Source organism: Anomaloglossus baeobatrachus, chromosome 5 (genome assembly GCF_048569485.1).
Source record: "Anomaloglossus baeobatrachus isolate aAnoBae1 chromosome 5, aAnoBae1.hap1, whole genome shotgun sequence".
Taxonomy (NCBI): Eukaryota; Metazoa; Chordata; class Amphibia; order Anura; family Aromobatidae; genus Anomaloglossus; species Anomaloglossus baeobatrachus.
In genome coordinates this window covers 339,043,726-339,115,814 of record NC_134357.1, presented here as the reverse complement: position 1 = coordinate 339,115,814, position 72,089 = coordinate 339,043,726, and the positions used below count along the sequence as shown (strand labels likewise).

At 48.6% G+C, this 72,089-nt stretch overlaps 1 protein-coding gene across 1 annotated transcript; it reads right to left on the bottom strand.

Annotated features, from left to right (window-relative positions):
• Positions 1-39,792: 39,792 nt before the first annotated feature.
• Positions 39,793-69,548, bottom strand: DHX35 (DEAH-box helicase 35). The gene is made up of 8 exons (XM_075349858.1): positions 69,457-69,548; positions 69,130-69,224; positions 68,778-68,855; positions 66,325-66,454; positions 59,482-59,563; positions 54,287-54,358; positions 53,754-53,865; positions 39,793-42,515 (listed from the first exon to the last, which is right to left on the bottom strand). Exons 1-8 carry the CDS (start codon positions 69,506-69,508, stop codon positions 42,471-42,473), a joined length of 666 nt encoding a protein of 221 aa, XP_075205973.1. The 5' UTR covers positions 69,509-69,548; the 3' UTR covers positions 39,793-42,470.
• Between the last annotated feature and the right edge of the window lie 2,541 nt (positions 69,549-72,089).

Genomic DNA, 72,089 nt, shown 5'->3' with positions numbered 1-72,089 from the left:
AATATGGCTTGCGAGATATGAACCATTTTTTACTGGAGTCGTTCTGTCTGGCTATTTCCATAGCCTTGCTAACTAGCTAGCAGCCCCCACTACAGGGTCACGGCAGGGAGTCATCCTGTGTCCATTGTCCCTAAGCCACCTAATTTCCATATCACAGGACATGGCCATGGGATTTGTTGCTAAACCAGTTGTGTGAAGGAAAGGGGGGGTGACACCAGGAGAGGGCTTCCTGACATACTTGAATATCATGATTTATCGTCATATCTCCGGATTTACCTCACACCTCCCCCCTTTTGAGGGCGCTAGGGGGCAGCACACTCCGGTGTTCCCCCGTGCGCCCGTCCGCGACCTCTCCTTGTCGGGACAGCCCGTCTGCGTTACCGTGGTCACGGCCCCTTTTGTGGCGAATGGTGAAGTTGTATTGCTGGAGCGCAAGGCTCCATCGCAACAATCGCCCATTCGTCCCAGAGACGGTGTGCAACCAGCTGAGGGGATTGTGGTCCGTCTCCACGATGAAGTGGCGCCCGTATAGATAGGGTTGCAGACGCTGCAGGGCCCACACTATGGCCAGGCACTCCTTCTCCATCGTGGAATAGGCAACTTCCCTTGGTAACAGCTTCCTGCTCAGGTACAAGACTGGGTGCTCTTGGCTCGCAGAGTCCACCTGGCTGAGCACCGCACCGAGGCCGAAGTCACTGGCGTCGGTCTGTACTACAAACGGCCGCGTGAAGTCGGCTGCCTGTAGCACGGGCGGGCTGGACAGGGCGTCCTTTAGGGCCTGGAAGGCTGTCTCGCAGTCCATTGTCCAATCGACTGCAGAGGGCAGCTTCTTCTTGGTGAGGTCCGTCAAGGGCTTTGCCAGGCTACTATAGCATGGAACAAACCTCCTATAGTACCCAGCGGTCCCCAAGAAGGACATCACCTGCTTCTTGGTCCTGGGGGTGGGCCAGGATGCGATGGCCTCCACTTTCTCAGGCTCGGGCTTCAGTGTTCTCCCACCTACCCGGTGACCGAGGTACTGGACCTCGCTCATGGCCAGCTGACACTTTCCCGGCTTGATGGTCAAACCTGCCCGGTGGATCCGCCTGAGCACCTGTGCTAGATGCTCTAGGTGGTCCTCCCAGGTGGGACTGAAGACGGCAATGTCATCCAGGTACGCGGCCGCGTACCCTTCAAGTCCCTTGAGCAGGGTGTTGACCATCCGCTGGAAAGTGGCAGGGGCATTCCTCATCCCGAATGGCATCACCGTGGACTCGTACAGTCCAAATGGGGTAATAAAGGCAGAGCGTTCCCTGGCCTTGCGAGTCAGGGGGATCTGCCAATATCCCCGGCTCAGATCCATGATGGTCAGGTACTGAGCCCCGGCCAACTGATCGAGCAGGTCATCGATGCGTGGCATTGGGTACGCATCGGCGACCGTGACCGCATTGAGCCCCCTGTAGTCCACGCAGAACCGAGTGGTTCGGTCCTTCTTAGGGACGAGGACTACAGGCGAGGCCCAAGCGCTGTTGGATGCCTGGATCACCCCCAGCTTCAGCATCTCGTCAATCTCCTGGCGCATGTGTTGCTGCACCTCCAGGGAGACCCGATATGCTGACCGCCGGATCGGGGGATGATCCCCCGTGTCCACGTGATGGACAGCCAAGTCAGTCCTTCCGGGCTGGTTGGTAAACAACCCCCGGAAGGGGAGGAGGGTGGCCCACAGCTGGGACCGTTGGTCTTCCAAGAGCTGGTGGCCAACCTCCACATCCTCAATGGATCCGCCTGCCCTAACCTGGGCTAGCATATCCAAGAGGGTTTCCGCTTCTCCCTCCTCGGGCAGGTTGCACACGGGGAGCGCACATGCCTCCCGCTCATGATGTGCCTTCATCATGTTCACATGGAAGGGCTTCCGCCTTCCACGGGCAGGGTCCAGGGTGACCAGGTACGTCACAGGGTTGAGCTGCTGGTACACAAGGTATGGGCCTTCCCAGGCTGCCTGAAGCTTGTCCTGTGGTACGGGGACCAGTACCCACACCTCTTGACCCACTTGGTAGGTCCTCTCACAAGCGTTCTGGTCGTACCAACGCTTCTGATCGGCCTGGGCTTGAGCCATATTGTCGTGTACCAGTTGCGTCAAGGCCTGCATTTTGTCCCGGAAGCGCATGACACACTCGATAACCGACACTCCAGGGGTGGCCAAATCCCCTTCCCAAGCCTCTTTCACCAGAGCCAGGGGGCCCCGCACACGTCGCCCGTACAGGAGCTCAAACGGTGAGAATCCTGTTGAGGCCTGTGGAACCTCCCGGTAAGCAAATAACAGGTGTGGGAGATACCGCTCCCAGTCACGCCCATGGGAGTCGACCAACATCTTAAGCATCTGCTTTAAGGTGCCATTGAACCGCTCGCACAGGCCATTAGTCTGTGGATGGTACGGGCTGGCCACCAGATGTCGCACCTGGACTTGCTTACAGAGGGCCTCCATCAGCTGGGACATGAATTGGGTCCCCCGGTCAGTGAGCATTTCCTGGGGAAAACCCACTCGGGAGAAAATCTCCAGCAATGCGGTGGCCACCTTGTCAGCCCGAATGGACGACAAGGCCACTGCTTCCGGGTACCGGGTGGCATAGTCCACTACCGTCAGTATGAAGCGTTTCCCGGAGCTGCTGGGGATGGCCAGCGGGCCGACCAGATCCACAGCCACCCTCCTGAAAGGCTCATCGATGATTGGCAGAGATACCAGTGGGGCTTTGGGGTGTGGCCCCGCCTTCCCCACTCTCTGACAGGTTTCACACGAACGGCAGTAGGCAGCCACATCGGCCCCCATTTTTGGCCAGTAGAAATGCTGGTTTAACCTGGCCTTGGTCTTAGCGATCCCTAGGTGTCCGGCCATCGGAATCTCATGTGCGATCCGCAACAACTCCGTCCGGAACGGATAGGGTACCACCAACTGTCGGTCCCTGGGCCACGCCTCCGGTGAACCCTGCTGGACCGTGGCCCGGTACAGCCGTCCTTGGTCCCAGACCACTCGCTCCGGGTCCGAGTCCGAGGGAGGCTGTGCCGCCTGCTCCTTAAGAGCTTTCAGGCTGTCGTCAGCTTCTAACGCTGCCTGAAACCCCTGACTAGATGTGGCCAGAATCGACGAGACTGTCACATCTTCAGTCAGTACCCCGGGACCTGTGTCCTGGCCTCCACCTGACTCGGCTGCCACTTGGTCAGAAGGGGAAGAGCTATCGGACCTCCGGGAGGCCCCTTGGCTTCCAGCACTCCCACTGCGGGTGACAGCGGCCACAGCCGCTGCGACCGTGGGTCGTGCCTGCTCCTCCTCCGTTCCTGACCAAGTCGCCGGTTCAGGCAGACCTACCTGGCTTCCTGACACCCCGGTTGTGGGGGAACCATGCACCGAGATCTTACCTGGGAGCACTTCCGCTCCTGGACCGGCCCCAATCTCACCTGCCTGTTCCCCTCCTGCAGCAACAGAACCCCGCTGTGAAATCTCTGGGGACCCCACATTTGCTGTGGTAGCCCCCACCCCACACACTGGTCCTCCCCCTGCAGCACCCTGCTCTCTGCTTATCCCTGCAGAGGGCAACAGATCCCAGCTCACAGGCTGGTTACTTGTAGAGGCATTGTCACACCTTTCTCTGACCCCCTCCCCTCCTGTCACAGCTGCAGCTGCGTGTGTGTCTATGGTGTCTGTGCAAGCAGAAATATCAGAGTTCACTCCCTCCTCCCTTACATCATTCATAGATAACACATTAACATTGTCAGGAGTCATGTCAGTACTGGCTGAAGGTTCAGCCCTTGGTTGGGGCCCAAACTGGGAGGTTATCTGCCCCAAATCTGTCCCAAGTAGCACGTTTGCAGGGATCCGATCAGTTACCCCCACCTCCCTCACCCCTCGCCCTGCACCCCAGTCCACATAAATGTCAGCAACAGGCAGCGCCGGGTCAGTGCCTCCAATCCCGGAGACAGCGAGGGTTTTTCCAGGGATCAAGTCTTGGGGGGACACCATCTCAGGCCGCACCAGAGTCACCTCCGAGGCGCTGTCTCGCAGTCCTATGGTCACAGACCGGCCGACGGTGACAGGTTGGAAGCTGTCCAGGGACCTACCACCACCCCCACCCACACAATACACCTTGGGCGGCCCTTGGGACGGGGACGGAGCCGGGGCCTTGGGACGCTGAGGGCACATGGCCTTGAAGTGTCCCGGTAGGTTGCACTGGTGGCACCGTCTTGGTTCCGCCACGGGCCTGGAGAGGGGAGTTGAGGGGGACACCCCCTGCAGTCTAGGGGCAGGTGGGGCAGTTGCAGAATTCATCTTACCCCCTCTCCAGGTGCTGCTGGTGGCCGCTCTCCTGGCCTCAGGGGCCCGGTTGTTGGTGTAGTCATCGGCAAGGGCAGCTGTAGCCGTGGACCCCTTTGGCTTCTGGTCTCGGATGAACTGGCGGAGATCCTCAGGGCAGTTCCACAAGAGTTGCTCCGTGATGAACAAGTCCAGGATCTCCGGTCCGGTGGAAAGCTGCAGGCCTTGGGTCCAGTGGTCGGCAGCTCGGGCAAGTGCCCGCCGGTGGTCAGCCCAGGAGTCCTTTGGTCCCTTCTGTAGGCTCCGGAACTTCTTGCGGTAGGACTCTGGAGTGAGGTTGTACTGTTGGATCAGGGCCCGCTTGATGGTGTCGTAGCCCTGATCTGCCTCAGCAGGCAAGTCCCCAAGGACATCCAGGGCCTTACCCCTTAAACGGGGGGTCAGGTATTTGGCCCACTGGTCCTTGTTCAGATGGTGCTGCAAGCAAGTCCGTTCAAAAGCAGTCAGGAAAGAGTCCAAGTCTCCATCCTTCTCCAGCACTGGGAAGTCCTCAACACGGACCTTTGGAAGTTTGGTGTTTTGAAGGTCACATGTGGCTGATGAGGGCCGGAGCTGAGCTAGCTGCAGCTGGTAGTCACGGTCTGCCTGTCGCTCTCGCTCTCGCTCTTCACGCGCTGCCTGCCGCTCTCGCTCCGCAGCCTCACGCTCTGCGTGCCGCTCTGCCCTGCGCTCTGCCAGGAGTTCCTTGTAGCCCTTCTGGTCTCCAGCCTGGAGAAGGGCCATAGCCATTTGAAGAAGGCTATCCGAGCCTCCCAGGCTCGGTGGAATGGCACGTGGTGATCTGCGGCACGCTGCGGAGCCTGGTGATTCACTGTCCCTTTCAGAGCGGAGGGCTGGCATCTGGCTCGTTGAGGAACCTTGGGTGAGCTCCTCCTCATCTTGTCCAGCAGTGCCAGGTTGCGCAATGTCCTCGGCAGAACGGTTTTCTGGCGTCGAGCTCCTGGAGGACTCGTGGGCAACCTCCTCATTGCTGTCCACAGCACCGTCCTCCCTCTCTTCGGCTCCTGCCTTAGCATTGGCCAGTTGCATAGCTCTGCTCCTGGTGCCATCAGCCATTCTTGCAGACTTTTGGTCACTGACACAGAACTGACACCTGATGCCTCCACACACCTTACAGTATCTGCACTCTGACACTCTAGTGTTGAGCTAGTCTGAAGACCCCAGCAGCCACAGCTGCTGCAGGCAGTCTTTAGTGTCTGGGAGTATGGGTCTCACACTCACACACACTATTATCTCGATCCCACCGCTTGCCACCAATATGTCACAAACCACCGGGGGGGTCACTCAGAAATCCCCCGCGCTGGCTACCAGTACGTCACAATCGGGGGGTAACAAGTGGGGGTCACCCCTCCTTTATACCTCCCGACCGACAGACAGAGCACGTGACGCGCTCTCTAGCGCCCCTCTTATAGTCAGGCCAATTATGGAATTGCCCGACCATAAGCAAGGAGGTCGCTATACTACTTATGCCGATTATTGAAGGGTCCCCGGTGAGAGTAAGGTATATATTCCCCCGACCTCCGCGGGCGGAATATATAAAATCTCCCCGAATCTCACTGGCCTCCCCACAATAATCCTTGGCACAAACTCGCTGCCACCAACCGCTTCACGGTAACTATTAGCCGAACACACAGACGTGGGATTCAAGATCGAGATAACAGAACAGCCCAAGATTAATTATATAATTTAATCAGCCTAAAGCACACTAGAAACTACAATATATACAATAGGGAATCTACAGAATATACATATGTCAGAGTACAGTTACAATCAAAGCATGGGTTACAAACAGGCATACACAGTTCCAGCAGTTACCTTGTTGCGTCTGGCCACAGGGGGGCGCTGTACCCAGGTTTCTAGGATCCTTCCCACAGATGTTTCCTACACGTGCCCCCAGCGAGAAGAACCCTGGAAAATGGCCGAAGTAGGGTTATCAACCTGGCCAAATCCAGGTCCCCTCCTACCTTCGTGACCTCACAGGGAGCACTGCTCCACCCCTGGCTTGAGTTATGGACAATATCCCAACATGGAATATGGGCCATAACTTTGCCTGGGAGCGTCGTAGGCGGACGCCAATGCTCTCATTGTGACAGTTATGAATTTAGCTACAGAACGAGGGGACTCATGACCTGTCTGCCAGTTCCCCATTGGCTGATATCACGCCTGGGGCATTTCCCAATGTCCTGCTCCCATAAAAAGGGGGTGCCGGCATCGTCCACATGCGGAGACACCATTTTTATGGTTGCCATATTTATCGGAAATATGGCTTGCGAGATATGAACCATTTTTTACTGGAGTCGTTCTGTCTGGCTATTTCCATAGCCTTGCTAACTAGCTAGCAGCCCCCACTACAGGGTCACGGCAGGGAGTCATCCTGTGTCCATTGTCCCTAAGCCACCTAATTTCCATATCACAGGACATGGCCATGGGATTTGTTGCTAAACCAGTTGTGTGAAGGAAAGGGGGGGTGACACCAGGAGAGGGCTTCCTGACATACTTGAATATCATGATTTATCGTCATATCTCCGGATTTACCTCACACCTACCCCCTGAACAAACATGGTGGGCTGGTCAAGGAGCACAGACAATGCATTTCCCTTTTTGTAACTTCAGAGTGAGCTGAAACTTGAAGGGAGCAGGAGCTCCAGCCTGTGTGGCTGTGGACACGGACGGAGCTAGGCCTGTGTGGCGGCCCGTGGGATTGTGTGGAACTCTTTGGACTACTGTGAGGACGATTGCTTTGTAATCCGGTCCGAGGATTGTCGGGAAGGGCCCCCGAATCTGTTTTACGTGGACTTATCGTGTGCTGTTCTTGCATTCCTGTTAATAAACCTGTTGGATCGTCCCTCGGCCTCGTCCATCCTTTGCTCTGTTGTACACCCCCGTCACACCGGCGTTCTTCCAGCGGTGTTAGCAAGGCCTCTCCTGGTGCTTTCTTACCATACAAATGTAGCCAATTGTCTGCAGGGGTTGCATGACATAATGTCACATGACCCCTTGGAGAGGCAGTGACAATACTGCTGGAAAGACGCCAGCCGTGGAGGTGATTATAAGTGTTATTTCACAATCAGCAAACATAGGAATGGAGAAGGGGTTTTCCTAGTAGTGGTCAACCTCTTTAATGGGTCAGTGTTCAGTCTGAGTGATGATCCATCTACACTTAATAGCATTCGTGTGCACAGTCCCCTAAGGTTTCGTTTCCTAGAACTGATTTGGCGTACAGCAATGATCATGTAGGATACTTTCTCTTCTAGACTTTTGCAAATCCACTGTAGAAAACTACTGAATATCTGATAGAATGGAAGAACAGATTATGTTAGCTTGGTTCATAGGTATCTTAGTTGGGCATATGAATACAACGGCATTACGGCCATCTGATTGAGACTTAAAGGGGTTGTCCGGGACTTTAACAATGATATCCTATCCTAGGATAAGTCACCAATGTCTGATCCGTGGGGGTTCAATACCTGGCACCTACGCCGATTAGCTGTTCCCTATCTCAGAAAAAACTGCTTAGTTGTGGAGCTGTGGAGCACATCAAAGCACCTTCAACTAAATAATGGATAATGGTCACGGCCAGGTCATGTGCAACCACCCCTGTTTGATTATATATGGGCAGTACTCAGCTGCGGCCACTATACAGTTGATGGAGCTGTGCTGTGGAGCTCCACAACTAAGCAGTTCCAGCTACCACCAGAAGAAGGAAAAACTGATCGATGGGGCTGCCATGTGCCGCACTCTCATTGATAATACACTGATAGAATAGAATAGGCCATCAATGTTAACGTCCAGGACAATCCCTTTAATATACACTTCTCAACATTGAAATTGCAACAGCAAGAAGGAAAAGTCGAGGAATTATAAAATGACAGGATCTTATTGAAATGTTAATGATATTCAAATGAAGGAAAAATGGAAATATTTTCAAAAAACCTCAATTTATTCAGTATAAAGTATGAATGCCCAACACAGAAATACTAGCACAGCTTGGCTGCTATCAATGAGGATATTAATGGTTGTCTGAGGAATGTTCTGCCATGCTAAATGCATTTGAGTACACAAATCATCAAGATCCGCTGCTGTCAGTTCTCTTCGCACTTGCCAACCAATGGCGTCCCGGATATGCTCAATGGGAGGCAAGTCCGGAGATGCTGCAGGCCATAGTAGCATGTTTGGGCAACACAAGCGCCTCATAGTAGCATAGGCAATATGCAGCCTGCTATTATCATTTGAAAAACTGCTTCTGGCATACTATGTAGAAATGGCCGGATCTGCGCAGTTTCAAAGGTGCTTGGGTGCCGGAGACTGTGGTTCCGGGTGTTTGATCAGAATCCAGGACTCAAGAAATTTCAAAAAATAAAAGGAAAAATAAAGAAAGTAAGAATGAAGCAAGCGCTTCCTACTTACCGAGGCTTCGTCGCGGCTGCAACTGCTCCTGCGCGGCTGTGCGCTGCTCCTGCAGCCTCCCTGGGTTGTTCATCATTGCTAATTGCATAAACACAGCTTTCCCTGCTTTCCTCGCTCACAAGTCGGCGTTGTGTCTGTGATTGGTTGCAGTGAGACGTGCCCCCAGCCAGTGTGACAGCATGTGAGTGGTTGTCATCCTCAGCTGCCTGCTGAATGAATCTCAGGCTGGGCATTTTGAACATTCCCCCCGTTACATGACAACTGTCTGTCAATGTCTTCCATCCAGATATATTTGTCCCCTATCCAGATATTTATACTTTATATATAATAATGTTCCCCATCCCGGGCCCATTCTGGTATATCTGACCTCCATCCTTCCAAGTAAAAGGGTAACAAAAGTTTTGCACTTTTGACTTTCAGGTTTCAAATATCACCATCCACTACAGCTTTAAACGTGAGACTACCATCATTTTATAGACAATCATCTTGGCTATCTCATACGTTAATTTGACTTGCAACTATTTAGCTTATGATTAGTAACAATGCAGTCACAGGACAAGACTGCATAACTGTTTTGCTTCTGGGAGGTTGAAAAATCTTTTTCTTTCTGTATACTACAAATGACAACCTGTTCTCACATTCCCGATTAGCTCAGTGTTTTATTAGGTTGTTTCCCAATTGAAAAGTCACTGGTTAAAATCAAGGAGCAACCATGAAGACAATTTTTCAAAAAAAGAGAAACAGCATCATCCAACTCATTGATAGTGGTCGCTCAGCCAAGAAAATTGCCAAACTATCATGTGAGCATCATGACACTTGGAAGTATATGAAATGAAATCTACTAAAAAGCTGAAAGGTGGATAGCCAGACAAAATATCGTAGTAAACAAGTCGGCTAATCGCAAGGTCTGTCGGTTCTGGCTTGACAAACACCGCAGTAGATGTGGCTTGTATGCTTCGTAATAGTGAGATCACAGACACTCATGTAGGCACCATACAATGCATGTTACACAAATCTGGAATGGCAGCCTGAAAAACGGAGAAAAAACTCCAACTTCAATAACGTCATTAGAAGCGTTGGCTTGAGTGTGCAAGACAGTATGAAAAATGGACCATAGAAGATTGGAAACAGGTGATTTGTAGCGATGAGACAAAAGTCATTAGACTAGGTTATGAATGGATCTATAGGAAATAAGGGGGAAAAAAAGGGCTAACGGTTCGAGAAATTGAAGTAACTGTCAAATATGGTGGAAGAAGCCTCATGATATGGGGTTGTTTCACAGCCAAAGGAATTGGGATACTTGATCAGGATCGATGGTGGTCTCAATGCTTTATATGCGAGTGTCTTACAAGACAAGTTACTTTGTGCACTCGATTACTATGGATATGAAAATAATGACAGTGTTCCAGCAGGACAACGACAAGAAACATACATCGTGAGTGGCGAAAAAATGGTACAATAAAGTAGAGGTGCTGGATTTGCCCTCACAGTCCCCGGACCCCAACCCAATTGAACACTTGTGAGTAGAGTGGAAGAAAAAGTTGTATACATACCCAAAACAGTAGGAGCAAAACAGTAACAATGCAGTTACCTGACAAGAATTTGCATAACTAATCATATTTCAGCTCTGTCAATATCAATGCAGGCTGCTTAAAAAAAAACATGATTGATTGTGGAGGGTTGTGCCTGGTTCTGTTCTGGATAGCTAAGATGATTGTCTATAAAGTGAAAGTAGTATCATGCTCAAAACTGTAATGGCTAGTGAGATATGAAACCTGAAAGTCAAAAGTCCAAAACATTGTTAGTAGTAATGAGCGAGCACTAAAATGCTCTAGTGCTCGTTACTTGAATCGAGCAGGTCAGACACTCTGACGTGCTCGACTCAGGTAACGAGTATGATGGAAGTTATCGAAAAGTTGAGCAATTTTCTGGAAGACCCTACCAGGAGGGTTGGGGGGCCTTGAAGAAAAAACACAAAACAGTGAAATGGATGGAAATAGCATGAGGAAGACGCCTGGATAAATTTCTGACTCCCAGGTCACTGCTGGGAACTAAATAAATGAATGAAAATTACGTGGGCTCCCCCCATTTTTGATAATCAGCCAAGGTAAAGCAGACAGCTGTTATCAGGTTGGGAAGGTCCATGATTATTTGGCCCTTCCCAGCCTAAAAATACCAGCCCGCAGCCACCCCAAAATTGGCACATCGCATTAGATGCTGCAATTTTGACTCTTTGCCCAGCTCTTCCCAATTGCCCTGGTGCAGAGGCAATCAAGGTAATATTTTTGGAAGTAAATGTTAGCTGCATAGCGTCAGCTGGCATCAATCCCAGTAGTTAATAATGGAAAGGTGTCTATCAGACACTCCTATTACTAACTCAGTAATCCCCCCCCCAAAAAAAAAACCCACACACAAAAAAAAAATAGTTTATTTGAATAAGGACTCCCTCACACTATCCCTCGCTCACCAATTTATTATAAAAAAAAATTATTACCACGAAGATCCATTGTAGTTCACAAGTTCCGAATGCAGCTCTGGCGACTATGAATGGCAGTAAAGTACAGTTATTCACAGAGCTGTCAGCTCAACATCGTGCTCAGCGAGACCCATGTAACCCGAATAACCATAGGCCTTTCCAAAGCGGTCTGCTTTATCTTGGCTGGTTATCAAAAAATGTTTTTTCAAATTATTTATTTATTAAGTTAAACAACACCAAAAACACTATGAAAGTCACTAAACGGTACAAGTGTACAAACCCTGTTCTAATCTAAGCTCTCCCTCCTAGATCTACTCTCCTTGACCTGCTTTCAGAGGAGAGTGTGCCGGACATTGCACCCCATATACATATAGGCAAAATTGTTGGTAACCCGCTTTTAAATGAAAGAAAACCCCACAATGGTCTCGGAAATAACTTGAATCTGACAAAAGTAATAATAAATAATAAAAATATTTGAAAATGAAGAAATGAAAGTCAGACATTGCTTTTCTGCTTCCACATTTTTTAAAAAATAAAAAACTCATGAAATAGGCCTGGACAAAAATTATGGTATCTTAACTTAATATTTTGTTGCACAACCTTTGAGGCAATCACTGCAATCAAACAATTTCCTGTAGCTGTCAATGAGACTTCTGCACCTCTCGACAGGTATTTTGGGCCACTCAAGAGCAAACATCTCCAGTTGTCTCATACTTGAAGGTAGCTTTTTCCACATGGCATGTTTCAGCTCTTTCCAAAGATGCTCAATAGGATTTAGGTCAGGGCTCATAGAAGGCCACTTCAGAATAGTCCAATGTTTTCCTCTTAGCCACTCTTGGTTGTTTTTAGCTGTGTGTTTTGGGTGATTATCCTGTTACAAGACCCATGACCTGTGACTGAGACCAAGCTTTCTGACGCTGGGCAGCACATTTATGTCTAGAATCCCCTGATAGTTTTCAGATTTCATTGTACCCTGCACAGATTCAAGACACCCTGTGCCAGATGCACCAAAGCAGCCACAGAACATAATAGAGCCTCCTCCATGTTTCACAGTAGGAACAGTGTTCTTTTCTTGATATGCTTCATTTTTCCATCTGTGAATGTAGAGCTGATGTGCCTTGCCAAAAAGTTCCATTTCTGGTCTCATCTGTCTATAGGACATTCTCCCAGAAGCTTTGTGGCTTGTTAACATGTAGTTTGGCAAATTCCACTCTGGCTTTTTTATGATTTTTTTCAGCAATGGTTTTCTCCTTCGTCTTCTCCCATGAAGTCCACTTTGGCTCAAACAACGACGGGTGGTGTGATCTGACACTGATATTCCCTGAGCTTGAAGTTCCCCTTAATCTCTTTTGAAGTTTATCTGGGCTCTTTTGTTACGGTGCTCTCACATCAGCGGTATTTCGCCGCACTGCCGGATCCATCACAACTCCAGTATAGTGCAATACAGTTCAATGGCATCGCAACAAACTCCGGTCATATGCTCCGGTCACATGTCAGCATGTGACCGGAGCTTGCCGCGATGCTATTGAACTATATTGCACTGTACTGGAGTTGTGACGAATATGGCAATGCGTCGAAATAGCGCTGATGTGAAAGCACCTTTACCATTCGTATTATCCGTCTCTTTGATGGGTCATCAATTTTCCTTCTGCGACCTTGTCCAGGTAGGTTGGCTACAGTCCCATGGATCTTACATTTCTGAATAATATGTGTAACTGTAGTCATAGGAATATTAAACTGCTTGAAGATGGTCTTATATCCTTTACCTTTAACATGCTTGTCTATAATTTTCTTTCTAATCTCCTGAGACAACTCTTTCCTTCACTTTCTCTGGTCCATGTTGAGTGTGGTACACACCATGTCACCAAACAGCACAGTGAGTATCTGTAGCCCTATATACAGGCCCACTGACTGATTACAAGATTGTAGACACCTGTGATGCTAATTAGCAATGTCTGACTTTTCATCTGGTCATTTTCATAGATTTATTATTTATTGTTATTTTTGTTAGATTCAAGTTATTTCTGTGACCATTGTGGGTTTTTCTGTCATTAAATAAGAGGTACCAACAATCTTGATCACATGTGTATATATCATTTGAAGATTTAAATTCACAAGAGGCTGCTTTACACGCTGCGATCTCACCCGCCCCCATCGTACGTGCGTCACGGGCAAATAGCTGCCCGTGGCAAACAATATCGCTGGTACGCGTCATACTAACATTCCTTCCTAACGACGTTGCTGTGGCTGGCAAACAATCTCTTGTTTAAGGGGGAGGTTCGTGCGGCGTCACAGCGACGTTACACAGCGGGCCACCAATAAAAGTGGAGGGGCGGAGAGCAGCCGCATTAACGTCACTCCCACCTCGTTGCCGGAGGACGCAGGAACGCTGTTGTTTGTCGTTCCCGTAGCGATGTGTGCTGCCTCAGGAACAACAAACATGCGTCCAAAACGAGCAATGATATTTTGAAAATGAACGACGTGTCAACAATCAACGATTTGTGCCACTTTTTGGATAGTTAGTGGTCGCTCGTAGGTGTCACACGCAACGACGTCGCTAACGAGGCCGGATGTGCGTCACTAATTCCATGACCCCAGCGACATCTCGTCAGATAAATCGTAGCGTGTAAAGCGGCCTTAGGGCACTAAAATCTACGCTAAGGTACCAAAATTCCACATGCAATCACAGTACACAAATATTTTTTTAAAGCTTTGTGAAGCAAAACTATATTATAGTGGAATATTCATGATGCGCCATCAGACTACTACAGTAACCATTTGTTTCTTAATAGACAGAGCAGAGATTGTCCTACAGACACCCGTTTAACTTCAATCTCTGCAACCTTTGGTCAGAATTCTCCTAAAAGACACGAAGACTATAAGAATACTGAATTAATACGGCTAACTAGTGCTGAGATTACCATATGTCAAACATAGTTAGCTTCTACGACGGTGGTAAATAATGAATGCGTGACCACATAAAGACTGAAATGCCGCCTTCCACCAATCCTGCCTGTGCAGCTAATCCTCGCCTCGCGCTCTCCTGCTAACTGTAGTGATAATTCAGCACATGGCCCCTCTCGCTCTTTCTTTATAAGTAGTTTTGGCCTTGAACAGCTCTGTGTAAGATCGATACAGCGCTGGGGTCCCCTATATCTCTGCTTTAAGTGCCTCTCTGTTCTTTCTGATAAACGGCCACATGGATCAGCGTTTATCTCCTGTTCCAAAACAGTCTTTTAACTGCTACTTATTGTCCCCTGATAATGTAGTGTTTTATTGTGAGCTCTGCCAGTAAATCTGAAGATCTGTAGGGAAAGAATTGGACATCAAAGCCAGATACAATTGGAAGGTCTAAATTATAGGCTGGTCATTAAACAATATCCTTCAATTCAGAACAAAAGTTAAAAATCATTTCAATATTGGCGACTTATGAAGAAAAAACATTTCCAAAAAAAAAAAAACGATGCAAATTTGCAGAAAGTGATACAGATTTGTCTCCTCCATCCAATGTTTGCAAAAACTGTAAAAATCATGTTGTAGGAGACAGTGTGCTTTCTTACATTTCCAATACAGCAGCCCTGACCAAGAGTCAAAACAGTGACTAGGACCTGACACTAACTAACTTGCGGTTCCTGCTTTAAGGCTATGTGCCCACGGGACAATGTACCCACGGATATATCCGCAGGTTTCCCACAGCAGCTCCCCGGAATCCGCAGCTATCCATTGCTGTTGGATTCCAGCGAAATATCTGCGGGAAAACCTGCGGACATTCGTGTGACTTACCTGCGGAAGTCCCGGCCTCTATCTCCATAGTGGAGGGCCGGGATTTCCACAGGAATAATTGGCATGCAGTTATGTGCGGCTGCGGGACATCCGCAGCATATTCCTCAACCGCACATACCGCAGCATGGACACAGACACTCCCCATGTCCCATAGGATAACATGAGGAGTGTCTGTACTTGCTAAAACCTGCGGATTAATCTAGAAAATCCAGATAAATCCGCAAGTTTTCTGTGGCAAAATCCACAGGTACATTGGCCCGTGGGCACATAGCCTAATAAGGTGTTTTTTTTTTCCTTTTTCAGTGCTTGAGTGGTGCTTTTACCCTAAAGTCTCTCCCCCTACTCTTATACTCACCCTCCTGCATCTTCACCTTTTACCAACGCCATCTTGAGACTGGAACTTCTGACTGGTCCGAAGTCAGAAGTTATATCACAAGCTCTCAATGCGAGCCAGTGAGAGCCAGATTGAGGCTCTTATAGACTTATATTCAGTTGTGACCTCCAGCATGGTTCATGAAACCCTAGAGCTGCAGGCAAGTCACAAATCACCACAGACAGACCAGAGTGGCGGCGATAAAAGATGAAGCCGACCAGAAGGTGTGTATAACACTAGGGGCATGGAACTTACATTTAAGGCACCACTCCAGCAGTAAAAGAAAAAAACAACACTGCAGTGGTGCTTTAAAGGGAATCTGTCACCAGGTTAACACTTAATCTGAGAGCAGCATAATGTAGAGAAAGAGATCCTGATTCCAGTGATGTGTCACTTACTGGGCAGGATTAGGGGTCAGAGTCTCTTTTCCTACATTATGCTACTCTCCGATTAGATGACAAAAAACTAGTGATAGATTCCCTTTTATGGGAATCTTTAAATTTTTTTCTCCCTAATCTGAGAGCAGGCATTTGTAGAGACAGAGGTCCTGATTCCAGAAGTGTGTCACTTACTGGGCTGATTAGTATAGTTTTGATAAAATCACTGATTAATCAGCAGTAGATTATCATTAGAGGACTACTTGGCGTGCTGTCAGGTAGTCCAGCATATTCATGAGCTCTGTATAAGGCTGGAATCACACTTGCGAGTGTAAAAATCGGTCCGATTCTCATGCTAGAAAGTAGCACGATTTCTTCTCACATTTCATCAGTGTGCAATCAGTTTTTACCCTCAGCAGCTGCTATTCATGTACTGCTATGTACAGGAGCATTTCCAGTGTTCTCTGCTACATGCGTGAAATGTATTGAGAAAAACGTATGTCACTAGGATGGTGTATGTGCCATCCGTGTGACATCCTTTTTTTTTTCACGCACCCATAGACTTGCATTGAAGAGACTCGTGCGAGAAACTCACCAAAACGCAGCATGCTGCAATTTTTTTCTCAGTCCGATTTGGACTGAGAAAAAAATAGCAGATCTGAGCTGCCTCATTGATTAACATGGGTCCGAGTGCAATGCAAGATTTTCTCACATTGCACTTGTGCGAGTTAATCGCAAGTGTGAAGCCGGCCTAACTGCTAGATCTGCAGCAGAGAAAAAATTGATTTTATCAAAATGACAGCAAACAGCTCAGTGACACATCGCTGGAATCAGGGTCTCTGTCTCTACATTATGCTACTCTAATGAGGAAGCAAAAACCTGTTAACGGATTCCCTTTAACACTAGAACTACTGGACTCGTGACACCTATATAGAAATACATGGTGCAAAGTAGTCAAAATGACTACCTCAGTAGTTCTAGTGTTAAATAGTGAATCTATGACTGATGTCATATGAGCGATGAATTTCTCATGTCGGAGAACCGGATCGAATATGATAATGAAATTGTGACAGATTCCCTTTAAGTGGTGAATATCTACAACTTTAGGAGGAGGCACATTATCTGACATGGAGAAGTCGGGGAGTTCCCGTGCACATTAGATTGTTTGCTTCTTCTGCTCTTCAGTTAATAGAGGAATCCCGAGTTTGGGGCCATGTATACAATGAGTCTATTTAAAGGGAGCCTGTCAGGTCAGATAATGCTATGAAACTGCAAATATAGGGTTGATCAGCAGGTTAATAGGCCTGATCGTAGCACTGAAAGTGCAGGTCGTGGGAGAAAATTACTTCTATTCTTCCAGGGAGCCACCACGTCAGTCATGCAGGTGTGCCAGCCTGGCTACAGTCATCGATTTCTATTCCATGACCGGTGGCTGTAAGAACGCCTCGGCTCGGCACTGACAGCCGGATCAGCAGTGCATATAGCTGATATAGAAATTTAAAGTAGCATTGCCAAGATTTCTTTTTTCCATATATAATGCTAACGCAGAAGTACTATTCCGGCAATGCTTCATCCTAGCTCAGTTGCATCTATAGATTAACCCCCATTCATTATAGACAATTGAGTCATCTCCAGTTTGACTAAATGTGAGAAAGTAGTGGACTGTAGACAGTATATCAGTTTCAGTTTTCCTGTAAACTACAGGATGACAATCACCTATCAGATCTCTCCTGGCAGCTCTCATACATCCGCACCCCAACTTGACCTTCTATTCTCCTATAGTAATTTATATATAATCCCTGTTTTTACTTAAAATAACAATGATATAGTAGGTGAGTTCATACAATGACTAGCTGCAGAGGTAGTAACTCATTCGGACACTGCTGTATATACATCACATAGGAGACACTGCAACTGCTGTATTTACATCACATGGGATAAATTACGACTGCTGTATACATAGACAAACTGCGTTTCCTATATGATGTATATAGCAGTTTGTCTCTCCTATATGGTGTGTATAAAGCAAACTGCTATATACATCATATAGGAGACAAAGAATCTGCTGTGTACATCACATAGGATGCACAGACTGCTGTATACATCACATTGGATACAGAGTTTGCATCCGACACGCAGTTGTTCAGCTACTGTAAAGTAGTAGGAAAAACAAAACTAATCACCTCCTCAAACAAGGGAGTGTGCTGTGTCTATGATGACTAGAGATATTTTACAGTGAGTACCAAAAATCTTCATTTCTTGGTCACTTCATTTGGGATACAGAAACCATAAGATATCCTAAAGCTGACCCTGGGGTGGGAAAACTGATACCAGTACTGCAGAAGGAAGAATAACCATACATTAGCTTACTCCCCGAATACCTGCCTCTTCTGCCTCTTGGAGAGAGTTGAATGACATACCACTTTGTCCTGGAGAAGGAGAGAAACAAGTGAAAGCTCCCTTCAGAGCCCTGCATGATGGAAGAATCGCTGGACGTGGGGAAAGATATCACTGAATGGCATGACGGGATGGGGGGAGGGAGGAAATATCTCTGAATGGCATAAAGGAAGACTGAAGTGTGTTCAAGACCAGAATGAGGCCCTACATATTCAGGTAGGGACTAATACAGTGACCCAGCGTTTGCCTTGCCAAGGACCTACAAGGCAAGTTCCATTGGACTAGGATAGCCAACGCCGGAACCTGACCCTTGAGAGTGAACACTGGCCAAAGACAGACCTGCAAAAATTATATGGGAGGCCATCGCCATAGGAGCACTGCTGATTTGTTCTTAGGTGAGAACCTAAGGTTTTCAATATGTAATGGTAGAAATGCGACGTTTAAAGCCCTTAGTCCCTAATCATAGACAGACCAACCGAATCCGAAAGGTCCCAAAACTTCCAAACCATGGATCCAACAGTCCTACCGTTAAATTAAACAGGGAGATTGGATAGAAGAGGAACCCATTGGGAAACGTCTATCTGGATGCTATGGGAGGTACCAGAGAGTACCTGCATCGAAAAATGGGAGTTCTGGACTGAATCTGAAGAATACGGAGCTTAGCAACTAAGTCTTGGCTGCCCAGGTGCAGCCTGGTGGGGAAGAGTCAGATTTTATTCTAAAATGTATTCTTAGTGTCAGCCTCCAGGTGGCAGTATATTACATTGTGGTTCCGATGTCCCTCAATGAAGTGAGAGAAAATACAATTCCACCATAGTATTTTGGGTTCTGTTTGCTGTGGCAAAAATGCCCTAGCATTACAATTAGTGATGAACGAGTAATACAGTGCTCGGATCTCAAAACAAGCACGTCGGACGCTCAGAAGGAAGCGACTCGAATAAAGAGTATAATGGAAGTCAATAGGGACCTCGAGCAATTTTCTGAGAGATCTTCACGAAAAATGAGTTTCCCATTGACTTCCATTATAAGCAGTCGCGCCCGTCCAAGCAGCCAACCTGCTCGTTTTGAGTATCGAGCATGGTAGTGCTCACTCATCTCTAAATACATTCTACAGGTCAGTACAATTACAACAATGCCTAAATTGTATTGTTTTACTTTTTTTATTATATTATTATTATTATTTCAGTGGTTTAAAAAAAAATCTGAACTTCGTAAATAAGTAAAATTCTCACCATTTTCTGAGACCTGTAACTTCTTTTTTTTCAATGTAGCAGTAGGAAGTGTTTTTTTCCAGGGCAACTGAGGTTTTTTTTTATATATACCATTTTAGTTTACAAAACAATTTTCATGGTTTTTTATTGCATTTTTCAGAGGTATGGTGACTTTGACAGAGTGAGGCAATTACTTTTAGATTTTGATACATTCAGACACAGCGATTGTAATTTGTAAAAACTTTGTTTTGTCCCCTTGAGGCACTTGAACCTGTGAATATATACTGCAGTGTAAATGATGGTCTCCTATGAAGACTAGCCTGTAGCTGGCCTTCATCATTCTACCAGCTCTATGGCTACTAATGGAACCCAATGGCACCTTGTATTTGTCTCATGGGCCACTGACAGAAGCTAGTGCGCACCAATGATTGATACATTTATATACCCTGTCAGTGATTGACAGCGGCATCTAAATGGATAAACAGCAGCACTTAGAGCCGGCGTCTGTTGCTGCCGTTACAGGCAGAAGCCAGCTGTATAACACAACAGGTATCTGATGTATGTGGAGCTGGCTCAGCTCTTGATCCTCTTACATGCAGACATGGGCGTGGCATAACAGTACATCTACTTGTGCTAAAGTGTTAAAGATACTGTGTTTTTCCAAAAATAAGCCTTAGCAGGGATTTTCAGCATTTTCGGAGCAAGGCTTAAATATAAGCCCTACCGTGAAAATAAGCCCTAGTTGCGGTTCAGTAATAAAGTGGCTGTGCAGCTAAAAAAGTTAACGAATACTGGACACTTTATTAAAGAAAGCAGACACCCCACAATCACACTCACTAGTCACAGTAGATCGCACACCCGCACACATCCGATCTCACACACACAAACATCGGATCATACGCACATCAGATCACACACACACACATACACACACACACACACACACCACATCCAGCGACAACGATTTCTTCTCGCAGGCAGAATCCTGAGAGGCTGTGCAGTGGAGTGCAAGGCCCTGCCACAATGCTTGCTTACAGGACCTGCGACACTTGACTTCCTCCCATCGTTCCCTGGGGCCGGAAACATTCTGTAACGCTGGATGTGATGAGTGTGTCTCTATGTGATCTGATGTGTGTGTGATCTGCTGTGTGAGTGTCAGCCAGAAGCAGGGGAGACCAGCGTGCAGCATAGCTAATAGGAGCGCCCACTGGAGGTCACAGGAGAACCTGGGAGCCACGCAGACGTCTGGGTCTGGTAAGTATGAGTCTCCTCGGAAGTGTGTGTGTGTGTGTGTGTGTGTGTGTGTGATCTGATGTGTGTGTGATCTGATGTGTGAGTGATCTGATGTGTGAGTGATTTGATGTGTGAGTGTGTCAGCCAGAAGCAGGGGAGGTCAGCGTGCAGCATAGCTAATAAAAGCGCCCACTGGAGGTCACAGGAGAACCTGGGAGCCAAGCAGACGTCTGGGTCTGGTAAGTATGAGTCTCCTCGGAAGTGGGGGGAGGGCTGTTTTTTGGGGGGGGTAAACTTACCCCCAAACCACTTTTCTCCAAGAATAAGACCACCTCCTAAAATAAGCCCTAGTGCCTTTTTGGCGGGCAAAAAAAGAGAATTTTGTTTACTTACCGTAAATTATTTTTCTTATAGTTCCGTAATGGGAGACCCAGACCATGGGTGTTTAGCTTCTACCTCTGGAGAACACACAAAGTACTACACTTAAAAGTGTAGCTCCTCCCCCTGAGCTTATACACCCCCTGGTGAGCAGACCCAGCCAGTTTAGTGCAAAAGCTGAAGGAGAATAGCCACCCACAAGTAGGACAGAGCAATAGCCGGAACTACCGGAAACTCTGTCCACGACAACAGCCGGTGATAACACGCGGAACAAGAAAAGTGCCAACAGGCAACAGGGAGGGTGCTGGGTCTCCCATTATGGAACTATAAGAAAAAGAATTTACGGTAAGTAAACAAAATTCTCTTTTTCTTCATCGTTCCTATGGGAGACCCAGACCATGGGACGTCTCAAAGCAGTCCATGGGTGGGAAATAAACAGAAAAACTAAGAAGTAGGCAGAACCTAACTTCACAAATGGGCGACAGCCGCCTGAAGGATGCGTCTGCCCAAGCTCGCATCTGCCGAAGCATGAGCATGCACTTGGTAGTGCTTCGAAAAGGTATGCAGGCTAGTCCAAGTGGCAGCCTGACAGACTTGTTGAGCCGTAGCCTGGTGCCTGAAAGCCCAAGAGGCACCAACAGCTCTGCTCGAATGTGCCTTGATCCCCGGCGGGGGAGGCACCTGAGAACTCTGGTAGGCGTCCGAAATGGTCGATCTGATCCAACGGGCTAAGGTCGGCTTAGAAGCAGAGAGACCCTTGCGCCGACCTGTGGTTAGCACAAAAAGAGAGGTGCACCGCCTAATAGAAGCGGTGCGGGACACATAGATCCGGAGCGCCCGCACCAGCGCTTTTTCAAAGCGATGAACAGGAGCCGGACAAAAGGAAGGTAGGGTAATGTCCTGGTTAAGGTGGAAAGGAGAGACCACCTTAGGAAGAAAGTCCGGAGTCGGACGGAGAACCACCTTGTCTTGATGAAAAACTAAAAAAGGTGACTCCAAAGAAAGCGCAGCCAAATCAGAGACTCTCCTGAGGGAAGTTATGGCCACCAGAAAGACCACTTTCTGAGAAAGACGATGCAAAGAGACCTCAAAAGAGGCTCAAAGGGGGGTTTCTGCAAAACCGTGAGAACCAAATTAAGGTCCCAGGGATCCAAGGGCTGCCGGTAAGGCGGAATGATGTGAGACGCGCCTTGCATGAAGGTGCGGACCTGAGCCAGCCGAGCGAGACGCCGCTTGAACAGTACTGACAGAGCTGAGACTTGTCCCTTGAGAGAGTTGAGGGACAGTCCTAGCTGCAGAGCGGACTGTAGAAAAGACAGAAGGGTCGGCAAGGAGAATGGCCAAGGAGGATGGTCAGTAGAGCAACACCATGACAGGAAAATTTTCCAAGTCCTGTGATAGATCTTAGCGGAGGAAGACTTACGGGCCCGAGTCATAGTGGAGATGACTTCAGGGGGAATACCAGAAGCCGTCAAAATCCAGGACTCAAGAGCCACGCCGTCAATTTGAGAGCCGCAGAATTCGGGCGGAAAAACAGCCCTTGTGAGAGCAGGTCTGGACGATCCGGGAGATGCCACGGCATCTCTACGGACAGATGGAGCAGGTCTGGATACCAAGCTCGCCTGGGCCAGTCCGGTGCAATGAGGATGACTCGACAGCCCTCCATTCTGATCTTGCACAGAACTCTGGGCAAGAGAGCTAGAGGGGGAAACACGTAGGACAGACGAAACTGGGACCAGTCTTGAACCAGAGCGTCCGCGGCGAAGGTCTGAGGATCGTGGGAGCGAGCCACGTAAACGGGAACCTTGTTGTTGAGACGGGATGCCATTAGATCCACGTCCGGAGTGTCCCATTTACGGCAGATTGACTGGAACACTGCCGTGTGAAGGGACCACTCGCCACCGTCCACGGTTTGACGGCTGATAAGCTGAGATAAACTGCCTCCCAGTTTTCCATGCCTGGGATGTGGACTGCGGATATGGTGGACTTGGAGTCCTCCGCCCATTGAAGGATGCGTTGTACCTCCAACATTGCCAGGCGGCTGCGTGTCCCGCCTTGGTGATTGATGTAGGCAACCGCTGTCGCGTTGTCTGACTGGACTCGAATGTGCCTGCCCGCCAACAGGTGGTGAAAAGCTAGGAGAGCTAGAAGCACGGCTCTGGTTTCCAGCACATTGATTGGAAGGGCTGACTCGGACGGAGTCCAAGTGCCCTGCGCTCTGTGGTGGAGATATACCGCTCCCCAGCCGGATAGACTGGCATCCGTGGTGAGAATCACCCAGGACGGGGCCAGGAAGGAGCGCCCCTGGGACAGGGAGAGAGGCCGAAGCCACCACTGAAGAGAGCTCCTGGTTTGTGGCGACAGAGCCACTAACCTGTGTAAGGAGGAAGGCTGCTTGTGCCAACAGCGGAGAATGTCCAGCTGCAGGGGGCGCAGATGGAACTGGGCAAAGGGAACCGCCTCCATGGACGCCACCATTTGACCCAGCACCTGCATCAACCGCCTGAGGGTATAACGGCGGGGCCTCAGCAGAAAGCGCACCGCTAGCTGAAGGGACTGCTGTTTGACTAAGGGCAACTTCACAAGTGCCGACAAGGTCTCGAACTGCATCCCTAGGTACGTTAGACTCTGGGTCGGAGTCAGAGTGGATTTGGGCAGATTGACCAGCCACCCGAATTGAGCCAGAGTGGAGAGAGTGAGCGAGACACTCCGCTGACAATCTGCGCTGGATGAAGCCTTGACTAGAAGGTCGTCCAGGTAGGGAATTACTGCCAACCCCTGGAGGTGCAGAACTGCAATCACTGCTGCCATGACCTTGGTGAATACCCGAGGGGCGGTGGCCAACCCGAAGGGAAGAGCCACGAATTGGAAATGATCTTCTCCTACTGCAAAACGTAGACAACGCTGGTAAGACACTGCAATTGGCACATGCAGATAGGCATCTCTGATGTCGATGGATGCCAGGAAATCCCCTTGGGACATAGAGGCAATGACTGATCGCAGAGACTCCATGCGAAAAGGCCGCACCTGAACATGCTTGTTGAGAAGCTTCAGATCCAGGATGGGCCGGAAGGTACCGTCCTTTTTGGGAACTAGGAAGAGATTTGAGTAGAAACCTCTGAACCGTTCCCAAGCGAACCGATACAATCACTCCATTGGCCCGCAAGGCTGCCACGGCCTGTGAGAAGGCGGCGGCCTTGGAACGGGGAGGAGTTGAGAGAAAAAATCTGTTTGGCGGACTGGAAGAAAATTCTATCCTGTAGCCGTGGGAGATGATATCTCTCACCCACTGATCGGAGACATGTTGAAACCAAGCGTCGCCAAAGTGGGAGAGCCTGCCACCTACTAAGGACGTCACTGGAGCGGACAGATAGTCACGAGGAGGCTGCCTTGGTGGCAGCAGCTCCTGCAGTCTTCTGTGGACGCGCTTTAGGGCACCAGTTGGATTTCTGGTCCTTGGCTGAGTTAGCGGACGAGGCCGAGGGCTTAGAGGACGACCAGTTGGAGGAACGAAAGGAGCGAAACCTCGACTGATTCCTACCCTGGGCAGGTTTCCTGGCTTTGGTTTGTGGCATGGAAGTACTCTTCCCGCCAGTTGCTTCCTTAATAATTTTATCCAGCTGTTCTCCGAACAGCCGGGACCCAGCAAAAGGGAGCCCAGCAAGGTACTTCTTTGAAGAAGCATCTGCCTTCCACTCTCGAAGCCACAAGATTCTGCGGATAGCGAGGGAATTAGCCGAAGCCACCGCAGTGCGGTGAGAAGCCTCCAGCATGGCAGACATGGCATAGGATGAAAAGGCCGAAGCTTGGGAAGTTAAGGCATCCATTTCGGGCATAGATTCCCTAGTGAGGGAATGCATCTCCTCTAGAGAAGCAGAGATGGCTTTGAGAGCCCACACTGCTGCAAAAGCCGGAGAAAACGCGGCCCCCGCCGCTTCATATATGGATTTGGCCAGAAGGTCAATCTGACGGTCAGTGGAATCCTTAAGGGAAGTGCCATCAGCCACCGACAAAACGGTCCGGGCTGCGAGCCTGGACACCGGAGGGTCTACCTTTGGGGAGTGAGCCCACTCCTTGACCACCTCAGGTGGAAAGGGGAAACTGTCATCAGAACAACGCTTGGGGAAGCGTTTGTCAGGACAGGCCCTGGGTTTGGTCACAGCGGCCTGAAAACTGGAGTGGTTAAAGAACACACTCTTTGCTCTCTTAGGCGAGGTAAACTGGTGCTTTTCTGCCATAGAGGGTTGCTCCTCTGGTACTGGCGGATTGAGATCCAGTACAGAATTAATAGAAGCAATCAAGTCACTAAGATCCGAGTCACTTTCGGACAGATCAATGGGGTACATGGAGTTAGCCTCCGAGCCCCCTGTAAAGGCATCCTCCTCATCCTGCGAGTCAGCTCTGGAATCAGAGCCACGGGAGGAGGAGGAGGGAGATGGAACCCTGCGTCTCTTCTCAGGAGGACGGGGTCTGGGCCCTGATGATGAATCCTCTGTGAGCTCCTGTCCTGAAAGAGCCCTAGCAGCAGAGGCACCCTGTGAAGGGGGCTGATGTATACTCAGCAAGGTCTTGGACAGAAGTCCCATGGACTCAGCAAAGGACTGGGAGATAGACCTAGAAAAGGATTCTACCCAAGCCGGGGGATCAGCCACAGGAGCAGGAGCAGCCTGAGAGACCACTGGGGGTGAGACTCCAGGCTGAGGCACCGCCAGGTTAGAGCAGGCATCACAATGTGGGAAGATGCTCGGTGCAGGCAGCAGGAGCTTACATGCAGTGCATACTGAATAAAGCTTTGGAGCCTTCCTCCTCGTGTGAGACATGCTGCTGGAGTGGGGGCTCTGCCAGAGAATGAACCCCAGAGAGTATATACAGACGGTCCACAACCGGAGACCGGTTGTGGCTTACCAGACCGCTGTGCTGTGCAGAGCGGTGTTGTGTGCCCTCCAGATCCCGAAGCCCGACCTCCAAGCACAGCACCTCAGCAGGGATGCTGCAGACCAGCACTGCAAAGACTGAACGCAGAGAGAACGCTGAGAAAATGCCTGCCGGAGCGAAGAGAGGGGGCGGGACTTGCTTGAGGAGCGGGATCTGGAGGGCCATAGAGACCTACAGGGGAGGGGACACACACTGCAGTGGGTAGTGTCCCTCCCCTGTACAGAACGGCCGCCGGGAGGAGCAGAGACTGTCCCTCTGCATGAATGACATGCGAGGGCAGTGAAACCAAAACTAGGCCTCCGGCGAAGCCGGGGCCTAAATTTGAGTGGCGCGGCCGACGCGCAGGCACCATCGGCGCGGTTCTCAGGCAACAGCTAGAGAAACCGCCGGAAATGTCAGTAAATGCAATAAACACACTCTCCCCCAACAATAAAGTACAGGGACCCCGAAATATAAACGTCTCAGGTACTTAGCTTCTGAGACGCAGGGCCAGGTCCCTGTGGATGAGTGCTCCTGTCCAGCAGGGTCCTGAAGGGCTGCGGATGGAGACCGGTCTCCTGCCAAGCATGGAGACCGTGCTGGCTCCCACTTCAAGCCAGAGCCCAGGAGGGATGGTGAAGGAGCACGGCATGTAAGGCTCCAGCCTAGGAATCAACCTTAACAACACCGCCGACACAGTGGGGTGAGAAGGGACATGCCGGGGGTCCAGACGTGGACCTGAACTCTTCATCTCGTTCCAAAAGGAAAAAAAATCATATGAGAATGCATGTGTGGATGTATGCCTCCTGAACACAAAGCGATAAACTGGCTGGGTCTGCTCACCAGGCTGTGTATAAGCTCAGGGGGAGGAGCTACACTTTTAAGTGTAGTACTTTGTGTGTCCTCCAGAGGTAGAAGCTAAACACCCATGGTCTGGGTCTCCCATAGGAACGATGAAGAAAAAGTATAAGACAGTGTCTTATTTTTGGAAACACACGGTAGAATAACATTTAGTTGTTCCTTAACTCGTTCACGGGACAGGATACAAAATGTATTATATTTTTGGTGCTATCTGGCCCAATAGTATAGGTTCAATAGGAAGCAAGGTTACATCCAGTCACCGTCATCTCTCTGCTTGTACAGGGAGAGTATGTATTATTTTTTTGCCCATCTAGTTCTGGTGACAATATGTGCATGTAGACAGAAGTGACGTGTCTGAGCTCAGCACCTCAGCATTTTATTTATGTGGTGAATATCTCAGTCTGAGCTTAGGTCTGACTCTTCGCCATAAGTATGAATTTTTACACAATGTTAACAATAAATGGCGCAGTCATGCAAATTTGCATTAAATTGTGACGTTTAGCAAGGAATTACCATATATATGAAAAAATATTTGGACACTGAATCCTCGTGTTTTGGGTGGCAGTTTTTTTTTTATAGTGAAATAATTGAGATGCAATTGAAGTGGAGACTTTCTGGTTTAACTAAAGGGGGTTAAACAAAAATATCCTGTGAAACGTTTAGGAATTGCCACCATTTTTCTACAGAGTCTCCTCATTTCAGGGGCTCAAAAGTAATTGGACAAATTAACTTCACAACAAATAAAATGTTCATTTTTAATACTTTGTAGAGATTCCTCTTCAGGCAATGACGGCCTAAAGTCTGGAGACCATGGACGTCACCAAACGCTGGGTGTACTCCTTTGTAATGCTTTGCCAGCCTTTACTGTAGCTGACTATACAAACATAGAGGTAAAAAAACTCACCAAAAACTCAATGTGTGCCCATGGCCTAATACAGCTAGCAGATTCTTCTAACAGTAGCAATTGGAGCGAACTCTGATCGCTGCTCTTTAACCGCCAGAATTTAACCTTCACGACCGGCCGTTTTTTCGCTTTCCGTTTTTTTTTTCGCCATTCTTTTTCCGAGAGACGTAGTTTTTTTATTTTTCAGTCAATATGGCCATGTGGGGGCTCATATTTTTGTGGAACGAGCTGTACTTTTAAATTAAACCATAAGTGTTTCCATATAGTGTACTGGAAAATGTAAAAAAAAATTGCAAAAAAAAGTGCAATAGTGCTATTGTTTTTGAGATATTTTATTCACTTTGTTCACTATATGGTAAAACTAATGTGTGGGTGTGATGCCTCAGGTCAGTGCGAGATCATAGACAACAAACATGTATAGGTTTACTTTCATATAATGGGTTAAAAAAAAAAAATCAGAAGTTTGTCCGAAAAAAGTGGAGCACGTTTTACGCCATATTCCGTGAGCCGTAGCGTTCTCATTTTTCAAGATCTATGGCTCAGTGATGGCTTATTTTTTGCGTCTCGAGTTGACTTTAACGATACCATTTTTGTGCAGATGCTACAATTTGATCGCCTGTTATTGCATTTTGCGCAAAATTTGTGGCGACCAAAAAACGTAATTTTGGCGTTTGGAATTTTTTTGCCGCTACACCGTTTACTGATCGGATTAATTGATTTTGTATTTTGATAGATCGGGCGTTTCTGATTGCGGCGATTCCAAATGTGTGTATATTTTTTATTTTTTAACCCTTTAATTTTCAATGGGGCGAAAGGGGGATGATTTGAGCTTTTATGTTTCTTTTAAAACTTTTTTTTTTTTTTTTTTACTAGTCCCCCTGCTGTAAACAGCAGATATGCTCATTTTCTGCCTCACCCAGCTCTGGGCCGAGTGAAACCGAAAGTAATTCATGTCAGCTACAAGAGTCATCACATGACCCTGTGCTACCATGGCAACCACCGGAAGTCACATGATCACGTCACGTGACTTCCGGTATCGGTCGGTAAGTAAATGTTTATGCCGTTATAATGGCGCCGTCACATATTGACAGCGCCATTTAAGGGGTTAAACGGCACGAGCAGATAACAATTCTGCTTGAGCCTGGCAGGCACATATCTCAGCTGTGAAAATCAGCTGAGATGTGCGCCGATCGCTGCATGCTGCCGGCAGCAGACCGCGGGAAGTAATACTATGACCGCTAGGACGTAATATTACTGCCTGCGGTCGTTAAGGGGTTAAATAGTGCAATCCTGCTTGGGCATCTGTTTGACTACTCCTCTGTGCCTCCCCCACTTTTGTGCAATTGTGTGCAGAAGGATTGTCATGGCAGTCAACTTAGTGCTCTTTTCATCGGTATTGCTGTGCTCGTGTGATGCCTTGCCTCGGGAGGCTGTGATTTTAATGATATTTCTCTATGCATTCAAAATGGGGAAAAAAAGAGAATTTTGTTTACTTACCGTAAATTCTTTTTCTTATAGTTCCGTCATGGGAGACCCAGACCATGGGTGTATAGCTACTGCCCCCGGAGGACACACAAAGTTACTACACTCAAAAACGTGTAGCTCCTCCCTCCTAGCATATACACCCCCTGCTAGCCAGATCTAGCCAGTTTAGTGCAAAAGCTGAAGGAGGACATCCACCCACAAGAGAGACAGAGTAAAAACCGGAAGAACCGGAACCTCTGTCTACAACAATAACAGCCGGTGAAGACACACGGAACAAGAAACCTGCCAACAGGCATAGGGAGGGTGCTGGGTCTCCCATGACGGAACTATAAGAAAAAGAATTTACGGTAAGTAAACAAAATTCTCTTTTTCTTTATCGTTCCTATGGGAGACCCAGACCATGGGACGTTCAAAAGCAGTCCATGGGTGGGAATAAACAGACAACTGAGAAGCAGGCAAACCTAACTTCACAAATGGGCGACAGACGCCGGAAAAATGCGTCTGTCCAAGCCCACGTCTGCCAAAGCATGAGCATGCGTTGGGAGTGCTTCGAAAAAGCATGCAGACTAATTTGAGCTGCAGTCTGACAGACCTATTGAGCCGCAACCTGGTGCCTGAAAGCCCAAAAATAAAGGCGCCGACAGGTCTGACCAAATGTGCCCCGATCCCCAGCGGGGAAGGCACCTGAGTACACTCATAGGTCTCGGAAATGGCCGACCTAGGCCAACATCAGGGTCAGCTTAGATGCCGAGAGACCGTTACGCTGACGACCAGTCAGCACTAGAGAGGTGCACCGCCTAATAACGGCGGTGCGAGACACATAGATCCGGAGCGCCCGCACCAGATCCAGGATATGCAACGCTTCCTCAAGCGATGAACAGGAGCCGGACAAAAGGAAGGCAGGAAAATTGCCCCGGATAAGGTGGAGGCAGAAACCACCTTAGGGAAAAAAGTCCGGAGTCGGACGAAGACCACCTTGTCTTGATGCAAAAGACCAAAAAAGGGGGACGACTCCGAGAGAGTGCAGCCAGAACTCTCAGGCGGGAAATTATAGCCACTAGAAGGTGTACCTTTCTGTGAAAGATGAAACAACAAAACCTCCCCAAGAGGCGCAAAGGGGGGTTTCCGGGAACCGGGAGGACCGGATTAAGGTCCCAGGTCTCCATAGGCCGCCGGAAAAGCGGAATGATGTGAGATGCGCCCTTAAAGGAGCGCACCGGAGCCAGCCGGGCGATACGCCGCTGGCACATACTGACAGGGCCGAGACCTGTCCCTTAATGAGGGATAGTCCTAGCTGTAGACCGGACTGTGGAAGGGACAGGAGGGTCGGCTAGGCCAAAAAGGTCAAAGGACACTTTGGAGCTCGAGTCAAGGCAGAGATGACTTCGGGAAGGATATCAGAAGTCGCTAAGATCCAGGACTCAAGAGCTATGCCGTCAAGAACTCTGACGGGAAAAACGGACCTTTTGAGAAAAGGTCTGAACGGTCCGGAAGATGCCATGGCAACCCAACGGACAGAAGGAGCAGGTCAGAGGACCAAGCCCGCTTGGGTCAGTCTGGAAGAATGACCCGACGGCCCCCTTTACCGATCTTGCGCAGGACTCTGGACAAGAGGTAGAGGGTGAAATTCGAAAAGAGACAAGCTGGGATCAAACATGAACCAGTGTGTCTACCGCAAAACCTGAGGATTGTGGACCGCGGTTGGACAGCTGAAATAGCCTGCCTCATAGTTTTCACATCTAGGATGTGGACTGCGGATACGGTGGACTAGGAGTCCCTTGTCCACTGAGGAATGTTGAGCCGCCAAGATTGCCAGGCGGCTGAGCGTCCCGCCCTGGAAGCTGAAATAGGAAAACGCTGTCACGTTGTCCGACTGGACTCGAATGTGCCTAGCCGCTCACAGATGGGGAAGGCTTGGAGAGCCAGAAATACAGCAGTGATTTCCAGCACATTGATCCAGAGGGCTGATTCGGACAGAGTCCAAGCGCCCTGCGCTCCACGGTGGAGATATCCTGCTCCCCAGGCGGATAGGCTAGCATCCTGGTGAGGATCACCCGGGACGGGCCAGAGAGGAGCGCCCTTGAGACAGAGTGGCCGACGCCACCACTGAAAACGAGCCTCTGGTCAGTGGCGAAACCACCACCCCGTGGGAGGATTGAGTCCGCTTGTACAGCGGAAAACATCCAGACTCAGAGGACGCAGGGGAAACTGGGCAAGGAACCGCTTCCATTGACGCCCCTGGTTCGAAGTCAGAGTGGACTTAGACAGAAAGACAAGCCACCCGAATAGGTCAGCGTGGCGAGAGTGAGCGAAGCACTCTGCTAAGAGTCAGCACAGGATGAAGCCCCAACAAGAAGGCTGACCAGGGCAAAAGATCACTGCCAAACCCTAGGGGGGCAAGGACCGTAATCACAGCTGCCTCAATGATAATATTCGAGGGGCCTTGGCTAATCCCAAGGGAAGAGCCACGAATTGGACCACTCCGATTGTCAAAACGTAGTCAACGCTGGTGAGAAACTGCGATTGACTCCTGCCGATAGGCAGCTCTGATGCCGATGGCTGCTAAGGAATCTCCTTGGGCTCTTGATTGATCCGGTGAGAAAAACACACGGAACAAAACCGAGACTCCATGTGAAAACGCCCCACCTGGCCATGCTTGAAAAGCTAAAGATCCAGGTCGGAAGGCACCGCCCTCTTCGGGGACTAGGAATAGTTTTAAGCAAAAATCTCAGAACCGTTCCCAGTCGGGAACCGGTACAATTACTCCATTGGCCAGCAAGAAATGCCACAGCCTGTGAGAAGGCGGCGGCCTTGGAGCCGGGAGGAGTTGACAGAAAAAATCTGTTTGGCGGGTGGACAGAAGTCCATCCTGTAGCCCAGGGAGATATAATGTCTCCCCCATTTAACGGAGACGTGTTAGAACCCTACGTCGCCAAATGGAGAGAGCTTGCCACCGACCAAGGAGGTTGTTGGCGTGGCTAAATAGCTCGGAGGAAACTGACTCAGTGACAGCATCTCCTGCGGTCTTCTGAAGACGCAGCTTCGAGCCATTTGGTTCCATGAACCTAGGCTGAGCTAGAGGACGATCAGATGGAGGAACGGAAACCATCGAAACCTCAACTGATTCCTGCCCTGGACAGGTTCCCTGGTTTAGGTTTGTGGCGAGGAAGCACACTGCCCGCCAAGAGCTTCCTTAATTTCACCCAGCTTGGTTCCGGGGAAACTGGGCCCACCAAGGGGGAGCCCAGCCAGGAACCTCCATAGAGGCATCTGCCTTCCAATTTCGAAGCCACAGGAGCCTGCGGATAGCGAGGAAGGTAGCCCAGACCACCGCCGTGCGGCGTCTAGCATGGCAGACCTGGCAGAGGATGAAAAGACTGAAGTCTGGAGTTCAGGCAACCGTTTTGGGCATAGAGTCCCTGTGAGAGAATGCATCTCCTCCAGAGAAGCAGAGAAGTTACAAAAAACCGCACTGCTGTAAGCTGAGGAGAACAAGCTCCTGCCGTTCCCATACCGACTTGGCCCAAAGGACAACCGGGCGGACCGCAGAACCTTAAGTGAGGAGCCATCAGCCACTGACATAACGGTCTGGGCTGAGCCACCTGAAGTGAATGAGCCCACTTCTTGACCACCATTGGTGGACAGGGGAAACACAGTCCTCAGAAACACGCTTCATCTCAGAGCGGATTGAGGTCCAGTACAAAATTAATGTACGGTAGAATCCTATAGAGGTGCCGTCAGCCACTGATACAACTAACCGGGCAGTCTAGACCGGAGTGGCTACCCTCTCTGAAGGGAGGGGGAGACAGGCAGCAGAACCCCGCTGTGGGGTCTGCAGGATAGGCTGTGGGCTTGGACGCAGCGGGCTGAAAACTGGAGTGGTTAAGTAACACACTCCTTGACCTGCTAAAGGTAAACTGTGCCTTTCTGCCAGCGGGGAATACTCCCCTGATCAGGCGGACACAAGAATAATGGACGCAAGCCAATCATTCGCATCTGCGTCACCTACGGACGGATCAATGTACATAAAGTAGCGTCCGTGTCCGCGGTAGAGACATCTTCCTCGTCCGGTGAATCAGCTCGTAATCGGAGCTGCGGGACGGGGAGGACAGGGGACCCTGCGTCTCCCTGTCAGGAGAACGGGGTCTGAGCCCAGAAGGAGAGTCCCTTGTGAGCTTGGCCGAGCGAGCAGAAAACGCCCTGAGAGGGGAACTGCATGCTCAGCAGATGCCGGGACAGCCGACCCCTGGAAATAGGAATCCTATGGGGGTCAGCCACCAAAACCGGAGCAGCTGGAGGGACCATTAATGAGCCCCCATGCTGAGGGGCCACAGTGGTTAGGAGCTCGGTATAGCCATACGAGACTACCTGCAGTGGATAATAAAAAAACAGCCTGCAGCCTCGCTCTGTGAGACATGCTGCAGAGGTGGGGGCTCTGTCTAGCATGCGTAGAATACCCAAGACAGGGGTTCAGCCTGGGGGGACTCCCACCTAAGAACCATTACAGTGTGCCGGTTCAGGCAATATGAGGTTACATGCAGCACATGTAGAGTACAGCCTTGTTGCTTTGCTGCTAGAGTGAGACATGCTGCTGAGGAGGAGATTCTATGATAAAGAATTAACTCCTTCAGAATGCCCTGAGAGTGTATAAAAAGTGCACAACCAGAGGTTGTGACTTATCAGGCCATATTATGAGTGCCCTCCGGATTCCAAGCCTGGACCCTCAGCCAGTATTCCCTCCCTGTGCTGCAGGGCAGCCAGCGCCGACCAGTGTACTAAGACGCTGAGAAAATGGCGCCAGAGTGAGGGGGGGAGGCGGGGGTTAACCCAGGAGCGGGAATCGGAGGGCGAAGGAGATGTACAGGGGAGGGAATCATCACCTCAAAAAGGAGCGTCCTCCCCTGTGCAGAGCGGCCGGCGGGCGGCTCTGCAGCGTCCCCCTGCATGCCTGACATGCAGGGGAACGAAACGAAACTAGGCCGCGGCTGAAGCCGGGGCCTAAAGTTATGCATGCGGCCGAAAATCAGGCCTCATCGGCGCGGTTCTCAGTAAAAACTGTGGAACCGGCCGGAAACACAGTAAACAAAGCAGCATTATTCAGCAATCACTGTCCCCCCCAATAAAAGTGCCCCACATGCAGAAAGACCCTCTGAATAAACGTCTCTATACTTAGCTTTGAGACGCAGGGTCCAGTCCCTGTGGGGTGGGGGTCAGTGCTCCGTCCAGCAGGGTCCTGCACAAGGGCTGCGGATGGAGGCCGGTCTCCTGCAAGGCAGTGAGAACCGTGTTGGCTCCCACTTCAAATCAGAGCCCCTAAGGGATGTTGAAGGAGCGCGGCATGAAGGGCTCCTGCCCTGAAGTCAACCTTAACAGCACTGCCGCCAGGGGAGTGTGAAGGGACATGCCGGGGGTCCAGTGGACCCGCTTTTCTTCCAAATCTTTGTAAAAAATGAAAAATCAAAAAGGGATGCATGTGTGTGTGTGGATCCTCCTGACACAAAGCAAGAAACTGGCTAGATCTGGCTAGCAGGGGGTGTATATGCTAGGAGGGAGGAGCTACACGTTTTTGAGTGTAGTAACTTTGTGTGTCCTCCGGGGGCAGTAGCTATACACCCATGGTCTGGGTCTCCCATAGGAACGAAAAAAAAAAATATTTTTTTTTTTTTAAAAAAAAAAAAGTTAAAATTTAAAATACCCACCCTTATCCAATTTCCCTTTCCAAAAGTAAATGTTAAAAAAAAAAGTATATCTGGTACTTCTGCATCTTCTCTAATCTAATATATAAGCTGAATGTGTGTATGTGTGTGTGTGTATGTCCGGGATTGGCATCTGCAACGTCGCAGCTACAGGCACAAAATTTTACACACTCACACGTCTGGACCCCGAGAGTGTCATAGGCTATGTTTTGAGGGGAAATTTTAACCCCTGTGCTTTACAGTTATTCGCCAAAAAACCTGCCTCCATTAAAGTGAATGGAGCTGGGAGCCACAGTGCAGCCAGAACTTCAGAAGAATGCGCAGCCACGCCCTTATATGGAATGTTGGCATGTCACAATGCAGCCAGGGAAAGAGACAGACATAGACAGGGAAAGAGAAAGACACAGACAGGCTAAAAAACAGACATAGACAGGGTAAGATACAGACACAGGGAAACAGACAGGGAAAGAAAGGAAAAGAGACAGACAGGGTAAGAGACAGACAAAGACAGGTAAAGAGACAGACACAGGGAAAGAGACAGAGGCAAAGAGGGAAAGAGACAGACAGGGAAAGAAAGGGAAAGAGACAGAGATAGATAGACAGGGAAAGAGATAGACAGACAGGGAAAGAGATTGAGACAGACGGAGAAAGAGACAGAGACAGTCAGACAGACAGGGAAAGAGACAGACAGACAAACAGAGAGAGAGAGACAGAGAGATATATACAGAGGGGGAACCAGACAGAGAATGGGAGAGAAACAGAGAGACAGTTACTATCCCGGGCGTTAATACATTCTATTTATACATTCTATCCCGGGAATGTTAATACATTCTATTTTGTTAACAACAGTTATTAACCAGAGCGAAGCCGGGTAGTACAGCTAGTAATATATAAAATTATTTAAGTCACAAGGTAAATGACGAAAATAAATAAAAAAAGCCAGAATTGCAGTTTTTGGTAGCCGCTCCTCCATGAAAATATAATAACAAGCTATAAAACCCTGTTAAAGCGGAACACGCAATAAACAAGGCCCAGCAAAGAATAATAAAAAAAGTTATGTCTCAGAAAATGGCAATCCAGATTTTTGTCTTTTTCTGTTACAAAGTTCTTAATTTTTTAAGCCACTAAAATAAAAAAAAAAAAATAAAAAAAAAAAATGGAGACAACATTGGCATCGCCATAATCTGCCCTGGAGAGTAATGCTGAAGGATAATATTTACCGCATAATGAATAATGCAGAAATGGAACCCCAAAAACAATGGAAGAATCAGGTTTTTTTTTTTTTTATAAACATTTTACCTCGCTTGGAATTTTTTTTTCCTATTTTTCAGTACATTTTATGATCACGTGAACGTTGCGATTAAAAAAATATATATAATTCGCCCTGCAAAAAAAACCCCCATTCAGACGAAACAAAATAGTTGCAGCTCCTGGAAGAAGGGGAGGAAAAAACAATCTCAAAAAGGAACATTGGTTGTCTTATTAAGGCTGCTTTCACACATCCGGTTTTTGCTGAGCGGCACAATACGGCGCTTTGCAGAAAAAACGCAACCATTTTTTTTTTTGCCGCCAGTTGCGTTTTTTCCGCATAGACTTGCATTAGCGCCGTATTGTGCCGCATGGCCTTGCGTTGTGTCCGGTTTTTGCTAGATGCGGCATATTTAGCCCATGCGGCGGCCGGATGGAACGTTGCCTGGCACGTTTTTTTGTGCGGCGAAAAAACCGCATCGCGATCCGGCGCGATTTACAATGCGAGCAAATGGTCGCCAGATGCGTTTTTTTTGCACTGCGCATGCTCAGTATCAAGCCGCATCCGTCAAAAAACGGACGGGTTGCATGGAAAAAATGCAGCGGATCCGTTTTTTCGCCGCATCCGTTGCATAGGTCTTTGAGCCGGATTGAGCCGCACTGCAAAAAACGGATGTGTGAAAGCAGCCTTAAGTAAACACATGAATGATAGACATTTTTTTTTACAGTAGGACAGGCCCTTTAAAGTTACAATAATGATAATTAGTTACAAATAAATTTACTTTTCAAGAGGAAATGAGAAAATAGAGGATTTGAAGTGGCACGAAAATCATGGCTTAGTGGAAAAGTCGAACATGACGTGGTGTTATTCTGCCACCTAATGGTTGAAAAAAGGTAATACGCTAAATAGTTTCTGTGAAGAGATTTAAAGAGACTCTGTCACCAGGTTTTTCCTCCCCCATCTGAGAGCAGCATAATATAGAGACAGAGACCCTGATTCCAGTGATGTGTCACTTACTGAGCTGTTTGCTGTCATTTTGAAAAAAAATCAATGTTTTCCTTGTTGCAGATCTAGCTCATGAATGTGCTGGACTACCTGGCAGCACGCCAAGTAGTCCTGTAATGATAACCTACTGCTGATTAAACAGTGATTTAATCATAACTACACTAAGCAGACCAGTAAGTGATACACCGCTGGAATCTGGATCTCTGCCCCTGCAGTATGTTGCTCTCAGATTAGGTAGCAAAAACCTGATGACAGATTCCCTTTAACGGAGATCTGTCACTAGTTTTTTGTCATCTAATCGGAGAGCGGCATAATGTAAGAAAACAAAAGAGACCCGGATTCCAGTATTACTTACTGGGCTGCTTGCTGCAGTGTTGATAAAAATCACAATTTTATCTGCAGGAGATTATCTCTAGAGGACTAGTAAACATGTTGCCATGTAGTCCTCCATAGCCTTCCCTCCACCATGGACTGGAAGCTTTCTGCCTATGCACAGTAAACACATAAAACTGTCAAGGAGTGGTGTGCTTGGGTTATATGTTGCTCAGCATTCAGATAACTGGTGGCTCTGCAGCAGATAAAACAGGGATTTTATCAAAACTGCAGTAAGCAGCCAAGTAAGTGACATATTGCTGGAACCAGGATCTCTGCCCCTACATTATGGTGACAGATTAAATGTTAGGAAATTTATTCAGATTGGAAATAATGTGAATGAGCATCGCATGAAATCTGGTATGTGTAAGAACTGTCCATACATCATAGATCTATAATTCAGCACTGCAGCAGGGCAATATCAGTGTCACATACATAAAGTAGAGATACTGCTGCGCGGAGTGTCAGTAATCACATCACACGGTGAGGTTCCTTCTGGTTTATTGTGATGATGTACAGATATTTACAGGCAAAAGGCTGTGGCGGATCAAGGACACATACAGAGACTTTGTACGTTTTTTTTTGTATTCTACATGTTGTACACATCCATGTGACCTGTGGAGTAAGAGGTTGGTGACCAAATTGTACTAATGTGCACGTTTACGTATTAAGTGATCATTAACCCTTTAAGGACCAGAACCTAGCCTAATGCAAGCTATCTTGTAACGTTATGGCATAGCACCTGTGACAAAGGTCCAGTGGTGTGAAGGTGTCCGCCGGGCGGCAGAAACCATTATTGGTAATATTAGGCATCCCACATGATGGAGAGGCTCGGACATTTTTTTTTTTTTTTTACATTATAATTATCTTTTTTTTTTTATTTAGAATTTTATAAATTAGGCTTCATGTAGTAAAACTGCCCAAGAAGAAAAGCGGTTTGTGAGGCTCATCACAAGTAATCATAGAGCAGCTAAAACATAAAACCGCAATGCATTACATGGCCGCTAATGATGTGACTATGGCTGCACTGCAACCCAACGGTGATCGCAGTCACAACCGATAGATGCCACGGACAACTCAACGTGTGCAATTTTAATATCAGGCATTAAGGTGAAACCCTAGATTCTCATTTCCAGAACAATTCTGTAGCATCCATTATTGATAAGGAGATTAGTAACGCCCTGTTGTCAAAGTATTCATATACTTCTATGAGGAAAAACATAACGCATATTTAACAAGGACCCGTCATCTTTCCTGACATGTATGTACAGTGGAACCTCGCTTAACGAGTAACCCAGTTAACGAGAATTTCGCTTAACAAGCAAAGCTTTCTGTAAATTTGTAACCCGGTTTACGAGAAAGCTTTGCTGTACGAGCGAAATCCTCACCGCACACACTTCCGGTTCCGTACATCCACCGCGCTCTGACCCGCACTTGCAGTCCACACAAACACACACAAGCACGCACAAACATACACAAACACACACGCACGCACACACATACAACATTATGCTCACCTTACCTTCCGTTCCACCGCCGGCCTCATGGTTCTTGTAGTCCGCCGGTACATCGCGAGGTCCTCGCGGAGAACTACAAGACCCAGGAGGCCTGCGATGGAACGGAAGGTAAGGTGAGCATATAATATAACATAATATGGTGTACCTTTCGTTTCATCACCGGCCTCCTGGGTCCTGTAGTTCGCCGCTCCACTCCAGGCTGTGTATCGGCAACCATAGCGACGAGGGAGGAACTTCCTGTCGCCGCTACTAAAAGGCAGCGCGCTGGCCAATCAGAGGCAAGCGGCTCTGCCTTTGACGTCAGCGCTCTGGCCAGAAAGTTCCTCCCTCATCGTTATGGTAACGCGATACACAGCCCGTACAAGCGAACAGCAAGTCCCAGGAGACCAGCGATGGAACGGAAGGTAAGGTGAGCATATAATATGTGCGTGTGTGCGTGCTTGTGTGTTGGTGTGAGTTTGTGTGTGTGTGTTGTGTTTGTGTGTGTTTGTGCATGTGTGGAATGACAGAATAGGGGACCAGGATGTGACATTTAACACGTTGTGGAACGAATTGTCTGAGCTTCCATTATTTCCTATGGGAAATCTTACTTTGCTGAACGAGTAACTTGGTTACCAAGCACACTCCCAGAACGGATTGTTCTCGTTAAGCAAGGTTCCACTGTATTCATAAATACAGATTTTCTTCAGTAAAGGGTATCAGTCAGGAGGATTTCACCCCAAACTATTTATATATGCATGTAGCCCCCTGATAGACAAATCTAGCAATACCTTTACATGGCCAGTCTGTTCTTCTATTACTGAGAAATCAGCATTTGAATCAATATGGAAATGAGGCTGTAAATCTGAAGCCTCTGTCACTCCAGCTCTATTCCCCCTGCAACACTGCCACTTCCTGGTTGACAGGTGGCTTGTTTGACTGAAGTCACCCAGCACAGAGGCTGGTAGTCAAGCAGGGAGAGGCAGCACTGTGCAGAGAATAGAGCTGGAGTGACAGAGGCTTCATATCTACATATCAATCCAAATAATTATTTCTCAGTAATGGAGGAATACACTGGTCATGTATAGGTATTGGTGGACTTGTCTTTAAAAAGGGTACATGTGCATAAAATAATTTGGCTGGGTGAAATCCTGCTGACAGATTCTCCTTAAACAACATAATATGCTGGAGTATCTTTATTTAGACCTCTGCAATATGCCATTCCGAATATTCCTACTAGAAATGTATTAACGCTTTTTAGAATCTTGGTGTTACCTATGAAGGGCGTGTATTTCTATCTCTTGGAGTACCCAGAGAGAGGCAGCAAGACAGCGTAGGACCCAGTATAATGAGATTGTTGTGACGTGCCTACTGGGCAGGTATGAAAATGGCCATTTTGATATGCAAAACATCTCAAATTTTTATTAGATTTTTTTTTTGTTTTTTAGTAGTTTGTTTGTAGTGTGTATGGATCATGTCCATTTGACTGACCATGCTTCCATACTCCTCTCCCCCATTAGCCACAGGTGTCTTTAACCTATAATAGCTAGTCTCTCTTTGCTCATATATGCAGGTTTTAAAACCCAGCAACATATAGTACACAGAATAATGAAATTTCCGTGACGTGGCTACTGGGCAGGTAGGAAAATCGCCATTTTGATATGCAATACATTTCAAAAATGTTTTAGATTTTTGTTTTTTAGTAGTTGAAAGTTTTGGCATGTCAGTCTTTTTGTCTGTGTATTTAAACAGCCTACCACTATCAAATCAGTGCTGCAGCATCACCCTATTGTAGGGTTACACCCCTGTGACGAGGGGATAGTTGATCACGATTACTCTTAAGCTCCTAAAGGCCCTCTTACACGCAACGACATCGCTAACGAGATATCGCAGGGGTCACGGAATTAATGATGCACATCCGGCCTCGTTAGTGACGTTGTTGCGTGTGACACGTACGAGCGACCGCTAACGATCCAAAATACTCACCACATAGTTGACACGTCGTTCATTTTCAAAATGTCGATCTTCTGGGACGCAGGTTGTTCGTCATTCCTGAGGCAGCACATATCGCTACGTGTGACACCCCGGGAACGACGAACAACAGCATACCTGCGTCCTCTGGCAATGAGGTGGGAGTGACCTTCATGTGGCTACTCTCCGCCCCTCCGCTTCTATTGGGTGGCCCGCTGTGTGACGTCGCTGTGACGCTGCACGAACCTCCCCTTTAGAAAAGGGGCTGTTCGCCGGCCACAGCGACGTCGTTAGGCAGGTAAGTACGTGTGACGCGCACTACCGATTTTGTCCGCCACGGCAGTGATTTGCCTGTGGTGCACAAACGACGGGGACGGGTGCGATTGCTAGCGATTTCGCAGCGTGTAAAGCGCCCTTAAGTGGGATAACAGAGGAATGGCACAATACAGAGTTCTAAAAGAAGCTAACAGTGAATTATATTTTGGGGGAGATAAAAAGAATGACATAGTAGGGAAGCACACAGGTCTTCTTTAAAATGTGAACCCCAGAGGACGTAGTTATGATGGCGAAACATTTAGGGCCATTTGAAGTCCAAATCCAGGTAAAGGACTCAGCTTGTGTATATGCTGGGCAGAAAGCCTATTTTTCAATATAATTTCTTTATTTGTATTGTTTGCTATTTTTTTAGCTATACAGGCGTGTTTTCTTCCAAAACTAGACACATCTTAAAAACAAAAACATGATCCACATGCTTAAACATATGCTAGCTTGGGACACCCTTCTAAAATGCCATAACTCTATATGAAAGGCTCCAGCTCTGGAGAACCTGGCATATCCTTTCACTACATGGAGGGCCACTTATTGAAATGGCAGGCAAGGGTCGGAAGAAATGTATCCCTAGATGCAGCTTCTCTAGGCAATAACAATGGACTGCCAAGAATAAAGGCATCCAGACCTGCAGCAATTTGATGCCCATTTTTGGCTTGTTATTCCAAGGCCCAGCACAGTTATTTGGTCATTAAGGAGTTAAGACACCTGGAAATCAGTTACATGACACTTTACATCATCAGCTTCACAAACCCTCTGATAAGTATATGTGCTTGATAAAATAAGGCATATAGAACAAAGATGGTGGCAACTGCAAAACCGGCACCAATGATTCTCTCGATCTGGGAAGAGCCACTATCCCGCCATCTGGACCGGTCCATCTTTTCTTTCATCATTTACAACTTAAAAAAATAAAACGGCTTTCTGTTGTACGTACATATATATATATACCTATAAATATATATACCATGTGCCCAAAGGAAGACGACGTGTGGAATGGCACAGCCAGACACAATCCGGAGCTCAGAATACGTGGACATGGATATGCTCGGTGCTAAGAAGCTGTCCCATTAATGCCGAGAGGTTCCGGATTTCATCCTCAGCGGAAGGCAGGCGGGGAGATCTCCATGGGAGTTGAGGTCAGACATAGAAATGTTGGTGAGAGTGGAGCAAGTTTTCTCTCTTGTGGTTACATAGAAATGCAGTGGGCTTACAAATTGTCCAGTTTGGCCCTTTTATTGGTTCGAGATAGATGCTGTGTGAATTAAAGAAACAGAAATAACATTATTGTCTACAAAACACTACAGTCCTGCTCTGTACCTTTAAAGAGGACCTGTCAAAAGTTAAAAAAAAATAAATAAAATTGGATTAAATACCCTGTAACAATCCCTGAGCTCCCCAGATTATGCAGTATATTTGTGTATTGCCGGAGTCGCTTCATTGCGGAGATACTTGTAACGAGCAGTTGGATGCTTGGATGGGCATGACTCAAGTACTCAAGCATCATGGAAGTCAATGGGGGTGAATGACGTGTCCTACATCATGCACAATAGCCAGCATTGAGGGTCTATGCAGGCGCACTTTGATCTGCCCTGAGCAGGGCAGATCAAAGTATTGTACTGCGCCTGTGCAGAACCTCAATGCCGGCGTGTGTGCATGACGTAGGACGCATCATGCACCCCGCCTTCAGAAGGAGGACAAAGATGGCCGAAAGAGGAGGTGCCGCACCCGGAGAATGGAGACACCCATTTGACCAGTCTGCACCAAACCGACCGTTTAGGTGAGAGTTATAAAGTCAGTTTTTGCATTCTACACAGCGGCCTGGGCTCTTATATACACCTTGTTAGAATGCTGTATATAAGAGGCAACTGGTGTTTGCCGCCGCTTATACTTACCAAATTTGGTGACAGGTTCCCTTTAAGCCTTTTTCCGGAAGAGTTTCTGGAAAAATACCTGGAGTTCCCCACTGACTTCCATTATACTCTTTGCTTGAGTCGCTCCAATCCAAGCATCCAACTGCTCATTACGGTTATGCGTATCGAGCACCTGAGCATGGTAGTGCTCGCTCATCACTAATGGTCACATTTGTTGCTTTGGAAGCTCAATATGTGAAATCTCTGCTTTTAGTGCAATTAAGCGTTTCTTTATAGTCTTCTTCGGGGGGGTGAGATTCCACCCCCATCTCCCAGATTGCTGCCAAATAACAGTCCGGTAGCATTTGAGATCACTAGACTAGACTTCTAGATCAGAAGAGATGTGAATGTGAACGTCTGCAAGACATGGGTTAGAGCATATGCCCCCAGAGAAGACTCAGAAGAAACACATAGTTGTATGATGCGGTACGAGAGAAAAATGGGAAAGAATCAGGTGAGTATAGGGATTTTTACATGTTATTTTAACTGAACGTTTTTGAGCAAGTGACAGATCCTTTTTAAAGATGTAGTCAACAGGCAGCTGTAAACAGAAGATGACAAATACACATTTATCCTGTAGCTTCTTCCACTTTTCTCCTGACCTCCTTACTGCTGCATTAGTGTAAACATTGTGCTTGCTCTGGGGGTTGCCATGGGAATATTAACAAACTTCTGACTTCCTATGAAGTGACCTCAAAAAAAGACACATGGCAAGAGTTCAAGCAGTTAGTCTGCTATAGTTACTTCAATGGTGACCACATATATTAGGGCCGTTTCACACATCCGGTTTTTCACCGCACTCCAGTGTGATACATTACAATGGCAGCGCGACAAGCTCCAGTCACATGCTGTCATGTGACCGGAGCATGTGACCCGGAAGTTGTCGCGCTGCCATTGTACTTTATCACACTGTACTGGAGTGCGCCGGATCCATCAATCCGGCGAAATGACGGATGTGTGAAACGGCCCTTGAGACAGACTATTTCGGCAGGTCCAAACATCCATCTAAAGTGTATTTGGCGGAATAAGTACAAATGTGTAGATAGGCAGGCGTCAAAAAGAGAAAGGATCAGGCATACCCAATCCTGTGTTCATAAAACAGATGACCCGCTGTCAGAAATCTCCTGCAGCCCTCATTGAGAACACATGCATGTTTGGCCAGACTGAGAGTGCATGTGTATGGTTGTCTGGAGGGGATAGGTATAAGCCGACCTTAGTAATAAGTATATGGCAAGCTTTAGTGCATGGTTATCTACAATAAATGGTTTTGGTGGATTTACAATAGCTCTCCTTCAGAAGGGAGGGAATAGTGTCATTGTGTCACCTATTGACATTTACCCTTTAATTCACGGTCAGATACTTTAGAAAGCCTTGGATCAACAATTGGGTGATAAGTAGAGATGAGCGGACCTGTGGAAGTTCAGTTCGGTGGGTTCAGCCGGACTTTAGATAACGTCAGTTCTGGAGCCGGACTCCATTGGAAGTCCGTGATTGAGCAGTTCAGCTCTCTGCCTACATAGAGCCAGCCATAAACAGAACATTTCCGGGGAGGGAAGTTTTTGTTTTTTGATTTTTTTTTTTTTTTTGGTGCGCACTACATCCGATCACGCTGATTTTACCCCCCATGTGAGCCATTCAAGACTGCAAGCGGCTCGCACTAGGCCGATCACTGAGCGTACACGAGCACAGCAATGCTCACTTGAGTGGTTTGGATATGTAAAAAAACAGATCTCTGAACTTTAACACTAATATTTTTGTACAGTCTGTGTTCTGTACAAACACCAAACTTTATGTTTTCCACGAATCCAACATCTGCAAGTCTACAATATTCACTAGTCTCATACAATCTTTGTAAATAGTTTACCGTATTTTTCGCTTTATAAGACGCACCTGATTATAAGACGCACCCCCAAATTTGGTGAAGGAAAAAAGAGAATTTTGTTACTTACCGTAAATTCTTTTTCTTATAGTTCCGTATTGGGAGACCCAGACCTTGGGTGTTTAGCTTCTGCCTCCGGAGGACACACAAAGTACTACACTTAAAAGTGTAGCTCCTCCCTCTGAGCTTATACACCCCCTGGTAGCCAGTCCTAGCCAGTTTAGTGCAAAAGCTGAAGGAGAATAGCCACCCACAAGTAGAACCGAGTAAGAACCGGAACAACCGGAGACTCTGTCCACGACAACAGCCGGTGATAACACACGGAACAAGAAAATTGCCAACAGGCAACAGGGAGGGAGCTGGGTCTCCCAATACGGAACTATAAGAAAAAGAATTTATGGTAAGTAACAAAATTCTCTTTTTCTTTATCGTTCCTTTGGGAGACCCAGACCATGGGACGTTCCAAAGCTGTCCCTGGGTGGGAATAAACAGAAAAAAACAAGAAGTAGGCTGAGCCTAACTTCACAAGTGGGCGACAGCCGCCTGAAGGATGCGTCTGCCCAAGCTCGCATCTGCCAAAGCATGAGCATGCACTTGGTAGTGCTTCGAAAAGGTATGCAGGCTAGTTCAAGTGGCAGCCTGACAGACTTGTTGAGCCGTGTAGGCGTCGATCTAATCCAACGGGCCAAGGTCGGCTTAGAAGCAGAGAGACCCTTGCGCCGCCCTGTGGGTAGCACAAAAAGAGAGGTGCACCGCCTAAGTGCAGCGGTGCGAGACACATAAATCCGGAGAGCACGCACCAGATCTAGAGTATGCAGCGCTTTCTCAAAGCGATGAACAGGGGCCGGACAGAAGGAAGGCAAGGAAATATCCTGGTTAAGGTGGAAGGGAGAGACCACCTTAGGAAGAAAGTCCGGGGTCGGACGGAGAACTACCTTGTCTTGGTGAAAAAACAAAAAAGGTGACTCCGAGGAGAGCGCAGCCAAATCAGAGACTCTCCTGAGAGAAGTTATGGCAACTTGAAAGGCCACCTTTTGAGAAAGACGATACAAAGAAACCTCCCTAAGGGGCTCGAAAGGGTGTTTCTGCAATACCGTGAGGACCAAGTTAAGGTCCCAGGGATCCAAGGGCCGCCGATAAGGCGGAATGATGTGAGACGCACCTTGCATGAAGGTGCGGACCTGAGCCAGCCGGGCGAGATGCCGCTGGAACAGCACTGATAGAGCTGAGACTTGTCCCTTGAAAGAGTTGAGGGACAGTCCTAGCTGCAGACCGGACTGTAAAAAAGACAGAAGGGTCGGCAACGAGAATGGCCAAGGAGAATGGCCGGAAGAGCGACACCAGGACAGGAAAATTTCCAAGTCCTGTAATAGATCTTGACAGAGGAAGACTTACGGGCCCGAGTCATAGTGGAGATGACTTCAGGAGGAACACCAGAAGCCGTCAAAATCCAGGACTCAAGAGCCACGCCGTCAATTTGAGTGCCGCAGAATTCGGGCGGAAAAACGGACCTTGCGAGAGCAGGTCTGGACGGTCCGGAAGATGCCACGGCATCTCCACGGACAGTTGGAGCAGGTCCGGATACCAAGCTCGCCTGGGCCAGTCCGGTGCAATGGGGATGACTCGACGGCCCTCCATTCTGATCTTGCACAGGACTCTGGGCAAGAGAGCTAGAGGGGGAAACACGTAGGACAGACGAAACTGGGACCAGTCTTGAACCAGAGCGTCCGCGGCGAAGGCCTGAGGATCGTGGGAGCGAGCCACGTAAACCGGAACCTTGTTGTTGTGACGGGATGCCATTAGGTCCACGTCCGGAGTGCCCCACTTGCGGCAGATTGACTGAAACACTGCCGGGTGCAGGGACCACTCGCCACCGTCCACAGATTGACGGCTGAGATAATCTGCCTCCCAGTTTTCTACGCCAGGGATGTGGACTGCGGATATGGTGGACTTGGAGTCCTCCGCCCATTGAAGAATGCGTTGGACCTCCAACATTGCCAGGCGGCTGCGTGTCCCGCCTTGGTGATCGATGTAGGCAACCGCTGTCGCGTTGTCTGACTGGACTCGAATGTGCCTGCCCGCCAACAGGTGGTGAAAGGCTAGGAGAGCTAGAAGCACAGCTCTGGTTTCCAGCACATTGATTGAAAGGGCTGACTCGGACAGAGTCCAAGTGCCCTGTGCTCTGTGGTGGAGATGTACCGCTCCCCAGCCGGATAGGCTGGCATCCGTGGTGAGAATCACCCAGGACGGAGTCAGGAAGGAGTGCCCTTGGGACAGGGAGAGGGGTCGAAGCCACCACTGAAGAGAGCTCCTGGTCCGTGGCGACAGAGCCACTAACCTCTGTAAGGAGGAAGGCCACTTGTCCCAACAGCGGAGAATGTCCAGCTGCAGAGGACGCAGATGGAACTGGGCAAATGGAAACCGCCTCCATGGAGGCCACCATTTGACCCAGCACCTACATCAGGCGCCTGAGGGAATAACGGCGGGGCCTCAGGAGAGAGTGCACCGCTAGCCGGAGAGACTGCTGTTTGATTAAGGGCAACTTCACAAGTGCCGGCAAAGTCTCGAACTGCATCCCTAGGTACGTGAGACTCTGGGTCGGAGTCAGAGTGGATTTGGGAAGATTGACAATCCACCCGAATTGGGCTAGGGTGGAGAGAGTGAGCGAAACACTCCGCTGACAGTCTGCGCTGGATGTACCCTTGACCAGAAGGTCGTCAAGATAAGGAAGCACTGCTAACCCCTGGAGGTGCAGGACCGCAATCACTGCCGCCATGACCTTGGTGAATACCCGAGGGGCCGTGGCTAACCCGAAGGGGAGAGCCACGAATTGGAAATGATCCTCTCCTATCGCAAAACGTAACCAACGCTGATGTGACACTGCGATTGGCACATGTAGATAGGCATCTCTGATGTCGATGGACGCCAGGAACTCCCCTTGGGTCATAGAGGCAATGACTGATCGCAGAGACTCCATGCGAAAATGCCGCACCAGGAAGCTTGAGATCCAGGATGGGCTGGAAGGTACCGTCCTTTTTTGGAACTAGGAAGAGATTTGAGTAAAAACCTCTGAACCGTTCCTGAGCGGGAACTGGGACAATTACTCCGTTGGCCTGCAAGGACGCCACGGCCTGTGAGAAGGCGGCGGCCTTGGAGCAGGGGGGAGTTGAGAGAAAAAAATCTGTTTGGAGGGCTGGAAGAGAATTCTATCCTGTAGCCATGAGATATGATGTCTCTCACCCACTGATCGGAGACTTAACCAAGCGTCGCCAAAGTGGGAGAGCCCACCACCGACTAAGGACGTGGCTGGAGCGGGCCGAGAGTCATGAGGAAGCTGCCTTAGTGGCAGAACCTCCTGCGGTCTTCTGCGGACGCGCTTTTGGGCACCAGTTGGATTTCTGATCCTTGGCTGAGTTAGCGGACGAGGCGGAAGGCTTAGAGGATGACCAGTTGGAGGAACGAAAGGAACAAAACCTCGATTGATTCCTACCCTGAGCGGGTTTCCTGGTCTTGGTTTGTGGCATGGAAGTACTCTTCCCGCCAGTAGCTTCTTTAATGATTTCATCCAGCTGTTCACCAAACAGCCGTGAACCAGCAAAAGGGAGCCCAGCAAGAAACTTCTTGGAAGAAGCATCTGCCTTCCACTCTCGAAGCCACAAAATCCTGCGGATAACAAGAGAATTAGCTGAAGCCACCGCAGTGCGGTGAGCAGCCTCTAGCATGGCAGACATGGCATAAGATGAAAAAGCTGAAGCCTGAGCAGTTAAGGTAACCATCTCAGGCATAGATTCCTTGGTGAGGGGATGCATCTCCTCTAGAGAAGCAGAGATGGCTTTGAGAGCCCACACTGCTGCAAAAGTCGGGGAAAACGCGGCCCCCGCAGCTTCATACACAGATTTGGCCAGAAGGTCAATCTGACGGTCAGTGGAATCCTTAAGTGAGGTGCCGTCAGCCACCGACACAACGGTCCGGGCTGATAGCCTAGACACCGGAGGGTCTACCTTTGGGGAGTAAGACCACTCCTTGACCACCTCAGGTGGAAATGGAAACCGGTCATCAGAACCACGCTTTGGAAAGCGTTTGTCAGGGCAGGCCCTGGGTTTGGTCACAGCGGTCTGAAAACTGGAGTGGTTAAAGAACACACTCTTCACTCTCTTAGGCGAGGTAAACTGATGTTTTTCTGCCAAAGAGAGTTGCTCCTCTGACACGGGCGGATTGAGATCCAGCACAGAATTAATACAAGCAATCAAATCACTAAGATCTGAGTCACCCTCAGAGAAATCGATGGGATACATAGCCTCCGAGCCCCCAGTGAGACCATCCTCCTAATCTTGAGAGTCAGCTCTTGAGACAGAGCCGTGGGATGGGGAGGGGGAGGAAACCCTGCGCCTTCTCTTAGAAGGACGGGGTCTGGGATCAGATGATGAATCCTCCGTGAGCTCCGATGGACGGAGGTCAGAGGATAGGAGTCCTCTGTCAAGAGTATTAGAGGCACCCTGTGAGGGGGGCTGATGCATATTCATCAAAGTCCTGGACAAAAGCCCCATGGACTCAGCAAATGACTGGGATATGGACCTAGAAAAGGACTCTACCCAGGCAGGGGGTTCAATCACAGGTGCAGCAGCAGCCTGAGAGACCACTGGGGGTGAGACTCCTGGCTGTGGCACCGCCAAGTTAGAGCAGACATCACAATGTGGATAGGTGCTCGGCTCAGGCAGCAGGAGCTTACATGCAGTGCATGTAGAATAAAGCTTTGGAGCCTTGCTCCTTGTGTGAGACATGCTGCTGGAGTGGGGGCTTTGCAGAGAATGAACCCCAGGGAGAATATACAGAGGTCCACAACCGGAGACCGGCTGTGGCTTACCAGACCGCTGAGCGCGGTGTTGTATGCCCTCCAGATCCCGAAGCCCGGTCCCCCAGTCGCAGCACCTCAGCAGAGATGCAGAATGCAGGATGTCCCAGAGCAGAGTGAACTCTGCCTGAGAAATGACTAGGGGGCGTTTCTATAAAAGAGCGGGAACTGGAGGGCTATAGAGACCTGCAGGGAAGGAGGGACGCCCCAGCAGTGGGGAGTGTCCCTCCCCTGTGTAGAACGGCCGCCGGGAGGAGCCGAACCTGTCCCTCTGCATGAGTGACATGCGAGGGCAGGAAAATGAAACTAGGCCTCCGGCGAAGCCGGGGCCTAAATTTAAGCGACGAGGCCGACAAGCAGGCACCATCGGCGCGGTTCTCAGGCAAAAGCTAGAGCACCCGCCGGAAAAGTTAAAACAAATCACATACAGCATACTCTCCCCTTACAATAAAGAACCGGGACCCCCAACATAAACTTCTCAGGTACTTAGCTGCTGAGACGCAGGGCCCTGTCCCTGGGGATGAGTGCTCCGGTCCAACAGAATCCTCAAGGGGCTGTGGATGGAGACCGTACTCCTGCCAGGCATGGAGACCGTGCTGGCTCCCACTTCAAGCCAGAGCCCAGAAGGGATGGTGAAGGAGCGCGGCATGTAAGGCTGCAGCCTTGTAAATCAACCTTAACAACACCGCTGACACAGTGGGGTGAGAAGGGACATGCCGGGAGTCCAGACATGGACCCGCTTTTCTTCAAACTCTTACCAAAAGTCAAACAAATCAGATGAGAATGCATGTGTGGATGTATGCCTCCTGACACAAAGCGATAAACTGGCTAGGACTGGCTACCAGGGGGTGTATAAGCTCAGAGGGAGGAGCTACACTTTTAAGTGTAGTACTTTGTGTGTCCTCCGGAGGCAGAAGCTAAACACCCATGGTCTGGGTCTCCCAAAGGAACGCTAAAGAAAGATTTTTTTTTTTTAATGTTAAATGGGGTCCATCTTATAATGCTAGTGTCCGTCTAACAAATCATATAGGGTATATGTCCCTCATAGCCCCCCATCCTAAAATTAGCCCCCCTTAATCTGGATATGGCCCCCTTATATTGAATATAGCCCCCTTGTGCTGGGACACGTCCCCCTTTGCTGCCCATGGCCCCTATAGATGGCACACCTCCCCTGTGTTAGATATGGCCTCCATGTGTGCTGCCCATGGCCACTATAGATGGCACATCTCCCCTGTGTTAGATATGCCCCCCATGCTGCTGCCCATAATAAAATAAAACACTTTCCTTACCTTCTCAGCGCTGTAATCCCTGTGTCTCCCTCCTCGCAGTTGAGTTCCGAGTCCTCCCTCCTCCACTTCCTGGTTCTTGCTGCCGGTCATGTGATCAGCACGGCAGAGTGATATCATCTCTGCATGCCTTATCATAGACAACAGCAGCAGGAGACCGGAGATCAGCGCTGGAGGTAAGTAAAGCTTTTTTTTTATTTTACTATGGGCAGCAGCACGGGGGCCATATCTAACACAGGGGGGGGATCATGTGCGATCAAAGGGAGCACAGGCAGATATAATATGCCCCGCTGCCCCAGCCCCTCAGCGTGATTAGTTTTCAGCACCACGCTGATGGACAGCGGCTGTGCATATTATATTAGCGGAAGCAGGAGATCTAACGCTGCCGCCCGCAGCTTTCACCTGCCCCCAGCACCGCTCTAGAGCGGACCCTGAAGTATATATGTACACCACCCCGTATATTCGGTTTATAAGACGCACCCCCTATTTTCCCCCAAAATTTGGGGGAACAAAAGTGCGTATTATAAAGCGAAAAATACGGTAATCCTGAATGTTCTCCCATTTCCCTCCCCCCGTGGTTTTCCCTATATATTTCCAAAATTCCCCCAATAAAAGCCTTTTTCCTTATTTTTCCTCCCTCCCTTCCAATATCCTCCTCCTCCTTAAATTTCAATGGTTAAACATCTTTATGATTACTTATCTACTTTTAGATATATTTACATAAGAGTGTTTGAAATTTTATGACTGTTCTGTAATAAAAATATTGTAACACAAACACCAAACTTAAAATTCAGGTTCGCTCATTTCTAGTTGTCAGCCGAACCAGAGACAGCCATCTGAAGACAGTGTTGGTTGTCAGATTATGCAGAGTATGCAGTTGTGTGATCAGATGTGCACCATACCATACAGACAGCCTCACGAAAAAGAACAGATCCCCCTTTATCTGGATCTCCACAAGGAGAATTAGGAAGGATCTGATCACAGATCCTCAGCTTCCAGAATACTGACAACTATGAAGGATTTTGTTTGACTGTTCACTCCTTATGCTCAGTTCAGATTCACTATTCTGAGCAGTCTTGCTGAGACTTGTAGTCCTTTTCTCTGAATAAAAAAAAACAAAAAACAAAACACAACTAAACTCCTAAAAAAAATATTTTATAAAACAATCATTGAACACAACAAACACTGACATACTGAATCTCAACCAGCAGTAAATATAACAATACCAAGAGTTGTCTCAAAAGATACAGTAAGGGGTACTTTGCACACTACGACATCGCAAGCCGTTTGTTGCAATGCCGAGCGCGATAGTCCCCGCCCCCATCGCAGCTACGATATTATGTGATTGCTGCCGTAGCGAACATTATCGCTACGCCAGCTTCACATGCACTCACCTGCCCTGCGACGTCGATCTTTTGGAAAGGCTTTCTAACCTGATTTGGACATTTTTCCTGTATGTGTACATAAGCACTAAGGCACTTTATCGACATCTGGAGATATGATATATCATCATATATTTGAATTGGGCATGTTTAATGATGGAATACATCTGTTTTGGCTCTGTTAAAAAATATTAAACTTTTTCCAAGTCTGTAACCTAATACACCCCTGAAGAACCTCTCTTGCACAGAGGGGAAACGCGTTGGGAACCTTGAGTTTTAAAAAGAAGTTGTTTGATCTGCCTCCTTTTTTACTTTTTTTGTAAGGTTACTATATAAGTTGCCTATATTTATATGTTGAGAGCCTTGTTCCTTCTCTCTCCATAGACAATACATCTCCCATACATTATACTTGCATCCACCACGTATGCAGGGTTGGATAGGGTATTCAGGGGGAGCCTACGTGGAACAGGGGCCCCATTCTACCCACACCTCATTAGGGTGTAAACCTCTGTTAGGCAGGGAAATTTTTCAGGGCCAGTTCAGTGCCTATTCTCCAATTCTTCTTGAGGTTTACTGTATTGTTTCGGACAACTCTTGGTATTGTTATATTTACTGCTGGCTGATACATTCAATATGTCGGTGTTTGTTGTGTTCAATGATTGTTTAATAAAAAGGTTGTTAGGAGTTTAGCTTGGTTTTGTGAATATTCTGGTTGTAGGACTGCAGATTGTATTAGGCTATGTGCACACGTGTGCGTATTGCATGCAGTTATGCTGCGATCTGCACCGTAGCGTAACTGCATGCGTCCTGCATCCCCAGCATAATCCATGAAGATTATGCAGGATCCGTGCGCACGTGGTGTATTAGAGCGCAGCGCTTCGGCTGCTGCCCAAAGCGCGCGTTCTAAGAAGTAACATGTCGCTTCTTTCATGCGCTCTGCCTGCAGGTCCCGCTCTGTCTATGGGAGGGGCTGCAGTCAGATCGCATGAAATCGGCTTTTCATTACGGACTGTTTCTGCAGCGATTTGAAGCGCACGTGTGTTGTTCAAATCGCTGCAGAAATTTTTGCAGGGACAGAACGCTACGTGCGCACATAGCCTTATTTTGCTAAAGTCATTTTCTCTGCATATTGCTAATTATGGATAAAAGAATGTAATGGGAAGAAAATGCCAATACCATACCGTTCCCTGTTGATAGAAGTGTGGGGCCAGTTCGAGCAGCCATGCCGACTCCACAGCGGTCACGTCCCGCATGTAATATTTGTTGGTCTGGATCACCTCACTAAACAGCACCCTATGGAGTAAAAACATGAGCGGATGAGCCATAAGTTACCTGTCACATCCATCCAGTGGTTAGTGCCAGTCTATATTGTCTATATTTACTCATGATGCAATGATCATGATATTCATGCACGTGACCACTGCAGTCATTCAGTGCCCTCAGTGGTCTAAAGCAATGCATGCTGCAGCTAATATCTGCTAAGGCCAGTTATTGGCTACAGTAGTCATGTTCACATGCACAACATTTTATCCTTGCAGGAGACCACCCCATTATTATTGCCACAGGCCTGATAATGGACCTATTAGCCAGAAGACAGTGAGATGGTAAAAAGCACCAATATTAAATCTTCTCCAGCAGTTTCTATATTTCTAGCATTGTAGGTGAGCAGTAATGGAGAATGAACTGTGCATACGGTATACCCCGACAAGCTCACCAGTTTGGAGGCTTCTCTGCGTATAGAACCGATGTTGGGTGTATGTGTAACTCGTGGCCATCTCTTACCGTCCTTTGAAGGAAAAAGCAAAAAAATATTGTCAAAGGGAACTAGGAATATAATAACTCAATGCAACCAGCCGTCACAACATCAGATCACTGAGGAATCACAGGGGACTATTAGGCAATTAAATATCCCTAAAGGCCCCGTCACACTAAGCAACATCGCTAGCAACATCGCTGCTAACGAACAACTTTTGTGACGTTGCTAGCGATGTTGCTGTGTGTGACATCCAGCAACAACCTGGCCCCTGCTGTGAGGTCGCTGGTTGTTGCTGAATGTCCTGGGCCATTTTTTAGTTGTTGCTGTCCTGCTGTGAAGCACAGATCGCTGTGTGTGACAGCGAGACAGCAACAACTAAATGTGCAGGCAGCAGGAGCCGACTTCTGCGAAGGCTGGTAACCAATGTAAACATCGGGTAACCAAGAAGCCCTGTCCTTGGTTACCCGATATTTACCTTAGTTACCAGCCTCCTTCGCTCTCACTGTTAGTGCCGGCTCCTGCTCTGTGCACATGTAGCTGCAGCACACATCGGGTTAATTAACCCGATGTGTGCTGTAACTAGGAGAGCAAGGAGCCAGCGCTAAGCATTGTGCGCTGCTCCCTGCTCTGTGCACATGTAGCTGCAGCACACATCGGGTAATTAACCCGATGTGTGCTGTAACTAGGAGAGCAAGGAGCCAGCGCTAAGCAGTGTGCGCTGCTCCCTGCTCTGTGCACATTTAGCTGCAGCACACATCGGGTAATTAACCCGATGTGTGCTGTAACTAGGAGAGCAGGGAGCCAGCGCTCAGTGTGCGCTGCTCCCTGCTCTCTGCACGTGTAGCTCCGTGCAGTGGTAACCAAGGTAAATATCGGGTTGGTTACCCGATATTTACCTTAGTTACCAAGCGCAGCATCTTCCACGCAGCGCTGGGGGCTTGTCACTGGTTGCTGGTGAGCTCACCAGCAACTCGTGTAGCCACGCTCCAGCGATCCCTGCCAGGTCAGGTTGCTGGTGGGATCGCTGGAGCGTCGCAGTGTGACATCTCACCAGCAACCTCCTAGCAACTTACCAGGGATCCCTATCGTTGTTGGGATCGCTGGGAAGTTGCTTAGTGTGACTGGACCTTTAGGAAAGAAGGCAACACATATAAAGAAAGGAAAAAAATAAGCTTTATTTTCCTTATATGCAAATATGAAAAAGCTCATATATGATTCTAATATATGATTCCACAAAAGCCGTTACGTCCATTGATAATTTTTAAAGGCTTCCAAATGAATCCTGACAACACCCCCTTCTAAGACAGCACCCACACCAATATGGCATTTATGTAATTCTGTAGGTATACTTAAAGGGATTGTCACCAAGTTTTTGCTCCCCCATCTGAGAACAGCATAATGAAGAGACAGAGACCCTGATTCCAGTGATGTGTCACTTACTGCGCCGTTTGCTCTCATTTTGATAAAATCAATGTTTTCTGTGCTGCAGATCTAGCAGTTATACAGAGCTCATGAATATGCTGGACTACCTGGCAGCACACAAAGCAGTCCTGTAATGATAATCTACTGCTGATTAAATAGTGATTTTATCAAAACTACACAAAGCAGCTTCGTAAGTGACAATACTGGAATTAGGATCTCTGCCCCCATGTTATGCTGCTCTCAGATTAAGTGGAAAAAACCTGGTGACAGATTTCCTTTAAATTGGTTGTTCAGTTTTGAGAACAGTTTTTATTTTTTATTTAAAAAGGGAACCTGTCACCAGATTTTGCCCCTATAAGCTGCAGCCACCAACAGTGAGCTCTTGTATACAGCAATACAGCATTCTAGAATACTATATATAAGTGCCAAAGCCACTCTGCATAAACATATAAAACAGCTTTTATTATACTCAGCAGCAGAGCGGTCAGGTCTGATGGGTGTCGCTGGTCTTAGTCCAGCACCTCCTCTTTTCTTGTGATTGCCGTCCCCCTTACCGGAATCGTGTGGATTATGCATCCTACGTCATCCACACAGTGTCCTCCATTGACTTCCTGCGCACTTCTCTCTGCCCTATTGAGTGGTACGTCATCCACACAGTGTCCTCCATTGACTTCCTGCGCACTTCTCTCTGCCCTATTGAGTGCTACGTCATCCACACAGTGTCCTCCATTGACTTCCTGCGCACTTCTCTCTGCTCTATCGAGTGCTACGTCATCCACACAGTGTCCTCCATTGACTTCCTGCGCACTTCTCTCTGCCCTATCGAGTGGTACGTCATCCACACAGTGTCCTCCATTGACTTCCTGCGCACTTCTCTCTGCACTATTGAGTGCTACGTCATCCACACAGTGTCCTCCATTGACTTCCTGCGCACTTCTCTCTGCCCTATGGAGTGCTACGTCATCCACACAGTGTCCTCCATTGACTTCCTGCGCACTTCTCTCTGCCCTATCGAGTGCTACGTCATCCACACAGTGTCCTCCATTGACTTCCTGCGCACTTCTCTCTGCCCTATCGAGTGGTACGTCATCCACACAGTGTCCTCCATTGACTTCCTGCGCACTTCTCTCTGCTCTATCGAGTGCTACGTCATCCACACAGTGTCCTCCATTGACTTCCTGCGCACTTCTCTCTGCACTATTGAGTGCTACGTCATCCACACAGTGTCCTCCATTGACTTCCTGCGCACTTCTCTCTGCCCTATCGAGTGCTACGTCATCCACACAGTGTCCTCCATTGACTTCCTGCGCACTTCTCTCTGCCCTATCGAGTGGTACGTCATCCACACAGTGTCCTCCATTGACTTCCTGCGCACTTCTCTCTGCCCTATCGAGTGGTACGTCATCCACACAGTGTCCTCCATTGACTTCCTGCGCACTTCTCTCTGCCCTATCGAGTGGTACGTCATCCACACAGTGTCCTCCATTGACTTCCTGCGCACTTCTCTCTGCCCTATCGAGTGCTACGTCATCCACACAGTGTCCTCCATTGACTTCCTGCGCACTTCTCTCTGCCCTATCGAGTGGTACGTCATCCACACAGTGTCCTCCATTGACTTCCTGCGCACTTCTCTCTGCCCTATCGAGTGGTACGTCATCCACACAGTGTCCTCCATTGACTTCCTGCGCACTTCTCTCTGCCCTATCGAGTGCTACGTCATCCACACAGTGTCCTCCATTGACTTCCTGCGCACTTCTCTCTGCCCTATCGAGTGGTACGTCATCCACACAGTGTCCTCCATTGACTTCCTGCGCACTTCTCTCTGCCCTATCGAGTGCTACGTCATCCACACAGTGTCCTCCATTGACTTCCTGCGCACTTCTCTCTGCCCTATTGAGTGGTACGTCATCCACACAGTGTCCTCCATTGACTTCCTGCGCACTTCTCTCTGCCCTATTGAGTCCTACGTCATCCACACAGTGTCCTCCATTGACTTCCTGCGCACTTCTCTCTGCCCTATTGAGTGGTACATCATCCACACAGTGTCCTCCATTGACTTCCTGCACACTTCTCTCTGCCCTATTGAGTCCTACGTCATCCACACAGTGTCCTCCATTGACTTCCTGCGCACTTCTTTCTGCACTATTGAGTGCTACATCATCCACAAAGTGTCCTCCATTAACTTCCTGCGCACTTCTCTCTGCCCTATTGAGTACTACGTCATCCACACAGTGTCTTCCATTGATTTCCTGTGCACTTCTCTCTGCCCTGTTAAGTGCAGAGCAAAGTATTGTAGTGCTCATCAGTGGGCGGTCTTTGAACTTTCCCCACTCCTGCGCATTACTGTACTTTGCTCTGCATGCTCCGGCATAGAGAATTGCGCATGCGCAGGAGCACAATGGAGGATTCTGTGTGTATGACGTATCATCATCATCATCCACACGAAGCACGCAAGGGGGACGCCTATGGAAAAAAAGAGAGGAGGCACCAGACAGAGACCAGCGACACGCACCAGAATGGACTGGCCCTCAGGTGAGTATAATAAACGTTTTTTTTTAAGTTATACAGTGCAGCCAGGGCACTTATATACAGTATTCTAGAATGATGTATATTGCTGGTTACTGGTGGTGACCACAGCTCATAGGGGACATATCTAGTGACAGGTTCCCTTTAAAGAAAACCTTTCATCAGTTTGAAAATTTTTAACTGGCCACATCATAATAAAGTTGCTGAAAAGCTGAATAAAATGATGACTTTACCAATTAATTTCTCATCTGCATTGTGAGGATATTAGCATAAATTAAAATCTATACTTAGAGAGTCTTTTCTGGGGGCGGTTGCTTTTTCATCCGCATGATACTGACAAATCATAGGGGGGGGGGGGGGGGACACGAAATCAGGGGGAAAAAAAATAAATAAATAAATTAAGAACCCTCAGAGACGGTCAGGTCCAGCCTTCTCATATGAAACATGCAATGACACAAGGCCCTGTTCCCCTCACTTAACTCGTGCTAGCATTTACTAAAATTCCAAGCAGGAAAGTGGAGAGGAGCAAAACTGTATCATTACAAATACTTCTTCTAGCTCTGATTTCATGGCAGTCAGTGTGGAGTACATAAGAGGTTTGTGTCACTACAAACACCTCTTGCAGCTTTCATCCCCGGGCACAGTCAGTTCTGGTCTACTCCCTGTCCACTCACATTGATACTGCCATGACATGAGATCTTCAAGAGGTGTTTGTAATGGCACACAGCTCTGCTCTACTCTACCCAGTACAAGCTGACAGTGAGATCACTGAAACGAGCAAGGCTTTGAGCCATTACATGTCTCAGAGGAAAAAGTCTGTTTTCTCCATCTTGGGTGAGAGGGGAGCTCAGAAAAAGACAAAGAAATTAAAAATTCTCCCCACAGACTGACTGAATCAGCTTACTGATGGATTCTCAGTTAACTCATTTTTGCAGGCAGCTGTAAACAGTGCAACACAGAGCCTACTGAAGACAAATGGTGCAAATTTTTTAATATCTAAAATTGCAAAAAAATAGTTTTAAGCCCCCAAATCCATGCACTTAAGAAAAGAAAAATATCCCAAAAAGTGGACAAGCCTCTTTAAGGCACTTTGGGATGAGACAGTACTTGCATAAGCTTTTAAAAACATACACAAGGTGAAAGGGTTTTTCTTTTTGTGTGTTGGACTGATTACAAATATTGAAGCCGTCCATCTTTGTAATTACCTGTAGACGCCCGTAGAATGAAGCTTGGCAGCATTGGCAAAGAATCCAGCCACTATACAACGTAAAATAGGATCTGGATCCCCTAGAGAATGAGAAGAGTCAAAGTACAGTTAGAATATAGGCATCAATATTCATTAATACACTGAGCCAGTCAGGCTGCTTTCACACATCCGTTTTTTGCTGTGCGGCACAATCCGGCTCTTTGCAGAAAAAACGCAACAGTTTTTTTTTTTGCCGCCGGTTGCATATTTTCCACATAGACTTTCATTAGTGCCGGATTGTGCCGCACGGCCTTGCGTTCGGTCCGGTTTTTGCCGGATGCTGCATATTTAGCCCATACGGTGGCTGGATGGAACGTTGCCTGGCACGTTTTTTTGTCCGGCAAAAAAAACGCATCGCGCCGCATCCTGCCGATACGGCGCTTTTTCAGAGTATGGATGCTGGATGCAGCAAAAACCGCAGCCAGCCGCATGCGTTTTTTTTTGCACTGCGCATGCTCAGTAGCGTGCCGCAACCGGCAAAAACGGGACGGGCTGCATGTAAAAACTTATGCAAAGGATGCGTTTTTTTCGACGCATCCGTTGCATAGGTTTTAGAGCCGGATTTAGCCGCACTGCAAAGAAGGGAATTTTGTTACTTACCGTAAATTCCTTTTCTTCTAGCTCCAATTGGGAGACCCAGACGATTGGGTGTATAGCTACTGCCTCCGGAGGCCACACAAAGTATTACACTAAAAAGTGTAAGGCCCCTCCCCTTCTGCCTATACACCCCCCGTGGGATCACGGGCTGCTCAGTTTTAGTGCAAAAGCAAGAAGGAGGAAAGCCAATAACTGGTTAAACAAATTCAATCCGAAGGAACATCGGAGAACTGAAACCATTCAACATGAACAACATGTGTACCCGAACAAACCAAAAATCCCGAAGGAAACAGGGGCGGGTGCTGGGTCTCCCAATTGGAGCTAGAAGAAAAGGAATTTACGGTAAGTAACAAAATTCCCTTCTTCTTCGGCGCTCCATTGGGAGACCCAGACGATTGGGACGTCCAAAAGCAGTCCCTGGGTGGGTAAATTAATACCTCAAGTTTGGACTGTAAAAACAGCCCTTCCCTACATGGAGGCAACCGCCGCCTGCAGGACTCTTCTACTTAGGCTGGCATCCGCCTAAGCGTAGGCATGCACCTGATAACGCTTGGTGAAGGTGTGCAGACTCGCCCAGGTAGCCGCCTGGCACACCTGCTGAGCCGTAGCCTGGTGCCGTAATGCCCAGGACGCACCCACGGCTCTGGTAGAATGGGCCTTCGGCCCTGATGGAACCGGAAGCCCAGCAGAACGGTAGGCTTCAAGGATTGGTTCCTTGATCCATCGAGCCAGGGTGGATTTGGCAGCCTGCGACCCCTTGCGCTGACCAGTGACAAGGACAAAGAGTGCATCCGATCGGCGCAGGGGCGCCGTGCGGGAAATGTAGATTCTGAGTGCTCTTCACCAGATCCAACAATGGAAATCCATTTCATATCGATGAAATGGATAAGGACAAAAGGAAGGTAAGGAGATATCCTGATTGTGATGAAAAGGGGATACCACCTTAGGGAGAAACTCCGGAATCGGGCGCAGCACTACCTTGTCTTGGTGAAACACCAGGAAGGGAGCTTTGGATGACCGCGCTGCTAGCTCGGACACTCTCCGAAGAGACGTGACCGCTACCAGAAAGGCCACTTTCTGTGAAAGTCGAGAAAGTGAAACATCCCTCAGAGGCTCGAAGGGCGGCTTCTGGAGAGCAATTAGTACCCTGTTCAGATCCCATGGGTCTAACGGCCTCAGTACGGAGGGACAATGTGACAAACCCCCTGCAGGAACGTGCGTACCTGAGGAAGTCGTGCTAGGCGCTTCTGAAAGAATACAGACAGCGCTGGAACTTGTCCTTTAAGGGAGCCGAGCAACAAACCTGTTTCCCAACCAGATTGCAGGAAGGAAAGAAAAGTAGGCAATGCAAATGGCCAGGGAGACACTCCCTGAGCAGAGCCCTAAGGTAAGAATATCTTCCACGTCCAGTGGTAGATCTTGGCAGACGTCGGCTTCCTAGCCCGTCACATGGTGGCAATGACGTCATGAGATAACCCTGAAGACGCTAGGATCCAGGACTCAATGGCCACCCAGTCAGGTTCAGGGCCGTAGGATTCAGATGGAAAACGGCCCTTGGGACAGTAAGTTTGGCCGGTCTGGTAGTGCCCACGGCTGGCCGACCGTGAGATGCCACAGATCCGGGTACCACGACCTCCTCTGCCAGTCTGGGGCGACGAGGATGGCGCGGCGGCAATCGGAGCTGATCTTGCGTAGCACTCTGGGCAACAGTGCCAGAGGGGGAAACACATAGGGTAGCTGGAACTGCGACCCATCCTGAACTAAGGCGCCTGCCGCCAGAGCTCGTTGATCGTAAGACCACACCATGAAACTCGTGACCTTGGTGTTGTGCCTAGACGCCATTAGGTCGACGTCCGGCCTCCCCCGAAGGCCCCAGATTTCCTGAAACACGTCCGGGTGCAGAGACCATTCCCCTGCGTCCATACCCTGACGACTGAGGAAGTCTGCTTCCCAGTTTTCTACGCCCGGGATGTGAACTGCGGATATGGTGGATGCTCTGTCTTCCACCCACATCAGAGTCCGCCGGACTTCTTGGGAGGCTTGCCGACTGCGTATTCTGCCTTGGTGGTTGATGTATGCTACCGCTGTGGAGTTGTCCGACTGAACTCTGATCTGTTTGCATTCCAGCCACTGCTGGAAGGCTTGCAGGGCAAGATACACTGCTTAGATTTCCAGAACATTGATCTGAAGGGTGGACTCCTGCTGAGTCCACGTACCCTGAGCCCTGTGGTGGAGAAAGACTATTCTCCACCCTGACAGACTCACGTCTGTCGTGACCACCGTCCAGGATGGGGGTAGGAAGGACCTTCCTTTTGACAATGAGGTGGGAAGAAGTCACCACTGAAGAGAGTCCTTGACCGTCTGAGAAAGGGAGACGTTCCTGTCTAGGGACGTCGACTTCCCATCGCTTTGGCGGAGAATGTCCCATTGAAGTGGACGCAGATGAAACTGCGCGAAAGGGACTGCCTCCATTGCTGCTACCATCTTCGCTAGGAAGTGCATGAGGCGTCTTAAGGGGTGTGACTGGCCTTGAAGGAGAGACTGCACCCCCGTCTGTAGTGAACGCTGTTTGTCCAGCGGAAGCTTCACTATCGCTGAGAGAGTATAAAACTCTATGCCAAGATATGTCAGTGATTGGGTCGGTGTCAGATTTAACTTTGAAAAGTTGATGATCCACCCGAAACTCTGGAGAGTCTCCAGCGCAACGTTCAGGCTGCGTTGGCATGCCTCTTGAGAGGGTGCCTTGACAAGTAGATCGTCCAAGTAAGGGATCACAGAGTGACCCTGAGAGTGCAGGACTGCTACCACTGCTGCCATGACCTTGGTGAAAACCCGTGGGGCTGTCGCCAGACCTAAGGGCAGGTCTACGAACTGAAGATGCTCGTCTTCTATAACGAATCGCAGCAAACGCTGGTGCTCTGGAGCAAATCGGCACGTGGAGATAAGCATCCTGATGTCTCTTGATGCTAGGAAATCTCCTTGAGACCTTGAGGCAATGACGGAGCGGAGGGATTCCATCCGGAACCGCCTGGTTTACACTGCTTTTTGAGCAGTTTTAGGTCTAGAACGGAACGGAAGAGCCGTCCTTTTTTGGCACCACAACCAGATTGGAGTAAAAACCGTGACCTTGTTCCTGAAGAGGAACAGGGATTATCACTCCTTCTGCCTGCAGAAGAGCATCGGCTCGGTCGAGAGGTGGGGAAGTTCTGAAGAATCGAGCCGGAGGACGAGAACAAAACTCTATCCTGTACACGTGAGACAAAATGTCTCTCACCCACCGGTCTTTGACCTGTGGCAGCTAAATGCTGCCAAAGCGGGAGAGTCTGCCACCGACCGCGGATGCGGAGAGAGAGGGCTGAAAGTCATGAGGAAACCGCCTTGGTAGCGGTTCCTCCGGCTGCCTTCTTTGGGCGTGATTGAGCCCGCCAGGAGTCTGAGCCCCTCTGAGCCTTTTGAGTCCTTTTGGACTAGGAAAATTGGGACCAGCCCGAGCCTGGAAAGGACCGAAACGTCGACTGTCCTTCCTTGGGTTTTGTTTGATCTGGGCTGGTGTAAGGAAGAATCCTTACCCTTGGCCTGTTTAATGATTTCATCCAATCGCTCAGCCAACAGTCTGTCACCAGATAATGGCAAACTGGTTAAGCCGTTTTTGGAAGCAGGAGCTGCCTTCCATTCCCTTAACCCCAAGGGTCTGCGCAAAACCATGGAGTTGGCGTACGCCACCGGCGTACGGCTCGTAGAGTCCAAGACAGCATGAATAGCGTTAGTCGCAATGCATGCGAGGTTAAGGACGCCACCTGCGGCACAGATGTACGTGTGACAGTGTCTATCTGCGCAAGACCAGCTGAAATAGCTTGGAGTGCCCATACGGCTGCGAATGCCGGAGCAAACGACACGCCGATAGCTTCACAGACAGATTTCAACCAGAGGTCCATCTGTCTGTCAATGGCATCTTTAAGTGAAGTCCCATCTTCCACTGCAACTATGGAGGATGGCGCGGCGGAGAAAAGCTTGTCTGGATAAGCGTAGTGTTTCTGGACTGCTCCTCTGAGTCAGAGAGGCCCAAAAAGTACTGAATTTACGCTTGGGATACCTGAAATGGAATTTCTCCTGCTGAAGCTGCCTCCTCCACTGGAGGGGCTGAGGGAGAAATATCCACCAGTGTATTGATGGGCGCTATGAGATCATTCACCATGGCGTCCCATTAGGAGCATCCAGAATGAAAGCGGTCTCAGGATCAGAAACCTGATCAGCTACCTCATCATACAGAGAATCCTCTCGCTGAGACCCTGACCAGTGTGTGAAGTCGAGGGTCTCTCCCAGCGAGCTCGCTTAGGCTGTCTGGGACTGTCGTCCGTGTCAGAGCCTTCAGTCTGGGATGTATGGGACCCCCTTGGAGCACGGATTAGTTCCAACTGAGGGAGACCGGGGAGCCTTGATTCAACAATGCCCATGGTCTGAGTCACCGCCCTGGACTGCAAAGTTGCTAGAATTTTGTTCATAGTCCAAGACATTTTATCAGCAAAAAAACTGCAAACTCTGTCCTCTGGACAGTTTCACAGGTGGCCCTCTCTGGGCCACCACTAGCAGAGACTCTACCCATTAGGGGTTAGTGGAACCTGCCGGTAAAACAGCCTCACGTGCGGTACAGACAGCATAGAAAGCCTGTGCCTTGGCCCCCTTGCTCTATGCTGACGACATGCTGTTGTCTCCTCAGAGCTATCTAGGGGTATATCGCCAAGAAGCGACCGTACAGCCACAAGTCTCAGCTGCGCCGCAGCCTCCAGCGCGGCAGTTTCCCACAGATAAACTCACTCAGCTAAGCTGCAGTGAGTATAGTCCAAGCGCGCAGCGCTGTTGTCCTCGGCGCACTAACACGCCCAGCAATGCTGGCGTGTGTCTGTGTATGGTCTTGCAAATATAAGTACAAGGATAAAGTACACAAAAAAAAAAAACACTGTGGCAATAGTGGGGTCAGCACCAAGGTGCTGCTTACCGCCCGCATAAGCGGGTAAGTGTTCGCCAGAATCCCTTTGCTGGGTCTCCCAGAGCCTGTGTCCGTTCTCCAGCTTAGATTGCCTGCAGGAATGGCTGCCGGCGTCCTGTGAAGAGGGGCGGGCCGTGGGCGTGCCCCAGACAAGAGCGGGAAACTGGCGTCCCCCTGTGCCCAGTGAGAGGGCTGGAGTATGTAAATAAGACTCCAGCCCTCGGCGCTGATCATTGTACAGCGTCTCGCCCCTTCCCTGACTGGCAGGGTTGGGGGCGGGAACGAAACGTAACTAGGCCGCAAAAGCCGGGGACTAGATTTATAAGCACTGCCGTCGTAAAAGCACGGCAGCGCGAAAGTCCCCGGCGCACCACAAGTCTCAGCCGCGCCGCAGCTCCAGCAGCGGCTGGCGCGGTAGTTCCCGACACATAAACTCACTCAGCTAAGCTGCAGTGAGTAAAGCCCAAGCGCGCAGCGCTACTGTCCCCGGCGCACTAACACACCCAGCAATGCTGGAGTGTGTCTGTGCATAGACTGTACGGGGACACAGAGTACCTTAACGTTGCAGGGCCTGTCCCTGACGATACTCCGCTCCATTCCAGCAGGATCTCCGGGTCTGTGGATGGAGCCCGGCCTCAGAGCCTGGAGGCCGGTAAGATCCCACTTCACCAGAGCCCTTCAGGGGGATGGGGAAGGAAAACAGCATGTGGGCTCCAGCCTCCGTACCCGCAATGGGTACCTCAACCTTAACAAACACCGCCGACAAAAGTGGGGTGAGAAGGGAGCATGCTGGGGGCCCTAGTATGGGCCCTCTTTTCTTCCATCCGACATAGTCAGCAGCTGCTGCTGACTAAAACAGTGGAGCTATGCGTGGATGTCTGACCTCCTTCGCACAAAGCTTGAAAACTGAGCAGCCCGTGATCCCACGGGGGGTGTATAGGCAGAAGGGGAGGGGCCTTACACTTTTTAGTGTAATACTTTGTGTGGCCTCCGGAGGCAGTAGCTATACACCCAATCGTCTGGGTCTCCCAATGGAGCGCCGAAGAAAACCGGATGTGTGAAAGCAGCCTCACAAGTAAACCTGATGGATAGGTGGGCCCTACAGAGAGTACATGACAGTGGGTTCTGCTATTCTAAAGTGAAAGTGAAAGCAAAAGCAATGGTCCTGTGATCCCTCTCCGTACCAGCCCTGCACACATCGCCTACACCCCCGCTCACCTTCACTAGAGATCTTGGGGACTTTAAACTTGCTCAGAAGCTTCTTCAGCTGTTCCCGCACTGTGACCGCTCTCATAAGCCCCTTGTAGTTCAGAAAGTGCTGCTGACACCACTGCGAGCTCTTGTTAAACTGCAAGAAGTAGATCATTATTAAATAAATAAAGCTAAGAAGTATGAGATGATGAAGTCAGCACTCCAGGGTTTATAGTCCCCGGGGTAAATCGATGTGGCTAAAAGATAAGGAATTTTATATTTAGTGACAGCAGCAGAAGCAACGCTAGATCTAAAAAGCGCTCACTTTAGACGCCCGGCATGTATTAAATATGGCCGTCAAAGGCTTTCTCCTTCAGGAATGAGCTACTATTACTGGTTTGTAAAGCTGATCCCATGGTGATCAGGGATTGTCTTTGCATTTCTTCAGGGTAGTCATGAGACAACTCCTTTGATGACTTGAGGACCAGGCCATTTTCCATTATTAATCCCTACTGTTCAACAACCATAACTTCCATGTTTTTCCATTGTTTTTTATGCTAAGGCAACCTATCAGCACTCAGTGGTAATGTTTTTTCTGGAGCAATGGGATTACAAAGGGCTCAAATGAGTGGGTAACGCACGAAGAGGACCCGGAACACCGAACTCTGACACTGATGTGTTTTTAAAAATCCATCTTCGGTGTGAACCCTGAATTTTACAGTTCGGATTCGCTCATCTCTACTCCCGAGTCACGCTTCATATAAACTCCCTGCATATAGGATGCTGCAAATCCATTTATGCCAAAATCTTCACTGATTGCCAGTCCTCAGGATGGGTCAAAAATGTCTGATTGATAAGGGTTCGACACCCAGCACCGCTTTCGATCACCTGTTCCCAATGCCACCACCCAAAACTACTCAGTTGCAGAGTTGCACAGTACAGCTATGCCATCTGTAGAGTGGCCACAGTTGGCCCTGCATGTTCACACCCTATTCGAATCAATAGGGAGCAGATATGGAGTACCTGACTACAACCTTTATACAGTTGACGGAGCTGTGCAACTCCATAACTGAGGAGTTCTGGACGGCAGAGACACCAGGAACAGCTGATGGGTGGGGGTGCCAGATGTTGCACTCCCACAAATCAAATCTGACATTGAAAATCGATCCTCAGGATAGAACATCAATATTAAAGTCGCAAACAATCCCTTTAAATATAACTTCCCAATCGCCAAGCAAAATAGTAGGATCTAAATAAGCTGCAATATTCTGACAGCCTTATGTACCGACCTCATACAGTGTGTCCACCCATATCCTGTCCACCGCCATTAACTTGAGAACGGCGGCAGCTATAGGCATAGAAGTGGTGTCTAGGTATAGTAAAGTAGCCATGCACTACGCAATGAAACCACCTATAGCGCCACCTGGTGGAAAACAACGGAGTTAGCATTTTTATCTCGAAAACGAAACGAGATAGAGGAAAAAAAGTGAATTAAAAAATTGTAGGGCGTCATCAATTCAATACGAATCAACACCTTGCATACAGAAATGCTATGATTAGAACGTGTAAAACTCACAATGCTGCGGATGTGAAGCGATACCTCATGGAGACATTCTTACAAGTCATTGGGTATGGTGGCTGTGTGGAGTGGCCTCCACGCTCACCTGACCTGACCCCATTAGACTTATTTCCGTGAAGTCACATCAAACAGCAGGTGTATGTGACCTCTCCACCAACATTGCAGGACCTACGACGACGTATTACAGATGCTTTTGCAAACGTGTCACATACCATATTGCACAACGTGCAGCAAGATAAAGTACGCTGTCCAGAGTCCAGATGTGCATTGCAGCTGACGGTGGCCACTTTGAGCATCAAAGTTAAATGAGTGCCATATGTGTGACCAGCATTCAATGTTTATGGAGGGTCATGGGTTTCATATCATAGCATTTCTGTATGCAAGGTGTCGATTCGCATTGAATTGAGGATGCCCTACAACTTTGTAATTCACTTTTTTTCTCTATCTCGTTCCGTTTTCGAGATAAAAATGCTAACTCCGTTGTTTTCCACCAGGTGGCGCTATAGGTGGTTTCATTGCGTAGCGCATGGCTACTTTACTATACCTAGACACCACTTCTATCCCTATAGTTGCCAACGTTCTCAAGTTAATGGCGGTGGACAGGATATGGGTGGATACAGTGTGTGTGTGTGTGTCTGTATATGTATGTATGTATGTATGTATGTATGTATGTATGTATGTATGTATGTATGTATGTATGTATGTATGTATGTATATATATATATATATATATATATATATATATATATATATATATATATATATATATATATATATATATATATAAAAGAAAGTGATCTGGTTGCTCAGCTGATCACTTGATTCACATACAGATACCCTTTAATATAATATACAATGTACCTTGTCAATAAAGAAGTAAAATGGGCACACTATCCCTCACCTTAATAAAAGCCTCAAACACATTTAACATGGTCAGATGATCTCCTTCCTCCACTGCAAACTTTCGATGTTCTCTTGTCTGTGAACAAAAGTTATATGTTCAGTAATGAAAAATACGTTAAAAAAAATTAAAAACCTGAAGAGTAGCAGATCTCAGGACTTCGGCTCTGTTTATAGGAGGATTTTTACACTCAAATAGACTTTATCACAGAGCCACTTGTCAATCAATCTTTCTCGTCATCAGTAGATGGGGCTGAAACTAACATATTGCACACTAACACCTGCACCACTTTTGGATCATGTAGGGCATACGACAGACTTGTTCCTTTCTCGGTGTCACAATGGGCACTTACCGAGACAGCTTTCTGGTTTGGAGGAACCACAAACACATTCTGAATTTGCATCATTGCCGCAATGCTTAAAATTTCAGCAGAACATCCAAAATTACCTGTGATTGGAAAACAATATGTTCATGATGAAACGGATTCTGAGAGCAACCTGCACACAGAGGTGGTATGCATAAGCACGAAAAATAGGCATCTGGATTTTGGATGTGCAATGGGTAACGACAGCTGATCGGTTCCATTGCCATTTTGTTTCATCCATCATGACATCTCATATTCTGTCAGTGATAGTTTCACAGAGCCAGAAATGTCATAAACGCCCACCTCCAAACTTACCAGACTCCAGTAGCATCTTAGCAAACATTGGGTTAAGTGGGAACTCCGCCATTCTTACACCGAGCGGCTCCGTCAATCGACAGTGTTTGTCCAAACCTAAGAGGGGAAAATATGGAAAGTTTTCAGCAAATTCTGACTAACAATTGAAATGAAGGGAATTTTGTTACTTACCGTAAATTCCTTTTCTTCTAGCTCCAATTGGGAGACCCAGACGATTGGGTGTATAGCTACTGCCTCCGGAGGCCACACAAAGCACTACACTAAAAAGTGTAAGGCCCCTCCCCTTCTGGCTATACACCCCCCGTGGGATCACGGGCTGCTCAGTTTTAGTGCTAAAGCAAGAAGGAGGAAAGCCAATAACTGGTTTAAACAAATTCAATCCGAAGTAACATCGGAGAACTGAAACCGTTCAACATGAACAACATGTGTACCCGAAAAAAACAAAAATCCCGAAGGAAACAGGGCGGGTGCTGGGTCTCCCAATTGGAGCTAGAAGAAAAGGAATTTACGGTAAGTAACAAAATTCCCTTCTTCTTCGGCGCTCCATTGGGAGACCCAGACGATTGGGACGTCCAAAAGCAGTCCCTGGGTGGGTAAATTAATACCTCAAGTTTGAGCTGCAAAACAGCTCTCTCCTACGAGGAGGCAACCGCCGCCTGCAGGACTCTTCTACCTAGGCTGGCGTCCGCCGAAGCGTAGGTATGCACCTGATAATGTTTGGTGAAAGTGTGCAGACTCGACCAGGTAGCTGCCTGGCACACCTGTTGAGCCGTAGCCTGGTGTCGTAATGCCCAGGACGCACCCACGGCTCTGGTAGAATGGGCCTTCAGCCCTGATGGAACCGGCAGCCCAGCAGAACGGTAGGCTTCAAGAATTGGTTCCTTGATCCATCGAGCCAGGGTGGATTTGGAAGCCTGCGATCCTTTGCGCTTACCAGCGACAAGGACAAAGAGTGCATCCGAGCGGCGCAGGGGCGCCGTGCGGGAAATGTAGATTCTGAGTGCTCTCACGAGATCCAACAAATGCAAATCCTTTTCAAACCGATGAACTGGATGAGGACAAAAGGAAGGTAAGGAGATATCCTGATTGAGATGAAAAGAGGATACCACCTTAGGGAGAAACTCCTGAATCGGGCGCAGCACTACCTTGTCCTGGTGAAAAACCAGGAAGGGAGCTTTGGATGACAACGCTGCCAGCTCGGATACCCTCCGAAGAGACGTGACCGCTACCAGAAAGGCCACTTTCTGTGAAAGTCGAGAAAGTGAAACATCCTTCAGAGGCTCGAAGGGCAGCTTCTGGAGAGTAACTAGTACCCTGTTCAGATCCCATGGATCTAACGGCCGTTTGTACGGAGGGACGATGTGACAAACCCCCTGCAGGAACGTGCGTACCTGAGGAAGTCGTGCTAGACGCTTTTGAAAAAATACCGATAGCGCTGAGACTTGCCCTTTAAGGGAGCCGAGCGATAAGCCTTTTTCCAAACCAGATTGCAGGAAGGAAAGAAAAGTAGGCAATGCAAATGGCCAGGGGGACACTCTCTGTGTCGAGCACCAGGATAAGAAAATCTTCCACGTTCTGTGGTAGATCTTAGCAGACGTGGGCTTCCTAGCCTGTCTCATGGTGGCCACGACCCCTTGAGATAATCCTGAAGATGCTAGTATCCAGGACTCAATGGCCACACAGTCAGGTTCAGGGCCGCAGAATTCAGATGGAAAAACGGCCCTTGTGACAGTAGGTCTGGCCGGTCTGGTAGCGCCCACGGTTGGCCGACCGTGAGATGCCACAGATCCGGATACCACGACCTTCTCGGCCAGTCTGGGGCGACGAGCAGGACGCGGCGGCACTCGGACCTGATCTTGCGTAGCACTCTGGGCAAGAGTGCCAGAGGGGGAAACACATAGGGCAGTTGGAACTGCGACCAATCTTGCACTAAGGCGTCTGCCGCCAGAGCTCTGTGATCGCGAGACCGTGCCATGAAAGTTGGGACCTTGTTGTTGTGCCGGGACGCCATTAGGTCGACGTCCGGCCTTCCCCAGCGGCGACAGATTTCCTGAAACACGTCCGGGTGAAGGGACCATTCCCCTGCGTCCATACCCTGGCGACTGAGGAAGTCCGCTTCCCAGTTTTCTACGCCGGGGATGTGAACTGCGGAGATGGTGGAGGCCGTGGCCTCCACCCACATCAGAATCCGCCGGACTTCCTGGAAGGCTTGCCGACTGCGTGTCCCGCCTTGGTGGTTGATGTATGCCACCGCTGTGGAGTTGTCCGACTGAATTCGGATCTGCTTTCCTTCCAGCCACTGCTGGAAGGCTTGTAGGGCAAGATACACTGCCCTGATTTCCAGAACATTGATCTGAAGGGTGGACTCCTGCTGAGTCCACGTACCCTGAGCCCTGTGGTGGAGAAAAACTGCTCCCCACCCTGACAGACTCGCGTCTGTCGTGACCACCGCCCAGGATGGGGGTAGGAAGGACCTCCCTTGTGATAATGAGGTGGGAAGAAGCCACCATTGAAGAGAGTCCTTGGTCGTCTGGGAAAGGGAGACTTTCCTGTCTAAGGACGTCGACTTCCCGTCCCATTGGCGGAGAATGTCCCATTGAAGTGGGCGCAGATGAAACTGCGCAAACGGGACT

Bases quoted from the DNA above. Each gene is read 5' to 3' on its own strand.
- DHX35 (XM_075349858.1), bottom strand. From the start codon at position 69,508: ATGGCGGAGTTCCCACTTAACCCAATGTTTGCTAAGATGCTACTGGAG. The intron at 53,866-54,286 runs GTGAGCTTGTCG...TTTACTCCATAG, and splicing joins GCAGAGAAGCCTCCAAACTG to GGTGCTGTTTAGTGAGGTGA. The intron at 42,516-53,753 runs GTATGGTATTGG...TAATTCACACAG, and splicing joins ACTTCTATCAACAGGGAACG to CATCTATCTCGAACCAATAA.